The following is a 72,089-nucleotide window of genomic DNA, read 5'->3' as shown; positions in this document are numbered from 1 at the left end:
TTGTCATTGGATCTATAGTTCAAAGTGCAAATCCTCACATTATGGCTTTTGAACACTCTAACTTAGAGAGGAAAACACAGACATTTCAGTGTAAAGAGTATGCTTTTCAAATGAATGCAATAGGATGAAGAGTGACCTCTGATCTAAAATACTTGGCCTGGAGCCAGGACTAACTAGCTCATGGCCCAGTCAACTACATGTATTTTGGTATTGGCCTCAAGAACACTCCACTGATGGGCCAAGCCAGCGGTATCTGATTCCGGAGATACAGCGGAGTGCATTGAAAAGATGCCTTACCTTTCACACAGCTAGCCTATAATTTCTTGATTAACTGTGATGTTCCACTCTAAACCTCACGTAATAGAACTAATTTAATAATATCTTGCTTTCTTATGGAAAATAACTAAGAAGTTGCTGGTGTCACTCAAATTCCAGCATACTTCATTCTTGGTGAAGGTCTTACAAAAGTGCCATGAAAAAGTCCAAAATAAACAGACTTGCTCAGATACAAAGGACAAAAAGAACCGTAGGGCTCAGACCAATGATTCTCAATGTTTGTAACAATTTAGAATCACCCGAGGAGCACAGGGTAGTGGGGAAGGAGAGGGTGGGAGGAATTGAGAGAATAGTATTGAAACATATATATTAGCGTATGTAAACTAAACAGCCAGTGGGAACTGGCTGTATGAGGCAGGGAACTCTGTGACCACCTGGGGGGCAGGGGAGTGGGGTGGGAAGTGGGAGGAAGGTTCAAGAAGGAGAAGACATATGTATACCTATGAAATGGCAACCCACTCCAGTAGTCTTGCCTGGAAAATCCCATGGAGGAGCCTGGTGTGTTACAGTCCACAGGGTTGCAAAGAGTCAGACATGACTGAGCGACTTCACATATGGCTGATTCATGTTGATGTATGGCAGAAACCAACACAACATTGTAAAGAAATTATCCTCCAGTTAAAAATAAATTTCAAAAAAAGTCCTGACTTCTGGGTCTCCACCTATAGACTAACCATAGCAAATATCCTGGGGTTGGACTCAGACACCAGTATCCTTTGAAAGCACCTCATGGAATTGTAAAAGGCAGCGGGTTAGAGAACCACTCACCTATTTGCTTATGAGAAAGGCAGAAGGATAAGAGAAAGGAACTCTTATCCTTTCTCAAACTTCAATTATACAAGGTGCCACATGTGTGGTTTGGATTGAGTGACTCAGCCTCCTTATGCTTCATTTTCCTCATCCTTAATACAGACGATAAATATTTTCCCTCAGGCCCCCTCCGGGATTGTTTGAGGACCAAAAATCACAGAGTGGCTTGCAAGTGGTGAGTGTGAGTAAGCCAGGGCTCCCTCCCATCTTCGATGCTCTCTTTCTCCCTTTGATATTGATCTGATTGGAACCCTCACTGACTAAATTACTTCTTCCTTCCATGTTACCAAATATGAAAAGGACACAGTGGTTATTCATTTTTGGGCTTCCTTCATAGCTCAGTTGGTAAAGAATCCGCCTCCAATGCAGGAGACCCCAGTTTGATTCCTGGGTCAGGAAGACCCACTGGAGAAGGGACAGGCTACCCACTCCAGTATTCTTGGGTTTCCCTTGTGGCTCAGCTGGTAAAGAATCTGCCTGCAATGCAGGAGACCTGGGTTCAATTCCTGGGTTGGGAAGATCCCCTAGAGAAGGGAAAGGCTACCCACTCCAGTATTCTTGCCTGGAGAATTCCATAGACTGTATAGTCCATGGGGTCACAAAGAGTCGGACATTCATTCTTAGGATACTGCAAAACAAGTATTTGCAAATTCCTTTATTCCACAGCTGAGTTTCAGTATATCTACTAGCCACCACCTAAAAATATGTCTTGGATTATCTAGCATATATCAGTGGAAAATTTATCCTTAAAACAGGAATCCTCACATAAAAATAGACCTCTTGTAACCAAGTTTATTCTTTCATATAAAGGACTATTTTGGAAATCAGAAAAATGGTAATTCCTAATCTCTTATTCACACAAGTCAATTTATCAAAGGATCAACTAGAAAATCAAACATTTTAAAGAATATCTAAAACTGCCAGAAAAACAGCATGATAAAGAAACCTCTACAAACTAGTTAAAAGTGAGCATTGTGGACATGTGGGCATGAGCTAGGACTCTGATGAACATAAACCATAACTCCATCAGTGAAAAGCACAAAGCCAGAGTCCCTGGGTCACTTGCACACTTCTTACCAGAGCTCTACCATTGATGCAACCATCTGGTTCTAGCTCTTTCAAGTGTGTTTCAGGAGATGCCCTTTGAGCAACCAAGCCATGTAGTGGCACACATGTGCCGCATGGATCATAATTCACTACCAACTCCCATTCTTGACAGCAGAAGCTGTGTGCCCACAGGACTATTTTAGCGAAATTTCTTAATTTTTGGATGGAGGTATCCAGTAGCATACTCTGCCCAGTAAAGTCTTTCAGGTCACAACACCCTCTATTATCCAGTGGAGGTGAGGTAGAGGCGGAATGAGCAAGGGGTTGCTGCTGACTGCTAATATTTCACCACACTATCTCTCTCCTCTCCTTCAAAAGAGGTGAATTTTTAAAATTTACCAGTGCTGGGAGTCCAAGAGAAAGAGGTGCAACATTTATTCCACTCAACTATCAAATTGAATCTTATACTAATCTGAAGAACCAAAGCCAAAGGAGTCTGAGGGTTTCATAAAGTAAATGCATGCTAGTCATTCATTCATGTTCTCTATGTACTTACCCCTTCAAAAAGCAATTATTAATTACAATTATTGTGTACTAAACATTATGAGAGGTATTACAGGTGAGATAAATAAGACCTAATTCCTGCCTTAAAGACTTTACAATCTAGAATGAGGTTTCTCAACCCCAGAACTACTGATATTTAGACAATTCTGTATTGTAGGAAACCATCCTGCATATCATGGCATGGTTAACATCCCCTGGTCTCTACTTACCAGATGCCAGTGGTATGGGGCTTCCCTGGTGGCTCAGAGGTAAAGAATCTGCCTGCAACGCAGGAGATGTGGGTCTGATCCCTGGGTTGGGAAGATCCCCTGGAAAAGGAAATGGCAACCCACTCTAGTATTCTTGACTGTAAAATTCCATGAACAGAGGAGCCTGGTGGGCTACAGTCCATGGGGTCACAAAGAGTCAGACACTGTGTGTGTGCACACACACACACACCAATGGCACTCCCTACCCCCAGTTCAGGGTTATCGCCAGCTGTCTTTTGGGGCAAAGTCACCTCCAGCTAAGGACTACTGATTTAGGAAGAAGAGATAGATACTTAAAATGCAATCAGTGACATGGGTACAATAAAATAAAAACACATAGGATAAAATGGCGACCAAAGTGAAGTGTCAGGAAATGCTTTGAGCAGAAAAGGGATCAGGAGTGTGCTCACAGAGCTTCTTTCTGACTAAGTGCATTTGCTATTTCCACTGTAAAACTACCCAGGCTGGGATGAGAGGCATCACGTGAGGTGGTCTCTTCTTAGAACCCCAAATGGGACCCTCTTATTTGGCTTTTTATCCTTCCCACCACCCTCTCCCTCCTCTGAGTTGAAAGAAATAGTTCCCAAGTATTCCTGTTTATTTTCCCCTTGAAGGAAACAAGTGTAATGCCTTGTTTTCTTCTTGCCTGGAGCCTAGTAAATTTATTGCCCTTGTAGACCATTGCAAGCATGGCTAAGTGGAAGGCAGATTTGAACCTCCTTCTGCTTCTACGTAGCCGGAGGTTGGCTGAGAAGTCCCTATGTGCCACATGGAGGTTTCCAAAGGCAGGAAAATTGAGAACTGGTGAGGCTGCACTGGGCCACTAATGTAGCCTGCTAAAGCTCAGAAAGGAATGCTAACCCTGTAAGGGCCAAGGGGATGTGAAATCCCAAGAAAGGACCAATGTGAGTGTCCCTGCCGAGAGGAACAGAGAGCAGAGAAGAAATCTAGAAGACTGGACACAAAGCTGAAAGAAATCAATGACACCCAATAAATTGCACAGAAACATACTGAAACGACAAAAAAGCATGTTAGAATTCCTCACCAGAATAAGAGTCACTGAGAAAAATGCTATCAGTTATGGAAAATAAATATGCTCTGTTTCTTCACCCATCTATGTTTTGGTGAGAAGACTTTCTATTCTACTCACAAGAACTCTGAGGGTGGAAATAAAACGTTCTGCAGGAGCACACAACAGAGTAGTTTGGACGGGTCTGGGTACTCAAGGAAGACCTGGATGAAAATATATAATTTTGAACAGACATCGGAGAATGAATAAGAAGTACCCTGTTCAAGGGTTGACAAAGGAGTGTTCCAGCAAAAGGAATAGATGTGAGAAGCCCCAGATGTGAGAGAATATGTGGGTCTGAGAAGAATACAGACATGGTGTTTCTAAGGTGAAGGGAGACATTCTAATCAATATTTATTCAGAATGCATTAGAATCACAGGAACCAAGCTAAATTCTTTATGAATAGTTTCTTGGATAATTTTCACAACAGATCAACAAGGTGGGAGGTTATAGTCACACTATCATTTAGCTGCTGTTACCAACTTTATCATACTCAGATTTGTGTTTTAGAAAGCATATAGGTAATGTATAAATGATTAAATGGATTAAGCAAATGGAATGAGCAAACGGATCAAGAGGAACCCATTAACAAGCTTGCTGCAGGACACACACTAACATAAATTGAAGTTCCAGACGGTCTCATTAGTGCTTGGAATGGAAAAGGAGGGATGGATTCATGAGTCATTTCAACTGTAAAGAAAATTAAATGAAAGAGAATGATGCAAGTAACTGATTTTTAAAGTTGAAAAGACAGAGGAATTGAAAGGAGCCAGAACTTTGACCATGAATAACAAACAGCAAACTACTACCATCAAGAAATGGACCAACAGTGAAACAAGGAGTTAAGATTTGCGCTGCTGAGTCTGAGGCACCAGCATGTAGCTTGAAATGGGGGACTAGAGCTTTGCAATAAAAGCTGTCCAAAGACATCAGTTTAGAAGACTCTCACCTTGAGGTCAAAGCTGAAGTCCCAAGAGTGAGTAAGATAGTAGGGAGAGAAGAAACAAAACAGTCACTGAGAGTTATGACTTAAAAAAAGACTCATAGCACTTATCTGTAAGATGACCCTATTTTTGCTGTCTGTCAAATATTAACCATTTCAAGAGAAAAATCAATGTTTTTGCTGATGTTTGCACCTATGAAGGGCTTCCCGGGTGGCTCAACGGCTAAAAACAAACAAACAAACAAAAACCTGTCTGCCCATGCAGGAGATGCAGGTTTGATCTCTGGATCAGGAAGATCCCCTAAAGAGGAAGAAGAAAATGGCAACCTGCTCCAGTATTCTTGCTGGGATAATCCCATGGACAAAGGAGTCTGGCGGGCTGTAGTCCACGCGGTCACAAAGAGTCGGACACAAATTAGTGACTGAGTATGCATGGGTGCAAGCACCTAAGGGACCAGGAAAAGAAGGACTTAGGACTGTTTCTTTGCTATGGTTTCCCCTGATAAGACCATTTCTGTACTTTATTCTTTCTCCTTACTCCCATATATTCACATGATCCTACAGTCATGCCCATGAACCTGACTCTCTTCCCAGATCATGTGTCAAATCAGGTGGGAGCTTGGTGAGGGAGACACATAGGTTTTAGTGTTATCTAGGCAAATAAAACGGTGACCACTCACTAAAGGACACTGATCTTACAGCTTAATATCATTCAATGAATTCAACTTGATTTCTTGAAATGTCCCATCCTTGCTCTGTCCCAAAAAGAAAAGTCTACATATGTAAAAAGTGAGAGGAACACAGGAGATCTTTAAAAGAACTTTGCCTTTTCCTCCTTAACTGTCCTTGGTTCATTCAATTCTGTCCATTTACCTTCTCCCCAAACTGCAACTGTTGAAACCAGTCTTCCAACACATAGCCTGAGGAATCCCTTAGGGAAGTTGTCCTTGCTCTGGCCCTAAGGGAACAGGCTAAGAGTCACTCTGTACCCTGAGCACTTACTTCTGCTGTTGTCGTTCTGTTGCTCAGTCATGTCAGAGTCTTTGCAACCCCATGGACTGCAGCATTCCAGGCTTCCCTGTCCTTCACTATCTCCCAGAGTTTGCTCAAACACATGTCCATTGAGTCATTGATGCCATCCAACCATCTTATCTTCTGTCATCCCCTTCTCCTCCTACCCTCAATCTTTCCCTCATCAGAGTCTTTTCCAAAGGGTCAGCTCTTCACATCAGGTGGTCTAAGTATTGGAACTTTTCAGCTTTACCATAAGTCCTTCCAATGAATATTCAGGGTTGATTTCCTTTAGGATTGACTGGTTTGATCTCCAGGCTGTCCAAGAGACTCTCTCTTGAAGCATCCATTGTGTTTTTGTATTTTATGGCATATGAGTGTGACTATGTTTGGAGTTATTGAAACAAAACATTGTCAGATAAGCAATACCAATTAAAAGGGTTTCATGGAAACATAAGCTATGAATCCTTTACCCCAACTTCACCACCTCCCTACTGAAAATAACACTTTCCCTAACCTAACCTAACCCTACCCTAAACTCTTCCCCCCACATTTGCAAATAGCAACAATGTGATTAGTCTTCCTTTATATTTCCTTATTGGTGATGCAGTTCTTCTTTCCACACAATGGGAGACATTGTCATAATTGAAACTTTGTATAATGTATTGGCAAGGCATATAATCTAAACATCTGGATTCCGCTATACACGGTTCATTAGCTATTGCTGCAGAAGCCAATATAATCTCTATACTGATGCAATTAAATGTGACTGGAAAAATACATGTTTCCCATATTTTTAGTTATACATATGTATATATTTGGCATACAATTCAATGCAGTCACAGGAATTTTTAAAAGAAACGCTTTCTACAACGATGTCTGTTAACCATCACTGTGCTACTTCCTGGAAGCAGAGGGAAAATGAGTCGTGTTCGGCTGCCAGCCACTTCAGCACATTGCCTTAGTGAGAGAAAATCTAATGATAAATACATCCAGTCGAGTATCAGGATTCCTGGTCTGCTCTTCATGGTGGTAAAAATAGGCTTCAATTTGAAATTGCCCAGAATTGAGTACAAAAGAGAGTTTTTAATCCAGCATTGCTTAACTTGCAAGAACGTGAAAAGAGGTGATTGTTAATAGCACTCTCACCCACATCGCTGTTAGTACTAAAGTGACCCGAAAAGTGTGTGGCCTCACGCTGAGTCAGAAGGAGAACACAACTCATTAACTCCACAGTCCTCGGAGAGCCAGCCCAGGGCGAGATCCAATAGCAGGGGAATAGAGAGAGAGGCAGGCTATTACTCTCATTTTCACTCTTGCAGTCCCAATTTTGCCCTTTTTGAGGCCAAAAGCAAAGGAGTCCACACCCTAACTGGGGTGGTCTTTTAGTCTTTCCCTTTCAAGTTTCTGTAGGCATCAGAGGCTCAGAAAAAAAGAGGGCACCCTCCTGTATTTCTTCTTTTATAATTGTTGCAAATGGTGCACTTTTCTTTCTCTGAATTTGGTCATCTACCCTGGGAAAATATTGAGTTACGTATTTTCCCCTTTACCTGATGTATCTCACCCTCATTCCAAACTAAGTAAATACTAAACCTAAGGTGGTATGCTGTTATTAGTTTAAATCATTCAAACTGTCCTACCGGGAAATAAATGTGCAGGCTGTCTTCAGTCAGATTTCCCGAATGCAGACATTGAGATTTGCATACAGGGGATTTGTTGGCACATCCTCACAAGCAAAACACATATCAGGGAGTGATGGAAGCGTGGTTTTGCAGGGGAAAGTTGAACTCTGGTGCGGTTACACCAAGGCTTCAGTATGGAGAGCTCTGAGACCAGGATGGTCCTTGGAAATTATCCCAGGCTAAGTTAAGGGGGCCAGGCCTTTGGACTCCTGAATGACCAGATAGTGGATGCAGAGTGTTCCCAGCAAGGGAGCGTAACCTTGAGGGAGGGAATATCCTTCCCCCAAGGGCAGTTCTCAGACAGGGACACAGCTCAGAGCCTTCAGCAACCAATATACTCAGGGTTGGGGAAGGAGCACCTTGGCTCTGAAGAGGGTGATCTGGATGACACATAACAGTGTCCACTACATCCTCCCTAATTTAAGGTGCTTGGATCTACTTGTTTCTGGTAATAAATTCTCTGCAGCTAGGAGCATCTTCTTCGGAATTCTAACTGGTCTCCTTTTCCAGTGAAACTTACAAGAGGAAGGTTAGTAGGATGAGCTGCAGCCGTTTCCAGCACAGCTGTTCACAAAGCTCTACGTGATACTCAGCACTGCCCACCTCTATTACCCAAGTAGGTTCTCCACACTGTCAGCTTGAACCTCTGCTGGTCTGGACAGCTTACTTGATGGGATGATCTGAGGGATCTGAGTCTCTGGTTGCCCTGTAATTCCTGAGTGATGGATCCTGTACTGGTCCATCACCATGCCGTCACAACGGGCATGGGAGTACCGGGAAACACACTGGTGGATCAGTGGTGTCACACTGCCCTGCTGTGGATCAGCGAGATTTCTTCCTCTTGATAATTTTGGCTCACCTACCCTGACACGGGCTTCCCAAGTGGCTCAGTGGTAAAGAATCTGCCTGCTGATGCAGAGGACATGAGAGACGAGAGATATGGGTCCCATTCCTGGGTCAGGAAGATCCCCTGGACAGAGGAGGGGTGGGCTACAGTCCATGGGGTTGCAAAAGAGCCAGACATGACTTAGCAATTAAACAGCAACAAAAACCCTGACATATCTTCTTTCTTTGCCTGCTCATCTGTTGATATGAAGAAACCAAAACAACCAGGCAGCCATAACAGCTTAAAGTTCAATGAAGTGAAATTTCTTAGTCATGTGCGACTCTTTGCGATCCGATGGACTGTAGCCTACCAGGTTCCTCCGTCCATGGAATTTTCCAGGCAAGAGTACTGGAGTGGGTTGCCATTTCCTTCTCCAGGGGATCTTCCCAACCCAGGGATCGAACCCAGTTCTCCCACAGTGCAGGCAGACACTTTACCCTCTGAGCCACCAGGGAAGCCTGGATTCTTATTATGTCTCCTAACAAAAAGGATTCTCCTTCTAGGATCAAGGACTTTCAAACCCACCAAGCCTAAAATTAAAGGGAAAGGAAGCTAAAATTCCCCTCCAGAGAGGTCATGAGAGTAGTGACAAGCTGCACCACCCCATTCCTATTTCTAGACCCTTTTATTTCATCTGCTGGGAAAACAACGTCATGGTCACTGATTTAGGTTATTTAATGCACCCTGTAGCATGGCCTTGCATTCTGCCAGTTGTCAACACCAAGTTGACATAGTTCTACAAAAATTTATCCCTTTTCTCTTGCAGGCTAAGAACTTCTAGACTATAACCACTCCAATTATACATTTGGGGAAACCAAGGAAATGACTGCCATGTGAATCTGAGGAAGGAGCCCACTTACAATGAACTTGACCTTCTTCTAAATAACCTTTTCAATAATGAAATATGATTGTGCTTCAGTCCCTGGGTATCAGTGAAAGCTCAGATCCTATGTCCAACCATCCTTGAATTGTCTACATAGTCTTCTATATGACCTCTATATTACCCAAATAATATTCATATGCCCCTTCGGTGAATGCTTTGTGAAATCATTACTGTATAAGCATGTTGTGTTGCACTGTTTCTTTCTGATGACCATAACAACTTTAATAACTTCTCCAAAAAAATCTAATCCAGGAAAATACTACTTGAAATACAAGTGGCAATAATAAATTCATGTACATAATTTACACTAAGATCAAAAGAGTGTGTTAGTCACTCATTCATGTCTGACTCTTTGCAACCCCATGGACAGTAGCCTCTAGGCTCTTCTGTCCATGGAATTCTTCAGGCAAGAATACTGAAGTGGGTTGCCATTTCTTTCTCCAGGGGATCTTCCCCACCCAGGGATTGAAACTCAGGTCTCCCTCATTGCAGGCAGATTCTTTACCATCTGAGCCGTCAAGAAAGTCAAAAGATCAAAAGAGCTCAATTGTATATCTATATATCTATGTTTAGCTCTGTCTATCTATTGATACATCTATTTACTTATAAATATACATGTATATGTGTATATACATATAATATTTCTGAACAAAAGACAACAGTTAATAAACAACTGGCATTTTTGTAAATGAGATAAGAAAACATTCTTCTTACCTTGTGCAAAAGTAGCATCAGTGTGACTACTTGCAATTCATGACATCCAAGACTCTCCCCTCCCAGGCAACAGGCGTGGGTCTCGTGCAAGTGTAAGACCCCATATACTCTTCACACAAAGTTTTTGAAGCTCTCCTTGGAGGTAATATTCCATGGGCCAGATTTCTTCATGCCCTGCCCTTCAACCAGATTATATTTTCAAGGATGTTTGTGTACTGAGAAGCCTTGAAAAATAGAGATAGTATCTTCCTGTGGAGCCAAAGGAAGGTTTGATTACGCCTTAGAAAAATGGATACAATATCTCCCTCCAGAGAAAAGGGCATGTTTGCTGACTGGCCAGATTAGTAAAGATAATGTCTTCCCAGAGCAATGGGCAGGCATCTTGCTTCTCTTTATTGAAGACTTGAGTTTTCTGAATTCAGAGTTCATTTGTTGTAATGGAACCCACTACATGCATAGGCTTCACCTGTCCCTGTTTGCATCACCCAATGAGAACTGGGTCTGAAGAACCAGCACAAAAATGCTGATACTCAGACTACTGTGGTGGTTGTGAGTCTTAAACTGCCTTTTATCTCTGACTCAAGGATCTTATACCTTGTACCAGCATCCAAAAATCTGAGGAAGGCTAATTTGTTGCTTTGCAAGAAGGATAACAGTCTTACCACCTTCACATTTCTAAATGCTTTTTTACGTGGTTTTGCAAACTGTTTATTCCAAACAGCAGCAAGAGTGTTATAAACACTATCGAAAAAACACTTGACAGATACTAACAATCATCCAGCCAAAAAACAGAGGTACTGAGCCATGAAAGCATTACCTTTCCCCAGTCTTCTATTTTGTGACAGAACCCAGAGCTAAATGTTGGTTATCTGACTTTACTATGATGAGTTCTGCCTGATGAGGGTTTCTAATCTCTATGCTTCAGAGGAAACTTTATGGACTTTTGCATCCAGAGCCGTTTGGAGGCTTTTATACAGCTTTCAAACTGTGATGCTGGAGAAAACTCTTGAGAGTCCCTTGGACTGCAAGGAGATCAAACCAGTCAATCTGAAAGGAAATCAACCCTGAATATTCATTGGCAGGACTGATGCTAAAGTTGAAGCTCCAATGTTTTGGCCACCTGATGCAAAGGGCCAACTCACTGGAAAAGACTCTGATGCTAGGCAAGATTGAGGGCAGGAGGAGAAGGGGCCGACAGAGGGTGAGATGGTTGGATGGCATCAGTGACTCAATGGACATGAATTTGAGCCAACTCTGGAGATAGTGAAAGACAGAAGACTGGCGTGCTTCAGGCCATGCAGTCACAAAGAGTCAGACACAACTGAATGACTGAACAATATGCCTCTCATCTTCCAGTGTTTAAACTCAAAAAGGAAATCAGCATCGCTTTATTCCTACAGGAATAGAAATGTCATGTTCTACCATTTATATCAGAATCAATTACCAAACTACTCTGACATTGGGACCAATGTCCTAACTCATTGTCTCAGCATTTGTTCCTCCAGAGCAGAGTCTGAGACAGGGGCCTGCATGCCAGGAATTCTGATCCCAAGGAGCAGAAATGAAGTCAAAGAGAAGTGAACCAGGGAATGAGAGAAAGCCAGTACAAAACTGCATCATCCAGACGTGCAACTGCTGCAACTTACAGGGCTCAAACCAATAGGGCTTCTGATGAGCTTATGAAATGCTGCTTAGAAATAGAAGAAAACATCGATCTCTGGACTTTTGCTCCACCGGCTCCCTACCCTTCCCATTGGTTCAAGGTGATGCATGGGTGTTAATTTCCTGAACTTCCAGGTTGTATGTTGTGTGAGGGCCAACTGGGTTCCCACAGCAACACCTAAGAATCCCCATAACAGGAGGCAAGAGACGTTTTGGAGGTGCAAGGTGGGGGGAGCTCTTAGTCCTGTCTCATCTGCATAAAGGGTGAAAACTGAGTGCTCTGAGGTGCTGCCTGAAATAACAGGTGGGGTTGTAAGGACTAACAGTGGTGTCCATGAGTTGTCTAAAACATGCCTCTTCTGTACACATTTTCTGTTGGGAAAGGTGGTAGCCTCTCTATTTATGATCAGATACCAGCTTCTTTGAGTTCTAACCATCCTTCTCATCCACTAGAGAAATGCAATCACCCTTCTCTTTTTCACTGGCCATTTCTTAAATCAAAAGTCTGGAAAAATTCTTTTCCGAAAAAGAACTGCAAAGAGATAAACTGTGTTGGTTAAGTCACTTAAAAATAAATAGATTGACTTTAAAAATTCTGTAGAACATGAGTGAAGACAATGAATTCTGAAGTTAGACCTGTCCTACACTGAGTAACTCTAATGTACCTTGAGCAAATGACAGTCTCTCAATGCTTCTGTTTTCTCAGCTGCAACAGGCAAATAACAATCGTCTCTACATAAAGGATTATTTATAGGGATTAAATATATTAATATTTGCAAAGCATTCTGAAAGGTGTTCAGTATATGGTCAGAGTCCGTGAATGTTATTCATCATCTTTTAAATAAAAACTTCATCATTTTTTATATTTTTAGCTTGAGTTTAAGGTTATTTACAGAATGACAGTTTCAAGAAAACATATGGCTTGATTTGCTTATATTGGGATCCAGAATGATGGATGGGCTGGGGGAATTCCCTGGCTTCCCAGTGGTTAGGACTCTGCACTTTCACTGTGAAGAGAGACGGTTCAATTTCTGGTCAGGGAACTAAGATCCTGCAAGCCACACTGCACGGCCAAAAAAAAAAAAAAACAGAGAAATAAAATGATGGATGGAACGAACTGAGCTTGGGCAATATATGGTCCAAATTTGTCCACAAATATGTAAGACAGGAACAGGAAGACAGTACCCAAGTATAAACTTACTGAGAGCAATAGTCTGCTTATACATCTATACAATTCCCTAAACCCAGTGATGTTCCATTTTCTCCACAATTGCCCCTGCAGTCTCATCCCTTGCTATATATATGCCCAGGTTTCAAGGTGTTCCATGCATGTGCTGAGTTTGGGGTTCCATGATCACATTATCCTCACTCCTTCTCCATGACTCTCACAAGCTATCTCCTTTGTCTACAACACTATTTCTTCAACTCTATGACCAATAATGCTCATCTTTCAGGGCTCAGGTTCTCCTGCCACTGGGAAGCCTTCCCAGACCCCCCAACTCTGAGAAAGCTTTCCTTCCTCGGTGCCCTCATGGCTCCCCAGATTTCCCTGTTATGGCACGTATCATCTAGTATCGTAATGACCTGTTCTCACCTGTTTCCCTCACTGGACCAAATTTCACAGTTAATTTCATTTCCCTCACTGAATACAGTACATACAGACCCTCAAGAAATATTAGTAAAATCAACAAATGAGAGAATGAATAAATGTATAAATCAGTGCATGGAACAAGCAAAGGCATAGAAGACACCGGCTAATTGAATTGCACACACACACACACACACAAAATGACAGATCTGAGTCTTCACTTCGTTTTCTCATTTCGGTTCTCCAGTCCTCAGCGTTGAGGCAGGCTGAGCTCACACAAGGCAGAGTCCCCCTCCTGGGCTATGATAACAAGGTGGACATTTGCACCTACTCCTTCAGACTGATGCCTGGCCTTGCAGGTCTCCTACTGGGTTTCCAGCTCTGGCTAGGCCGAGCAGCAGAGACCAGCTTCATTCTCTTTCCCAGTGAGCAGGATAACACTGCTCCCCTTTGTCCTTTTTTAATATGACCCCAACTGTGGTCATCATACTCACATCTTCATCCTCTGTGAGGTGCTGCAGTTGTTCAGTCACTTGGTTGTGTCTGACTCTTTGTAACCTCATGGACTGCAGCATACCAGGCTTCCCTGTCCTTCACTATCTCCCAGAGTTTGCTCAAATTCATGTCCACTGAGTTGGTGATGCTATCTAAACATCTCATCCTCTGCTTCCCCCTTCTCCTTTTGCCTTCAGTCTTCCCCAGCATCAGGGTCTTTTCCAATGAGTTGGCTCTTCACATCAGATGGCCAAAGTATTGGATATTCAGTTTTAGCATCAGTCCTTCCAATAAATATTCAGGGTTGATTTTCTTTAGTGTTGACTGGCTTGATATTGCTGTTCAAGGGATGCTCAGGAGTCTTCTCCAACACCACAATCCAGAAGCATAAATTTTTTGGTGTCAACCTCCTTTATGGTCCAATTCTCACATCTATACATGACTACTGGAGGTGCATGGAGGATAAAAGAGAGAGACTCCAGTCCAGGAATACAAACTCCACTGGTACAGTGATTGGAATTAAGTGTCACGAAAGTCGAAAGTCACCCACGCATCATTACCGTAAGGTATTTCCCTTCATTATTTCAGAATACGATAATTCTAAATGATTCCTCATTATCAATCATGAATATGGATAAGAAATAATATTTTTAAAGTGAACCAGAGATGTTTAGGCCCTCTCTCTTCTTTCTTGGTACTCTGCTCCCCAGTCCTCATAGCATAAAGTTTCTCCCCGGAGAAGAATCTCCACCAGCTCCTGTGCTTCTACAACTGGCTCACAAACCTACCAAGAGGAAATATTATAAGGCTCAAGGCTGTGATTCCCAAGTGTGATCTTAAGACCACCTAGATCATCATCACCAGAATCTTATCCACAACTCAGTGCAATAAACCAGACTATCTGGGCAGGGGGTTGGGGGGGTGGAGGTGAGGTGGGGAGTGAACCCTTGAATATCATCTTAAACCCCTCCAATGATTACTATACACTCCAAATATGGAGCTCCCCAGGCTTGACTATTTCCAGCATTTTTAAACCTTATAAAGAAAATAACCTTCAGACTTCAAACTAATGAATGTCTCTATATATCTGAAGATCCCTTGCCGAACTACAGGAATCATCTTGGCTCACATAATCATCTATGTAACACATTTTCACTTCAAGGTCAAATGAATTAATGGCACTTCACGGAATTGAGATCACACCAATTTAAGGGGTTATTGACTCTGGCATCTGACATCAGCTTAAACTTGAAGTTAGAATTTATGAGCTGCTTAGAGATATGTTTTTAACTTTTAGAAACTGAATGTTCTTGTGGTAACAAACACAGCTGGAAGTCTATAGAACCTTCAGAGATTTGTCGGCCTGTGCAGTGGATATGCATGAATACCTGAAATACTGGAGAACTTGAGAGAAATATTAATAATGCTGAAGAAGCCCATCAAGGTTGAAGAATCTGGTGGATGATTGCATTTGGGTAGCATCCAGAATTAATAAATTGGTGAGCAATGCCCTAGGCACAGTGGTACCAGATAAATATACTAGTGAGTGAAGTCACTCAGTCATGTCTGACTCTTTGTGACCTTGTGGACTGTAGTCTGCCAGGCTCCTCCATCCATGGGATTTTTCACAGGCAAGAATACTGGAGTGGGTTGCCGTTTCCTTCCCCAGGGGAATCTTGCCAACCCAGGGATCGAACTTGGGTCTCCCGCATTGCAGACAGACTCCTTACAATCTGAACCACCATGGAAATATACTAGTAAACAGATAATAATTATTTAATGAGTAAAAACAGAAGAAAAGCAACTAATCTCTGAACATTTTTCTTCACAGACAAGCCATTATTTTCCCATAAAGGCAATCTCATTACTAGCAAAAATCATATTTCTCAATAGATCTGTGTAATTTTATTTCTCAATCTGAGTAATTTTTTTCCATTTATTTTTATTAGTTGGAGGTTAATTACTTTACAATATTGTAGTGGTTTTTGCCATACATTGACATGAATCAGCCATGGATTTACATGTGTTCCCCATCCCAATCCCCCCACCCCCGCCTCCCTCCCCATCCCATCCCTCTGGGTCTTCCCAGTGCACCAGCCCTGAGCACTTGTCTCATGCATCGATCTGAGCAATTTTTATCTCTGGTGAAATTCCTCTAAGTAAATGCTATACACAAGAATTGAACTGCACATTAGTTTTCTAACATCACAAACAGGCTGGTGATAATCTCAGTTGCAATCCTTTGACTGCAGGTTGGTGTTCACTTTGGGGGAAAGTTGTACATTCTTGCTTTATGCTGAGAAAAGGCAGTCAGTTCCTTCTTTTCCTGGAAAAGGAATGTACATATATAGTTGTGCACTCTATGTACTTAATCAGTTGTGCACTAAGACTCTAGAGGGAAAGAGAATCTCATCAAGGGGACACATGATGCCCATCCATCACTGGTGTCCCAAAGAGCTCACTCCTGAGCGAGCTGATGTGACCATCTGCTAAGGCTGAATCAGTAGATGCACCTCTGCCATCGCTCACTTCAGATATGCCAGAAACCTGTACAGGGATGAGAGACTAAATTATTCTGTGTCTGCACACCATTATTTTACCAAAGAAGCACTAGCTCTCTTTATGGCCCACAACAGATTTCCCAACCTGGGGATCCAGCAAAGGGACTTAGAACCCCCAGGGAATTTGACTTTGGAGGCCAGTGGGGCTTGATTACAGAACTTCCACAGGACTGGGGAAACAGACTCTTGGAGGGCACAAAGAAAGTCCTGTGTGCACCAGGACCCAGGAGAAAGGAGCAGTGGCCCCACAAGACATGCAGCCAGATGTGCCTGTGAGTGTCCAGAAGTCTCTGGCGGAAGTTTCAGTCAACAGTGGCCTGCTGCAGAATCAGAGGCACTGACTACAACAGTCCTGGGAGCCTCAGCCTGTTGGCATACGTCCTTTTGAAGGAGATCACCATTACCACCTTTACTACTAACACAGTTTGGCCTCAGGCCAAACTACAGAGAGGGAACACCGCCCCACCCATCACAGAAAATTGGATTAAAGATGTAATGAGCACAGTCCTGCCCACCAGAGCAAGACCCAGCTTTCCCCATAGCCAATCCCTTCCATCAAGAAGCTTCCACAAGCCTCTTATGCTCACCCATCAGACGAAGACAGAATGGAAACCACAGTCACAAAAATCAACCAAACTGATCACATGGATCACAGCCTTGTCTAACTCAATGAAACTATGAGCCATGCCCTGTAGGGCCACCCAATTTGGACAGGTCATGGTGGAGAGTTCTGACAAAACGTGGTCCACTGGAAATGGCAAATCACTTCAGCATTCTTGCCTTGAGAGCCCCATGAACAGTCTGAAAAGGCAAAAAGATACGACACTGAAAGATGAACTCCCTAGGTGGGTAGGTGCCCAATATTCTACTGGTGAAGAGTGGAGAAATCACTCCAGAAGGAATTAAGAGGCTGAGTCAAAGTGGAAACAACACACCCAGGTGTGAATGTGTCTAGTGGTGAAAGTAAAGTCTGATGCTGTAAAGAACAATATTGCATAGGAACCTGGAATTTTAGGTCCATGAATCAAGGTAAACTGTAAGTGGTCAAACAGGAGATGGCAAGAGTGAATATACACGTTTTAGGAATCAGTGAACTAAAATGGACTGGAATGGGTGAATTTAATTCAGATGACCATTATATCTACTCCTGTGGGCAAGAATCCCTTAGAAGAAATGGAGTAGCCCTCATAGTCAACAACAGTCCAAAATGCAGTACTTGTGTGCAATCTCAAAAATGACAGAATGAACTCTATTTGTTTCCAAGGCAAATCATTCAATATCACAGTAATTCAAGCCTATGCCCCAACCAGTAATGCTGAAGAAGCTGAAGTTGAACAGTTCTATGAAGACCTACAAGACCTTTTGGAACTAACACCCAAAAAAGATGTCCTTTTCATTATAGGGGACTGGAATGCAAAAGCAGGAAGTCAAGAAACACCTGGAGTAACAGGCAAATTTGGCCTTGGAGTACAAAATGAAGCAGGGCAAAGGCTAATAGAATGTGCTGGTCATAGCAAACACCCTCTTCCAACAACACAAGAGAAAACTCTACACATGGACATCACCAGATGGGAAACACCAAAATCAGACTGATTATATTCTTTGCAGGCAAAGATGGAGAAGCTCTATACGGTCAGCAAAAACAAGACCAGGAGCTGACTGTGGCTCAAATTACTTATTGTCAGATTAAATAAAAGAAAATAGGGAAAACCACTTGGCCATTCAGGTATGACCTAAATCAAATCCTTTACATTTAGAGAGTGGATGTGACAAATAGATTCAAGGGATTAGATCTGACAGACAGAGTACCTGAAGAACTGTGGATGGAGATTGGTAACACTGTACAGGAGGCAGTGATCAAGACCATCCCCAAGAAAAATACATGCAAAAAGGCAATATATTTGTCTCAGGAGGACATACAAATAGTTGAGGAGGGCAAGGGAGAAAAGGAAAGATATGCCCATCTGAATTCAGAGTTCCAAAGAATAGCAAGGAGAGATAAGAAAACTCTCTTAAGTGTTCAATGCAAAGAAATAGAGGACAACAATAGAATGGGAAAGACTAGAGATCTCTTCAAGAAAATAAGTGATACTAAGGGAACATTTCATGCAAAGATGAGTGCAATAAAGGACAGAAATGGTATGGACCTAAAAGAAGTAGAAGATATTAAGAAGAGGTGGCAGGAATACACAGATGAACTATACAAAAAAGTTCTTCATAACCCAGATAACCACAATGGTGTGGTCACTCACTTAGAGCCAGACATCCTGGAATGCAAAGTCAAGTGGGCCTTAGGAAGCATCCCTAGGAACAAAGCTAGTGGAGATGATGGAATTCCAGCTGAGCTATTTCAAATCCAACAGATGATGCTTTTAAAGTGCTGCACTCAATATGCTAGCAAATTTGGAACTCAGCAGTGGCCACAGGACTGAAAAATGTCAGTTTTCATTCCAAATCCAAAGAAAGACAATGTCAGAGAATGTTCATACTATCACACAGTTGCACCCATTTCACAAGCTAGCAGAGTAATACTCAAAATTCTCCAATCCAAGCTTCAACAGTACATGAACTGAGAACTTCCAGATGTTCAAGCTGGATTTAGAAAAGACAGAGAAAAAAGAGATCAAATTGCCAACATCTGTTGGAACACAGAAAAAGTAAGAGAATTTCAAAATAACAATATCTACTTCCACTTTATTGACTACGTTAAAGCCTTTGACTTGGATCACAACAAACATGGAAAATTCTTAAAGAGATGGGGATATCAGACCACTTTACCTGCCTCTTAAGAAGTCTGTATGTTTGTCAAGAAGCAAAAGCTAGAACCAAACATGGAACAACGGACTGGTTCCAAATTGGGAAAGGAGTATGCAAGGCTGTATATTGTCACCCTGTTTAACTTGTATGCGGAGTACATCATGCAAAATGCCAGGCTGGATGAAGCACAAGCTGGAAACAAAATTGCTGGGAGAAATATCAATAACCTCAGATATGCAGATGACACCACACTTATGGAAGAAAGCGAAGGAGAGCTAAAGAGGCTCTTGATCAAAGTGAAAGAGGAGAGTGAAAAAGTTGGCTTAAAACTCAAAATTCAGAAAACTAAGATCATGACATCTGGTCCCATCACTTCATGGCAAATAAATGGGGAAACTGGAAACAGTGAGAGACTTTATTTTGAGGGGCTCCAAAATCACTGCAGATGGTGACTGCAGCCATGAAATTAAAAGACACTTACTCCTTGGAAGGAAAGTTATGACCAACCTAGTCAACATATTAAAAAGCAGAGACATTACTTTGCCAGTGAAGATCCATCTAGTCAAAGCTATGATTTTTCCAGTAGGCATGTATTGTATAGATGTGAGGGTTGGACTGTAAAGAAAGCTAGGCACTGAAGAATTGATGCTTTTGAACTGCAATGTTGGAGAAGGCTCTTGAGAGTCCCTTTGACTGCAAGGAGATCCAACCAGGCCATCCTAAAGGAAATCAGTCCTGAATATTCATTGGAAGGACTGATGCTGAAGCTGAAACTCCAGTACTTTGGCTACCTGATGGGAAGAACTGACTCATTTGAAAATCCCCTGATGCTGGGAAAGATTGAAGGCAGAAGAGGGGACAACAGAGGATGAGATGGTTGGATGGCATCACCAACTCATTGGACATGGGTTTGAGTAAGCTCCAGGAGATGGTGATGGACAGGGAAGCCTGGTGTGCTGCAGTCCGTGGGGTCACAAAGAGTCAGAAATGACTGAGCAGCTGAACTGAACTGAATATGAAGTACATTCTGTCAGTTAGTTCAGTCCTTTGAACGAAATGCTGGTGTTTGAGATTTTAGCTTAGATTCATTCTTTTTTATTCAATTATGATGTATTCTTTCTTTCCTCATGCCTAGTACCATATGAAATATCAATAATTCAAAGAACAATGATACAATACTGACTTTGTGACAATAGAAATTCAACTTCAACAGGAGGAAATAAACCCATTAACAAATAATCACAACCCAGTGTGTTTTCAATGTCACAATATAGGATTGATTTTTTTACATAAAACCTTGGTGTTCTCAAAATGATACCATCAAAATTCAGTCCTGAAAAATGAGAGAAAGTGAGGGATTAACCTTCGCCTCAGGGAAGCTTCAAGTGCAAAGTCAGGACTGATGGGGCAAATACAGTTTATTCAGGTGTTGGCTGGAAGATCCACAGCTGCAGCACAGAACAGATGAAGAACAGTCTCAGGAAACAAGGCTAGAAACACATTTTATAGTCCTCCTGTGAATGACTAAGAGGCCCTGAAAAAGTCACCCGTGACCCTTCACAAAATGCAGCTATTTTTCAACAGACTAATTTTTAAACCAATTACTTAAACATTTCTCAATAAAAGTGGGCAATATGAAGCTTTCCACCAAAATCATAACTATTTGTTGAAAAAATTACAATCTTATGACCACATACCCAGGTGAAGCTTAACACTACACTTGACAGAATCATAAACATTGCTTTTTGAAGTCACACACAGCTCTGATAGTTCATAATTATAAGGAAACTAAGCAGAAAAAAAAAAAAACTAGGTCAGCAATGTAGGACACTAATCATCACATCCTATTCAGTCTTTTTTAGAGTTCTGGAGACTAATGCTTCCAGGATGTGAAACTAGAAGCTTGGCTTCTTTCTAATCTTAGTGGGAAAGTAAAGCAAAAATACATTCAAATCTTTGGAGCTAAAAATGGTGTGTAATTATTGGACCATTTCAGTAGATGTGGATGGTCTTCTATGTTCTGTCCCCATTGGTATAATAGCACACTTCAGTCCAGTATTCACAGACATTCTAGAAGAAAAGAAATGAATCTTATAAAAGCAAACAAACACGATGTGCTTCCTCCTACCCCTCTGCCCAATCTTCCTTCACCCATCCCAGTTTAAGGCAAAAGAGGATTCTATGGAAGTCTCTACCTGTTGACTGAAGAGCGATATTTATTTATTTATTTATTTTTACTTTTTATCTTTTTAAAGTATAATTGCTTTACAATGCTATGTTAGTTTCTGCTGTGCAACAATGTAAATCATCTACATGTTTATATATATATATATATGTTTATATATATATATATACCCCCTCTCTCTTGAACCTCCCTCTCACTGCCCCCATTCCACCTCTTTAGGTCATCACAGAGGAGCTGAGTTCTCTCTGATATACAACAGCTTCCCACTAGCTATCTGTTTTACCCATGGTGTTGTATATATAATGTCAATGCCACTCTCTCAATTCATCCCACCCTCCCCTTCCACTTTATGTCTACATGTGAACCTTCATTGAAGTAAAGAAGAGATGTTATTCAAGAAAAGTGAGATTTTGAATCTCCATCTTCCAACATATGTTATCATTTTAACCTCTTTGCTTTTGTGACTGTGTGTTCCCAAAATGCCTACCATTTTTAATTATCTTGACCACCAGAGCCATATGCTATGCAAGTCTTATGCAACAGGGTGTTGAAACTTTTAGAATATTGTATTCATATATGAAAAAAATAATCACAGCATAAAAAATCAAACTACATGTTCTTGGATCATTTTGAGAGAATTTGCATTAACTCTGTATAATTTTTTTTCTTCTCTCTAAACGAATAATTACAGCTTGAATGTTATGTGCTAAAGTTCAGCAACAGGAAATATATTATTTTGGTGACACAATAACCTGCAAAGAACTTTTAAATGTTTTTCTTGAAATTTCTGAATTATTTTAGCCATCTGCTTTGCTCTCATACTGGAAAGCCTAAGACATATGAAATTATCAAGGACACTTATTTTTCTAATCCCATTTAAGAGTTAGCCATTCCTAGGACTGAAATTACTTCTTCCAATAGTATCACTATATTGAAAGCTTTAGTTTATGATTCAGTATCCTTATATAGTCAACATTTAAAACAGAAATGGATCACTTGGCAGTCTCACTAGTAGCAGCGTTAGTTGCTCGGTCATGTCTGACTCTTTACGACCCCATGGACTGTAGCCTACCAGGCTTCTTCCATGGGATTTTCCAGGCAAGAGTACTGGAGTGGGTTGCCATTTCCTTCTCCAGAGGATCTTCCCCACCCAGGGATCGAACCCGGGTCTCCCACATTGTAGGCAGATGCTTTACCATCTAAGCCACCAGGGAAGATGTGATATATATTCATAAATATGTGTAAATATACATATCAGTATCAGTTCAGTCACTCAGCCATATCCAACTCTTTGTGACCCCATGAACCACAGCACGCCAGGCCTCCCTATTCATCACCAACTCCCAGAGTCCACCCAAACCCATGTCCATCGAGTCAGTGATGCCATCCAACTATCTCATCCTCTGTCGTCCCCTTCTCCTCCTGCCTTCAATCTTTCTCAGCATCAGGGTCTTTTCAAATGAGTCAGCTCTTCACATCAGGTGGCCAAAGTATTGGAGTTTCAGCTTCAACATCAGTCCTTCCAATGAACACCCAGGACTGATCTCCTTTAGGATGGACTGGTTGGATCTCCTTGCAGTCCAGGGGACTTTCAAGAGTCTTCTCAAACACCACAGTTCAAAAGCATCAATTCTTCGGTGCTCAACTTTCTTTATAGTCCAACTCTCACATCCATACATAACCACTAGAAAAACCATAGCCTTGACTAGATGGATCTTTGTTGACAAAGTGATGTTTCTGCTTTTTAATATGCTGTCTAGGTTGGTCATAACTTTCCTTCCAAGGAGTAAGCGTCTTTTAATTTCACGTCTGCAATCACCATCTGCAGTGACTTTGGAGCCCAGAAAAATAAAGTCAGCCACTGTCTCCACTGTTTCCCCATCTATTTGCTGTGAAGTGATGGGACTGGAGATCAGTCCTGGGTGTTCATTGGAAGGACTGATTTTGAAGCTGAAACTCCAATACTTTGGCCACCTCATGCAAAGAGTTGACGCATTGGAAAAGACCCTGATGCTGGGAAGGATTGGGGGCAGGAGGAGAAGGGGATGACAGAGGATGAGATGGTTGGATGGCATCACCGACTCGATGGACATGGGTTTGGGTAGACTCCGGGAGTTGGTGACGGACAGGGAGGCCTGGCATGCTGCAATACATGGAGTCACAAAAAGTCGGACATGACTGAGCGACTAAATTGAACTGAACTGAACTGATGGGACCGGATGCCATGAATGTTGAGCTTTAAGCCAACTTTTTCACTCTTCTCTTTCACTTTCATCAAGAGGCCTTTTAGTTCTTCTTCACTTTCTGCCATAAGGGTGGTGTCATCTGCATATCTGAGGTTATTGATATTTCTCCTGGCAATCTTAATTCCAGCTTGTGCTTCCTCCAGCCCAGGGTTTCTCATGATGTACTCTGCATATAAGTTAAATAAGCAGGGTGACAATATACAGCCTTGATGTACTCCTTTTCCCATTTGGAACCAGTCTGTTGTTCCAGGTCCAGTTCTAACTGTTGTTTCCTGATCTGCATACAAGTTTCTCAAGAGGCAGGTCAGGTGGTCTGTTATTCCCACCTCTTTCAGAATTTTCCATAGTTTATTGTGATCCACACTGTCGAAGGCTTTGGCATAGTCAATAAAGCAGAAATATACATATATAAATAAATATTTGGAGAGGTACTGATGCAATGAATCTTGAGTTATCAAGATTAAAGAATAGGGAAGCACAAGAGGTTAAGCCCAACAACCTTGTTATTCTATCCTCCAACAGACATGGGCTGTATCTTAAGCAAAACTAAAATACTAAGAAGCCATTTTTTTTAATATTCCATATATAAATGAGCTCATTTTTCTTTCTTTGACTTATTTCACTTAGAAAAATGCCTTCACCTTTTATCCATATTGTTGTAAATGGTAGACTTTCTTTTTTTATTGTTGAGTAATATTCATATATGTGCATTCATATATATATATATATATATATATATATATATATATATGCATGTATATCTCATCTTTATCCATTCTTCTATCAATGGACATAGAGTGATTTCATGTCTTGGCTGTTGTAAATAATTCTGCAGTGAACATGAAGGTGCACATATCTCTTCAAAATAGTAATTTCATTCCTTTTTAATATAAACCTATAGACAGGATTGCTGTACCATATGATAGTTCTATTTTTTAATTTCTTGAGAAAACTTCATACTGTTTTCCATAGTGATGGTACCAATTTACATTCCTCTAACAATGCACAAGTATTTCCTTTTCTCCACATCTTTGCCAGTACTTCAGTTCAGCTCAGTCACTCAGTCATGTCTAACTCTTTGCAAACCCATGGACTGCAGCACTCTAGGCTTCCCTGTCCATCACCAACTCCCAGAGTTTGCTCAGACTCATGGCCATCAAGTTGGTGATGCCATCCAATCATCTCATTCTTCTCCTTCTGCCTTCAATCTTTCCCAGCATCAGGGTCTGTTCCAATGAGTCAATTCAAGTACTGGAGTTTCAGCTTCAGCATCAGTCCTTCCAATGAATACTCAGGACTGTTTTCCTTTACAGTTGACTGGTTAGATCTCCTTGCAGTCCAAGGTACTCTCAAAAGTCTTCTCCAACACCACAGTTCAAAAAGCATCAATTCTTCGGCACTCAGCTTTCATTATAGTCCAACTCTCACATCCATACATGACTACTGGGAAAACTCTAACTTTGGCTAGATGGACCTTTGTCAGCAAAATAATGTCTCTGATTTTTAATATGCTCTCTAGGCTTTTCTTCCAAGGAGCAAGCATCTTTTAATTTCATGGCTGCAGTCACCATCTGCAGTGATTTTGGAGCCCCAAAAAATAAAGTCTGTCACTATTTCCATTGTTTCCTATTTGCCATGAAGTGATGGTACTAGATACCATGATCTGAGTTTTCTGAATGTTTAGTTTTAAGCCAACTTTTTCACTCTCCTCTTTCACTTTTATCAAGAGGATCTTTAGTTCCTCTTCACTTTCTGCCATAAGATAGTGTCATCTGCATATTGATATTCCTCAGGCAATCTTGATCCAGCTTATGCTTCATCCAACCCAGCATTTCACAGTACTCTGTATAGAAGTTAAACAAGAAGGATGACAATATATAGCCTTGACGTACTCCTTTTCCTATTTGGAACCAGTCTGTTGTTCCATGTCCAGTTCTAACTGTTGCTTCCTGACCTGCATACAGATTTCTCAGGAGGCAGGTAAGGTGGTCTGGTATTTCCATCTCTTTAAGAATTTTCCACAGTTCATTGTTGCCAGTACTTATCTCTTGTATCTTTATGACAAATTTAACAGGTGTGAGGTGATATTTCATTGTGATTTTGGTTTCTATTTCCCTGATAATTTTTGATATTGAACATTTTTTCATATACCTGTTGGTCGCTTGTATCCCTACTTCAGGAAAAAAGTCTATTTGGGTCCTCTGCATATTTTTACCAGATTTTTTTTTTTAATTTGTTGTTATTGAGTTATATGAGTTCCCTGTATATGTTAGATATTAACCACATATCTTATATATGGCTTTAAATACCTCTTCCCACTGAATAGATTGCCTGTTATTTTGTTATTTATTTTCTATGAAAAAAACCTTTTAGTTTGATGTTATACTACTTATTTATTTTTGCTTTTATTGATTCTGCTTTTGGTGTCATATCCAAAGAATCATTGCCAAGACCAATGTCAAGGAGGTTTTTCCCACTGTTTTCTTCCAGGAATTTAACAATTCAGGTCTTACATTTAAGTATTTAATTCATTTCAAGTTAACTTTTGTAGATGTTATAAGCTACAGATCCATTGTTTTGTTTGTGAATATCCAAGTTTCCTAACACCATTTATTGGAAAGATGACATTTTCTTCTTTGAGTATTCTTGGCTCCTTTGATGAATATTAATTGATCATATATGTGTCGGTTTATTTCTGTGCTCTGGATTCTGTTGCCCTGTAATGCAATGTAATCTGTTCTTTTGGTCTTTTTTTATGTCAGTATCATACTGTTTTGATTACTATAGCTTTTCAGTAGAGTTTGAAATCAGGAAGTATGATGCCTATAGCTTTGTTCTTTCCTAAGGTTGCTTTGACTATTTGGGGTCTTTTGTGGTTCCATATGAATTTAGTATTGTTTTTTCCTATTTCTGTGAAAAACTGCCATTGGAATTTTGATAGGGATTGCATTGAATCTATAGATAACTTTGTGTTGTGTGGACATTTTAATAATGTTAATTCTTCTGATCAACAAATACAGTATCTTCCTACTCAATTGTGTTTTCTTCAGTGTCTGTAGTTTTCAATGTACAGACTTTTTATCTCCTTGGTTAAACTTATTCCTAAGTATTTCATTGTTTCTGATGCTATTGTAAATGGAATTGTTTTCTTTATTTCTCTTTTAGCATTAGTGTATAAAAATGCAACTAATTGCACCTGATTGTTTTGCACATTGATTTTATATTCTACAACTTTACTTATTTATTAGGTCTAATAGTGTTTTGTTGGAGCTTTAGGATTTTCCCTATATCTAACTGTCATCTGCAAGCAGAGATAGTTTTACTTCTTTTCTTATCTTCATGTCTTTTCTTTCTTTTTCTTATCTAATTGCCCTAAGACATTCAGTACTATATTGAATAGGAGTGATTATAGTGGACATGTTTGTCTTATTTCTGATTTTAGAGGAAAAGCTTTTAGATTTTCATGGTTGAGTTCAAAGTTAGCAGCATATTCCTTTTCTACCCAATTTGTCAACAGCTTTCTCATGAAAGAGTACCGACTTTTGTCAAATGCTTTATATGCATCTATCAAAAGGATCATATATTTTATCCTTCATTCTATTAAAGTGGTATATCACATTTTTATTTCCATATATTGAACCATCTTTGCATCATAGAGATAAAACTCATGACGATGGTGCATGATAATTTAATGTGCTGTTAAATTTGGTTTGCTAGAATTTTATTGAGAATTTTTACATCTATCTTCATCATGGGTATTGACCTGTAGGTTTATTTTCTTGTTGTATCCATATCTGGTTTTCATATAACTACAATACTGGCCTTGTAAAATCAGTTTTGAAGTGCTTTCTTCTCTCTTAACTTTTCAGAAAATTTGAGAGTCATTGGCATTAATCCTTCTTTAATGTTAAGTCTGGCTTAAAAAAAAAAAAAAGCTTTCTTAATGAAAAAAAAAAAAATCAAAGAACAATCTCTTTGATCTTTATGTTAAAGCCTTTTTTAATATCTTTTTATTTTAAACTCATGTAAAGAATTCTTTCTTTTGTATCTATTTACTCATAGTTTTAGTGTGGCTGCCCTCTGATACCCTCTCGCAACACCTACCATCTTACTTGGGATTCTCTTACCTTGGACGTGGGGTATCTCTTCATGGCTGCTCCAGCAAAGCACAGCCGCTGCTCCTTATGTTGGAAGAGGGGTATCTTCTCATGGCCGCCCCTCCTGACTTTGAACGTGGAGAGTACACGTGGAGAGTATATGCAGAGTACATCATGAGAAAAGCTGGGCTGGAAGAAGCACAAGCTGGAATCAAGATTGCCGGGAGAAATATCAATAACCTCAGATATGCAGATGACACCACCCTTATGGCAGAAAGTGAAGAGGAACTAAAAAGCCTCTTGAGGAAAATGAAAGAGGAGAGTGAAAAAGTTAGCTTAAAGCTCAACATTCAGAAAACTAAGATCATGGCATCTGGTCCCATCACCTCATGGGAAATAGATGGGGAAACAGTGGCTGACTTTATTTTCCTGAGTTCCAAAATCACTGCAGATGGTGACTGCAGCCATGAAGATGCTTACTGCTTGGAAAGAAAGTTATGACCAACCTTGATAGCATATTAAAAAGCAGAGACATTACTTTGCCAACAAAGGTCCATCTAGTCAAGGCTATGGTTTTTCCAGTGGTCATGTATGGATGTGAGAGTTGGACTGTGAAGAAAGCTGAGTGCTGAAAAATTGATGCTTTTGAACTGCGGTGTTGGAGAAGACTCTTGAGAGTCCCTTGGACTGCAAGGAGATCCAACCAGTCCATCCTGAAAGAGATCAGTCCTGGGTGTTCATTGGAAGGACTGATGTTGAAGCTGAAACTCCAATACTTTGGCCACCTCTTGCGAAGAGCTGACTCATTGGAAAAGACCCTGATGCTGGGAGGGATTTGGGGGCAGGAGGAGAAGGGGAAGACAGAGGATGAGATGGCTGGATGGCATTACCGACTCGATGGGCATGAGTTTGAGTAAACTCTGGGAGTTGGTGATGGACAGGGAGGCCTGGCATGCTGTGATTCATGGGGTCGCAAAGAGTTGGACAAGACTGAGCGACTGAACTGAACTGACCATAGTTTAAAAATATCATATATGGGGAGGAGCCAAGATGGCAGAGGAGTAGGATGGGGAGACCACTTTCTCTCCTACAAATTCATCAAAAGAATATCTGAACGCAGAGCAAACTTCACAAAACAACTTCTGATCGCCTGCTGAGGTCATCAGGCACCCAGAAAAGCAGCCCATTGTCTTCGAAAGGAGGTAGGACAAAATATAAAAGACAAAAAGTGAGACAAAAGAGCTAAGGACGGAGATCCGTCCCTGGAAGCGGGTCTTTAGAGGACGTTTCCAGACACCAGGAAACCCTCGCACTGTCGGGCCTGGGGGAAGTGTTTGAATCTAGGAGGGCAACCTGACTGGGAGGGAAACAATAAGTAAAACACACAGATTACGTGCCTAAAAGCAACTCTCAGCAGAAAAGTGCCCCAGACACCCGCATCTGCCACCAGCAAGTGAGGGCAGCACGGAGAGGAGCGGGCGGCATTGTTTGGGGCAGGGTCCGGGCCTGAGTGCCCTGAGGACAATCGGAGGGAGCTTTTGTGAGTTGCCAACTTGAACTGTGGGAGAGCAGGGAAGAGAGAGAAAATTAACCGGCCCGAACTCGCTGCCGGCCGTTCGCAGAATAAAGGGACTGAGAAAGTCCAGAGAAGAGCTCGCAGACTGCGGACCAGCCCAGACCCGCCGGAGGCGGGAGCAGGTCGCAGCGAGACACAGGGCGCAGGCACCCGACCGGCGCGGGCGGGGACTGGGGCTGAGGACGCGGAGGGCAGAAGGCGCACGCACCCGACTGGCGCCGGCAGAAACTGAGATTGGGACCGCGGAAGGGAGTGGGCGCGCAGCACCCGGGGAAAGTGCGCCTGTCAAGCTCCTAGCTGCCTGGACCACTCTGACGGGGAAGGCACAAGAGCGGACGCAGCCTTTTGTTCCGCGCTTTTGTGGAACACCCGAGGGCTGGAGCTGCGCGCAGCATGCAGCGCGCTCCATATAGAGCAGCCGGGAGCCTGAGCAGCGCAGAGGGAGAAAGCAGCGCCAGCCCCTCCCCGCAGCGCCAGCCCCTCCCCGCAGCGCGACAGAACTAGCTACCTGAATAAGAGTCCACCTCCGCCCGCCTGTGTCAGGGCGGAAATGAGGCTCTGAAGAAACCGGCAAACAGAAGCCAAATAAACAAAGGGAACCGCTTCAGAAGGGACCGGTGCAACAGATTAAAATCCCTAAGTGTAAGCTGGAACGAAGAGATATCTGAAACTGAGCCGAACCGGCACTGACCTCAACAGCTCCAGAGAAATTCCTAGATATATGTTTACTTTTTTTTTTTTTATAAGAAAAAAAAAATTTTTTTTTAATTTTTTCTCTTTTATTTTCCTTTAAAATTCCCTATTACTCCCCCATCACTCCTTAACTTTCATTTTCATAGATTTTTACGATTTTTTTTAAATTAGGGAAAAATCTTTTTTTTTCTCCTTTTTCTCTTCTATTTTCTATTTTTCTTTTTCTCTTATTTCTTTTAAAGTCCTCTAGTACTCCTCTACTACTCCTTAATTTTCATTTTCAATACACTATAACCTTACCAAAAAAAAGAGAGAAGCCCTATTTTTTAAACTGAACTTCATATATATTTAAAAAAAAATTTTTGTGTGTGTTTTGGTTTTTGTTTTTAATATAGTATTTTTAAGAGTCTAATCTCTACTCTAGATTTTTAATTTTTGTTTTTCAATATATGATATAAATTGTGAACATTTAAGAATCCAATATTCAGCTCCCATTTTTATTCAGGAGTGTGTTGATTATTCTCTCCCAATCTTGACTCTGTTTTCTACCTCAGAACACCTCTATTTCCTCCTTTCCCCTTTTCTTCCCAATCCAATTCTGTGAATCTTGGTGGGTGTCTGGGGTACGGAGAACATTCTGGGAACAGACAACTGCGTAGATCTGTCTCTCTCCTCTTGAGTCCCCCTTTTTCTCCTCCTGCTCAACACTATCTCCCTCCTCCCTCCCCTCTTCTTCATGTAACTCTGTGAACCTCTCTGGGTGTCCCTAACGGGGGAGAATCTTTTCGCCATTAACCTAGAAGTTTTATTATCAGTGCTGTGTAGTTGGAGAAGTCCTGAGACTACAGGAAGAATGAAACTGAAATCCAGAGGCAGGAGACTTAAGCCCAAAACCTGAGAACATCAGAAAACTCCTGACTACATGGAACTTTAAGTAATAAGTGACAGTCCAAAAGCCTCCATACCTACACTGAAACCAACCACCACCCAAGAGCCAATAAGTTTTAGAGCAAGACATACCAAGCAAATTCTCCAGCAACGCAGGAACATAGCCCTAAACGTCAACATACAGGCTGCCCAAGGTGACACCTAACACATAGACCCATCTCAAAACTCATTACTGAGCACTCCATTGCTCTCCAGAGAGAAGAAATCAAGTTCCACACACCAGAACACCGACTTAAACTTTCCTAACCAGGAAACATTGACAAGCCAATTGTCTAACCCCACCCACTGGGAAAAACCTCCACAATAAAAAGGAACCACAGACCTCCAGAATACAAAAAGCCCAGTCCAGACACAGCAATCTAAACAAGATGAAAAGGCAGAGAAATACCCAACAGATAAAGGAACATGAAAAATGCCCACCAAGTCAAGCAAAAGAGGAGGAGATAGGGAATCTACCTGAAAAAGAATTTAGAATAATGATAATAAAAATGATCCAAAATCTTGAAAACAAAATGGAGTTACAGATAAATAGCCTGGAGACAAAGATTGAAAAGATGCAAGAAATGTTTAATAAAGACCTAGAAGAAATAAAAAAGAGTCAATTAAAAATGAATAATGCAATGAATGAGATCAAAAACACTCTGGAGGGAACCAAGAGTAGAATAACGGAGACAGAAGATAGGATAAGTGAGGTAGAAGATAAAATGGTGGAAATAAATGAAACAGAGAGGAAAAAAGAAAAAAGGATCAAAAGAAATGAGTACAACCTCAGGGACCTCTGGGACAATGTGAAACGCCCCAACATTCGAATCATAGGAATCCCAGAAGAAGAAGACAAAAAGAAGAAACAACAAATAACACACAAAGGGATTCCCATAAGGATAACAGCTGATCTATCAATAGAAACCCTCCAGGCCAAAAGGGAATGGCAAGACATACTGAAAGTAATGAAAGAGAATAACCTACAACCTAGATTACTGTACCCAGCAAGGATCTCATTCAGATATGAAGGAGAATTCAAAAGCTTTACAGACAAGCAAAAGCTGAGAGAATTCAGCACCACCAAACCAGCTCTTCAACAAATGCTAAAGGATCTTCTCTAGATAGGAAATGCAGAAAGGTTGTATAAACGTGAACCCAAAACAACAAAGTAAATGGCAAAGGGGCCACTCCTATCAATAATTACCTTAAATGTAAATGGGTTGAATGCCCCAACCAAAAGACAAAGATTGGCTGAATGGATACAAAAACAAGACCCCTATATATGCTGTCTACAAGAGACCCACCTCAAAGCAAGAGACACATACAGACTAAAAGTGAAGGGCTGGAAAAAAATATTTCACGCAAACGGAGACCAAAAGAAAGCAGGAGTCGCAATACTCATATCAGATAAAATAGACTTTCAAATAAAGGATGTGAAAAGAGACAAAGAAGGACACTACATAATGATCAAAGGATCAAAGAAGAAGATATAACAATTATAAATATATATGCACCCAACATAGGAGCACCACAATATGTATGGCAAACGCTAACGAGTATGAAAGAGGAAATTAATACTAACACAATAATAGTGGGAGACTTTAATACCCCACTCACAACTATGGATAGATCAACTAAACAGAAAATTAACAAGGAAACACAAACCTTGAATGACACAATGGACCAGCTAGACCTAATTGATATCTATAGGACATTTCACCCCAAAACAATCAACTTCACCTTTTTCTTAAGTGCACACGGAACCTTCTCCAGAATAGATCACATCCTGGGCCATAAATCTGGTCTTGGAAAATTCAAAAAAATTGAAATCATTCTAGTCATCTTTTCTGACCACAGTGCAGTAAGATTAGATCTCAATTACAGGAAAAAAAATTGTTAAAAATTCAAACATATGGAGGCTAAATAACACGCTTCTGAATAACCAACAAATCATAGAAGAAATCAAAAAAGAAATCAAAATATGCATAGAAATGAATGAAAATGAAAACACAACAACCCAAAACCTATGGGATACTGTAAAAGCAAAGGGGAAGGTTCATAGCATTACAGGCTCACATCAAGAAACAAGAAAAAAGCCAAATAAATAACATAACTCTACACCTAAAGCAATTAGAGAAGGAAGAAATGAAGAACCCCAGGGGTAGCAGAAGGAAAGAAATCTTAAAAATCAGGGCAGAAATAAATGCAAAAGAAACTAAAGAGACCATAGCAAAAATCAACAAAGCTAAAAGCTGGTTTTTTGAAAAAATAAACAAAATTGACAAACCATTAGCAAGACTCATTAAGAAGCAAAGAGAGAAGAACCAAATTAACAAAATTAGAAATGAAAATGGAGAGATCACAACAGACAACACTGAAATACAAAGGATCATAAGAGACTACTACCAGCAGCTCTATGCCAATAAAATGGACAACTTGGATGAAATGGACAAATTCTTAGAAAAGTATAACTTTCCAAAACTGAACCAGGAAGAAATAGAAGATCTTAACAGACCCATCACAGGCAAGGAAATCGAAACTGTAATCAAAAATCTTCCAGCAAACAAAAGCCCAGGACCAGATGGCTTCACAGCTGAATTCTACCAAAAATTTAGAGAAGAGCTAACACCTATCTTACTCAAACTCTTCCAGAAAATTGCAGAAGAAGGTAAACTTCCAAACTCATTCTATGAGGCCACCATCACCCTAATTCCAAAACCTGACAAAGATGCCACAAAAAAAGAAAACTACAGGCCAATATCACTGATGAACATAGATGCAAAAATCCTTAACAAAATTCTAGCAAACAGAATCCAACAACATATTAAAAAAATCATACACCACGACCAAGTGGGCTTTATCCCAGGAATGCAAGGATTCTTCAATATCCGCAAATCAATCAATGTAATACACCACATTAACAAATTGAAAGATAAAAACCATATGATTATCTCAATAGATGCAGAGAAAGCCTTTGACAAAATTCAACACTCATTTATGATTAAAACTCTCCAAAAAGCAGGAATAGAAGGAACATACCTCAACATAATAAAAGCTATATATGACAAACCCACAGCAAGCATCACCCTCAATGGTGAAAAATTGAAAGCATTTCCCCTGAAATCAGGAACAAGACAAGGGTGCCCACTCTCACCACTACTGTTCAACATAGTGTTGGAAGTTTTGGCCACAGCAATCAGAGCAGAAAAAGAAGTAAAAGGAATCCAGATAGGAAAAGAAGAAGTGAAACTCTCGCTGTTTGCAGATGACATGATCCTCTGCATAGAAAACCCTAAAGACTCTTCCAGAAAATTACTAGAGCTAATCAATGAATATAGTAAAGTTGCAGGATATAAAATTAACACACAGAAATCCCTTGCATTCCTATATACTAACAATGAAAAAACAGAAAGAGAAATTAAGGAAACAATACCATTCACCATTGCAACAAAAAGAATAAAATACTTAGGAATATATCTACCTAAAGAAACAAGAGACCTATACATAGAAAACTATAAAACACTGATGAAAGAAATCAAAGAGGACACAAACAGATGGAGAAACATACCATGCTCATGGATTGGAAGAATCAATATTGTCAAAATGGCTATTCTACCCAAAGCAATCTATAGATTCAATGCAATCCCTATCAAGCTACCAACGGTATTTTTCACAGAACTAGAACAAATAATTTCACAATTTGTATGGAAATACAAAAAACCTCGAATAGCCAAAGTAATCTTGAGAAAGAAGAATGGAAATGGAGGAATCAACCTGCCTGACTTCAGACTCTACTACAAAGCCACAGTCATCAAGACAGTATGGTACTGGCACAAAGACAGAAATATAGATCAATGGAACAGAATAGAAAGCCCAGAGATAAATTCACATACCTATGGACACCTTATCTTTGACAAAGGAGGCAAGGATATACAATGGAAAAAAGACAACCTCTTTAACAAGTGGTGCTGGGAAAGCTGGTCAACCACTTGTAAAAGAATGAAACTAGAACACTTTCTAACACCATACACAAAAATAAACTCAAAATGGATTAAAGATCTAAATGTAAAACCAGAAACTATAAAACTCCTAGAGGAGAACATAGGCAAAACACTCTCCGACATAAACCACAGCAAGATCCTCTATGACCCACCTCCCAGAATATTGGAAATAAAAGCAAAACTAAACAAATGGGACCTAATGAAACTTAAAAGCTTTTGCACAACGAAGGAAACTATAAGCAAGGTGAAAAGACAGCCCTCAGATTGGGAGAAAATAATAGCAAATGAAGAAACAGACAAAGGATTAATCTCAAAAATATACAAGCAACTCTTCAAGCTCAATTCCAGAAAAATAAATGACCCAATCAAAAAATGGGCCAAAGAACTAAACAGACATTTCTCCAAAGAAGACATACAGATGGCTAACAAACACATGAAAAGATGCTCAACATCACTCATTATCAGAGAAATGCAAATCAAAACCACAATGAGGTACCATTACACGCCAGTCAGGATGGCTGCTATCCAAAAGTCTACAAGCAATAAATGCTGGAGAGGCTGTGGAGAAAAGGGAACCCTCTTACACTGTTGGTGGGAATGCAAACTAGTACAGCTGCTATGGAGAACAGCGTGGAGATTTCTTAAAAAACTGGAAATAGAACTGCCATATGACCCAGCAATCCCACTTCTGGGCATACACACTGAGGAAACCAGATCTGAAAGAGACACGTGCACCCCAATGTTCATCGCAGCACTGTTTATAATAGCCAGGACATGGAAGCAACCTAGATGCCCATCAGCAGATGAATGGATAAGGAAGCTGTGGTACATATACACCATGGAATATTACTCAGCCATTAAAAAGAATTCATTTGAATCAGTTCTAATGAGATGGATGAAACTGGAGCCCATTATACAGAGTGAAGTAAGCCAGAAAGATAAAGAACATTACAGCATACTAACACATATATATGGAATTTAGAAAGATGGTAACGACAACCCTATATGCAAAACAGAAAAAGAGACACAGAAGTACAGAACAGACTTTTGAACTCTGTGGGAGAAGATGAGGGTGGGATGTTGCGAAAGAACAGCATGTATATTATCTATGGTGAAACAGATCACCAGCCCAGGTGGGATGCATGAGACAAGTGCTCGAGCCTGGTGCACTGGGAAGACCCAGAGGAATCGGGTGGAGAGGGAGGTGGGAGGGGGGATTGGGATGGGGAATACGTGTAAATCTATTGCTGGTTCGTGTCAATGTATGACAAAACCCACTGAAAAAATAAATAAATAAATAAATTTTTAAAAATATATATATCATATATCATTTCTGTGCATTCATAAACAGAAAAATAAAAGTAAAATAAGTTAAGGTGTTCCTAAATTTTCTTTTATTTTTGGACAGACAAAAATCAACTTTATTTTAAACAGAAAAAAAATAATACAATTAATCAAAACTTTTTTGTATCATTACATTAGTCAAGATAATGTAGGCTAGTTGTTTTAACAGATGACTGAAATTTTAGTTGCTTGATACCATTAAAAGTCTGTTTTTTACTTTCACCACAGTTCATTGTGGGTTGGGAGGCTCTTTCTGGTGTCTTTCCTCCAATCAGTGACTTGAGGATCCTTCCATTAGGTGTTTCAGCCATCTCAGCATCTTGGACTTTTAGCCATGTGAGTGGAACATGGAGAGGCTCAAGTATTACATGGGACACACTATGAATAGGTCTAGAAGGGAACAGATCAATACTATTTACATTCCATTGGCCAGAACCCCAGCATCTGATGCTAAACTAACTGCAAGTGAGGCTGGGAAACCTTATCTTTTCCAGGGTGGCCTTAGTGTGCTTCTGGTCAGTCTCTGCCACAATTACATTTACTTCTATTTCTACATTCAGCTGAAGTTTAAAAAGTTGTGGGGAGCTTGAGCTTGGGAATAAAACAAATTAAAAACTCTCCTTGTTAACAATTTCAAAATTATTCCTTATGTTTTGTTTTTCTTTTTTTTAATTAATTAATATATTTTAATTGGAGGCTAATTACTTTACAATATTGTAGTGGCTTTTGCCATACATTGACATGAATCAGCCAGGGGTGTACATGTGTCCCCCATCCTGAACCCCACCCACCCACCTCCCTCCCCATCCCATCCCTCAGGGTCATCCCAGTGCACCGACCCTGAGGACCCTGTCTCAGGCATTGAACCTGGACTGGCGATCTGTTTCATATATGATAATATACATGTATCAATGCTATTCTCTCAAATCATTGCACCCTTGCCTTCTCCCACAGAGTCCAAAAGTCTGTTCTTTATCTCTGTGTCTCTTGCTGTCTCGCATATACGGTCTTCATTACCACCTTTCTTTAATCTTTTCATAAATTCCATATATATGCGTTAGTATACTGTGTTGGTGTTTTTCTTTCTGACTTACTTCACTCTGTATAATAAGCTCCAGTTTCATCCACCTCATTAGAACTGACTCAAATGTGTTATTTTTAATAGCTGACTAGTACTCCATTGTGTATATGTACTACAGCTTTCTTATCCATTCGTCTGCCGATGAACATCTAGGTTGCTTCCATGTCCTAGCTATTGTAAACAGTGCTGTGATGAACATTGGGGTACATGTGTCTCTTTCAATTCTGGTTTCCTCAGTGTGTATGCCCAGCAGTGGGTTTTCTGGGTCATATGGCATTTCTGTTTCCAGTTTTTTAAGGAATCTCCACACTGCTCTTCATAGTGGCTCTACTAGTTTGCATTCCCACCAACAGTGTAAGAGGGTTCCATTTTCTCCACACCCTTTCTGGCATTTATTGTTTGTAGACTTTTTGATAGCAGCCATTCTGACCACTGTGAGATGGTACCTTACTGTGGTTTTTATTTGCATTTCTCTGATAATGAGTGATGTTGAGCATCTTTTCATGTGTTTGTTAGCCATCTGTATGTCTTCTTTGGAGAAATGTCTGTTTAGTTCTTTGGCCCATTTCTTGATTGGGTTGTTTATTTTTCTGTTATTGAGCTGCATGAGCTGCTTGTATATTTTTGAGATTAATTTTTTGTCAGTTGCTTCTTTTGCTATTATTTTCTCCCATTCTGAAGGCTGTCTTTTCACTTTGCTTATAGTTTCCTTCATTGTGCAAAAGTTTTTAAGTTTAATTAGGTCTTATTTGTTTATTTTTGTATAGTAAATTTGCAGGATATAAAATTAATACACAGAAATTCCTTGCATTCCTATACACTAACAATGAGAAAACAGAAAGAGAAATTAAGGAAACAATTCCATTTACCATTGCAACGAAAAGAATAAAATATTTAGGAATAAATTTACCTAAATAAACAAAAGACCTATATAGAGAGAACTATAAAACACTGATGAAAGAAATCAAAGAGGACACAAATAGATGGAGAAATATACCATGTTCATGGATTGGAAGAATCAATACAGTGAAAATGAGTATACTAACCAAAGCAATCCATAGATCCAATGCAATCCATATCAAGCTACCAATGGTATTTTTCACAGAACTAGAACAAATAATTTCAAAATTTGTATGAAAATACCAGAAACCTCAAATAGCCAAATCAATCTTGAGAAAGAAGAATGGAAATGGAGGAATCAACCTGCCTGACTTCAGACTATACTACAAAGCTACAGTCATCAAGAGAGTATGGTACTGGCACAAAGACAGAAATATAGATCAATGGAACAAAATAGAAAGCCTAGAGACAAATCCATGCACCTTTGGACATCTTTGACAAAGGAGGCAAGAATATACAATGGAGAAAAGACAATCTCTTCAACAAGTGATGCTGGGGAAACTGGTCAACCACTTGTAAAAGAATGAAACTAGAACACTTTCTAACACGATACACAAAAATAAACTCAAAATATATTAAAGATCTAAATGTAAGACCAGAAACTATAAAACTCCTAGAGGCAAATATAGGCAAAACACTCTCTGACTTAAATCACAGCAGGATTCTCTATGACCACCTCCCAAAATAATGGAAACAAAGTCTTTTTTAAACAAATGTAAAGAGGAAACTACTCACTACCTAACACTCTAAAAGAAGTTTGAAAGATTGAAGATAAGAACAGAAAGGAGTCTACAAAGTTCCTGAGAACTTGAAAGAATTGTAAACAATAAACTTTCTACCATCAGGACTTCAAAGTAAAACTGTGTATTATTGCTGCTTTAAGATGCATGGTTCAAAGTCATCAGTACAGTAGTGATCATTAAACTCCTGTTGCATTCAAATCCCTTGCTACCTCCTATTCCTTCTTTTGTTAAATTGTCTTTTTAGTGATCTGAAAAAATATTATTTAGTAAATTTAAAATTTGAACATGCAAAATATACTATAGTTTATTTTTTAATGTGTATACATCTATTGCCTCATTTCTATTCTAAAACTTAAATCTACTATATATTTCTAGTTGTTCAGACTGATAAAAATTGATGTTGATGTTGGAGAGAGAGAGAATTTTTAAATAGAGTCATGCTAAACTGATAAAATGAAAAGGAAAGGTGAGGGTAGAGAGAGGAGAAATAAAAGAGAGAAAAGAGGAGGTATGTTTCTAGAAATTCAAAGATTGTATGTGTTAACTGTATTTAGGGCTCAAAGTAGGCACTCTGGCTCATACCACATCAGAGCACTGAGTATGGAGGATGACGAGAGACAGTGAGGTGAAGTTCCATGACCTATAAGCCTCTGCTGCTTCCAAGAAGTCAGAGGACGTCAGGACATAAGCTAGGTTTCCAAAAGAAAAGACCAAAATTTTCCACCCAGAGAGGATGAGCAACACTAAGTTGCCCCATTTTGCCAAGGTCATCAATGCAAACCCAGATGTTAATTTCTTAACACAGTATTCCTTAATGTTCAGATTAAAGACATCATTTGCCCTTCACTCTTCCTCCAGTGCTGTCTTTTCTGACTAGTTAAATATATATAGTAACTATGAATCTCCATGCACAGACCCAATTTTTAACTTTAAATCTACTATTTTTTAAAACTTTAGATTAAATTTTATCTAATCCACAGGGATGACCAGTTCATCTCAAACAGCCCAGGAGACCTTACCAAGTCAGGGTGGCTCCAGAATCCAGGATCTTAATGGGATTCCTAAAATGAAAAAGAAGGTTCTCACCATCTAACCATCATGGGCATGATTGACATTTGTGGTTTCCACTCAGTGGTAGTTTGGTGGATCTCTTATCCCAAGCTGTGGTTGAGATCTAACCTCTAGGGTATGCTACCTAAGAGCAAAACCAACCAGAAGGGCTTGGATTCATGCTCTTTCCCCAGCTGTGGTTGAGATCTAGCCTCTAGGGTATGTTACCTTAGGGTAAAACCAACCAGAAGGGCTTGGATTCATGCTTTTCCTGAAAACCACTACTTCTCATTTTCTTTTAATTTTTGAACTTTCTCCATTTCTCTCACCTCAGCTTGATTCTCAAAGGTCTCTTCACTTCTCTGTCCCTCCTTTCTCTCCTTCCCTTAGGATACATATCACAGTATCTTTGGTGAACCCTAACTTTTCCAAAATATTCTTTTGCCCTTGGCATAAAGAGACTTATCTATCTATCTGAAAGAGGAAAGAGGAAAAACAAACCAATTAGGTACTTCAGTTTTTAGTCTTATCTATTATCTCACAAAACGATTATTTTCATCCCACAGGGAAAACTTACTTTTGATCAGGATCTCATCCAGAACAAGATGGAGCCAAGCCTCTAACCTGGATTAAGAACAGTAACCTTAGCACTTGTTCAAAAGCTAATTTGGTCTATTTTCCCTAATCCCCCAAATACCGGTTAGGTAAACTTGGGTACCAGGCAAAGTTTTTGCCCCTCAAAACATGCAATCTCCCCTTGGAGGAATTCTTTCCAACCCACACTCAACATATTCCATCCAGGTGAGTTACTAAGTTATTAATTCAGCATATATTAAGTATCTATTATGCGCTAGTACTATTCTAAGCACTGAGAAATCTCACCAATGTTTTCCTTCTATGTTACAGTCTCTGGTAACTATCTTTTCTTTCGTGGGTGCCATATTCCAGAAAAGGTAAGTTCAAAACTCTTAATTTTCTTTTCAAACTCAGCAAAACTCTCTCTAGGTAGTCATGGGGGTCTAGTCTTTGCTGAGACCACATTTCACCCTCTTTACTCCAGACCATCACTGGCATTATGATGGTTAATTATGTGTCACTTTGGCCAGGCTATAATGCCCAGACCTTTACTCAAATGTGATTCTGCATATTTCTGTGAAGTTTTTTTTTTTTTTTTTTTGAAGGAAATTTAACATTTAAATTGGTGGGCTTTGATTAAAGCAAATTATTCTCCATAATGTGGAGAATATCCAATCAGTTGAAGGCATGAATAGAATAAAGACTGCTCTCCCTTGAGCAAGAAGGAATTCTGCCAGGAGTTTGCTTTTGGATTTAGATCTCAACTCTTCCCTGGGTCTCCAGTCCACTCCTCCCTCCCCTACTCTGCAGATTTTGGACTTTGCCAAGCCTCCACAATCATGTGAACCAATTTTGTTAAATCCCTTTGTGTGTCTGTCTGTCTGTCTGTCTGTCTGTCTGTCTGTCTGTCTCTTTCTCTTTTTTTCCTCTCTCCTATATATCTCTGTTGCTTCTGATTCTCTGAGAACCCTAATACACTTTTACCACCTGATGCAAAGAGCCAATTCACTGGAAAAGACCCTGATGCTGGGGCAGATTGAAGGCAGAAGGAAAAGAGGGCAGCACAGGATGAGATGGTGAGATAGCATCCCTGACACAATCGACATGAGTTTGAGAGAACTCCAGGAGAGAGTGAAGGACAGGGAAGCCTGGTGTGCTGCAGTCCGTGGGGTCACAAAGAGCTGGATATGACTTAGGACTGAACAACAGCAGCAATGCCTATTAGGGGTGCCTGATCCAGGAAACTTTGTGATTGATTATGATAGAGTTCTCCTTCAAACCCAGCAAAGTAGCAAGTTTGGGCTTTTCATAGCTATGATAATCCTCTTTGCCCCAACACAGAAGTCCCAAGAGGGGTCAGACATGGCAAAGAACCTGTGTTTCTCACTCTGTCTTAAGGAGTTGAAAAACCAATTATACTTCCTCTCTCTCTTTTAATAGCTCCCTTAATACTCAACAAATCATTCTACCACATAAAAGCATGTGTTTTTGTCTACTAGGGTGTAAACTCTTCAAGGGCATGAATCTTATGCTCCACAGGCCATCACTGTAGCATCAACACACTTAGGGTGAAATCTCATACATAGTAGAAACTCCATAAATAGATGGTAGAGGAAAGAAAATTGAGGAAACTGTTTGCTGAGACATTGAATGAGAGAGGTTGACCTAATTTAACCCCAAGAATTAACCCAAGCATGCAGGTGTATCTGGTTTTGCATACCTTCTCTGAAAAATGACTTACCAAGCAGAACTTCACACGTTGCGGTTACGAGGATGAATTTTTTCACTGGCTCCAGTTCACATGGGTTTAAATAGCATTTCGTTTTGCTGTGAACTTTATTTTCATTTGAAACTCCACGAATATGAAACCATTTGAATCAAACCAGATGCAAGCATTCAGAATGCCCTGTGCATTGCTTTAAGCCTGTTTTACTTGTGAAACAATCAAATTTTACTTCACTTCGAGTAAACTCTCATTTGGAGTACCAGTTTGCTCAAAGGTTTTTCAAACCCCTCCACCCTTACTAGATGTTTTTTTTTGGGGGGGGGGGGTTGGGGGGGGAGAATCAATCTTCAAAAAAACTTCTTCCTTGATTCCTTAAAAACAAGAATCCCCGCCCCCCCTTTGGCAATTATAAAATAATACAGAAATATATGTGTAAGCACATCACATGTATGTGTAATGTTTGCTTATTCAACTCACCCATGCACACTCAATATTCCCTTAGTTCACTGTAGTTTATATGGACCTATAATAATAGGCCAGTTCAGGAATGTCTGCCTTAAAATTAACAGAAACGTGAAGACAAAGTTTTCCATTGTCACATACCCTACTGTTTGGATATGTAAGCTCTAATGTGGTTGGCACATGAGAAACAAATGATACTTGTTCCAAATTCAACTTGGAACCCCAATCTAGCCTAAGCATGGACTTTTTCTTTTGCAGTGTAAAATTCATAGACAACTAGAAAACAAATGAATTTGCAACTATAGGATATCCTCCTCAACTATTCCCATTTTTTAAATTCAAATTCTACTTTGAAAATCTTATCTTTAACACAGATTACTAAAAATGCTGGACTACTGACAGATAATGTCACTTTCCATCCAAACGTTGAAGTGAATGGCCTCTAGTCTAGTGAGTTCTGCTACATTCATTTTAGCAGCAGCCACATTACATATGTCCATCTTTACACACAAACAATAATCAAAGGATGGAAATAAATCTCTATGGCATACACTTAGGGAACATTATTTATAAAAAATGTGAGTGCAACAAGGAAAATTATGGTATATGTTAAACTAGAAGAAGCACAGGAGAAAACTTTATTTTTCCCATCTTTCAGTGATGGCAAGTAACACAGAAACACAATGAAAAGTAGTTCCTTTGTCATTTTTGCTCTTCTGAATCACTGCTGTGGTTTAGGGAGGAAAGAGAAGAGCAATGACTTGCTGCAAGCTGATCTGGCAGCCATGGGGGGGTGGGGATGTCCACTGGGTGACCTGGCTTGGGGCCATTTACAGTTCTGCTGGGATATTCAGAATACAGACTGTACAGAACTAACGATCACATATTCTCGATATCTACTACTTGCCAGGTGCTTTGGAAGCCTTACGATTCTTTCAACCATGCTTCATTTACCAAGTGTCATTACACTGATTCTTCTTATAAGGAAACAAGTTTGGCAGAAGCATGCAGGTTGTCCCCCAAATCACAGAACTAATAAGTCATGGGTCAGGGTTCAAATTTTACAACTAATCTATTCAAAAGTTCATACTTTTCCAACTATTAAACCCTAGAAAAAAAATTAAAAAATAAAATAAAATAAACCCTGGAAGAACAGCACAACAGGGCTCCTTTTTTTTTCTTTTTATTTTTTAATGTCATGCCATGTGGCATGTGGGAACTTAGTTTCCTCACCAGGACTTGAACCCATGTCCCCTGTATTGGGAGCATGGAGTCTTAACTACTGAACCACCAGGAAAGCCCTTTCTTTCTTTTTAAATATTCCTATCTTATAGTGCCTTTCTTGGTGACACCAAATCTGTACATTCCCTGGCCCATTCTATGTCAAGTGAAAGTGAAAGTCAGTCAGTCCTGTCCAACTCTTTGTGACCCCATGGACTATACAGTCCATGGAATTCTCCAGGCCAGAATACTGGAGTGGGTAGCCTTTCCCTTCTCCCGGGGATCTTCTCAACCTTTGGGTTGAACCCAGGTCTCCCACACTGCAGATGGATTCTTTTACCAGCTGAGCCACAAGGGAAGCCCATTCTAAGTCAAAGACCCATAGTTTCTCATGTTTCAGTTGTTGATTGAAGTACTAAATTCTATTTAAGAAAAAATATAATAAAGTTGCCTGAGACGAAGGGAAGTACACATCTCATGGACTGAATGGTGGCTCCCTAAAAAAGATATGTTGAATTTCTAACCCTTAATACCTCAGAATGTGACCTTATTTACTAAAAAGGGTCTTCATAAAGTCTATCAAGTTAAAATGAGGTCCTTCCAGTGGGCTCTAAACCAATATGACTGGTGTCCTTATAAAAAGGGGAAATGTGAACACAGAGCCAGATACAACAAAGGTCTGTACAGTCAAAGCTATGGTTTTTCCAGTGGTCATGTACAGATGTGAGAGTTGGACCACAAAGAAAGCTGAGCACTGAAGAAGTGATGCTTTTGAACTGTGGTGTTGGAGAAGACTCTTGAGAGTCCCTTGGACTGCAAGGAGATCCAATCAGTCCATCCTAAAGGAAATCAACCCTGAATATTCATTGGAAGGACTGATACTGAAGCTGAAGCTCCAGTACTTTGTCCACCTAATGCAAAGAGCCGACTCATTGGAAAAGACCCTGATGCTGGAAAAGATTGAGGGCAGGAGGAGCAGGGAGCAACAGAAGATGAGACGATTAGATAGCATCACTGACTCAGTGGACATGAGTTTGAGCAAACTGGGAGATAGTGAAGGACAGGAAAGCCTGGTGTGCTGCAGTCTATTGGGTCACAAAGAGTTGGGCATGACTTAGTGACTGAACAACAATAACAACAAATGTTGAAGACACAGCAGGAGAAGATAGCCATGTGGCTGGAATGATGCATCTACAAGCCCAGGATCACCAAAAATTGCCAGAAAATCACCAGAGGCTTGGACAAGGCAGGAAAAGATTCTTCTACAGTTTTCAGAGGGCGGATAGCCCTGTAGACACTTTGATTTTGGATGTCTAGCCTCTAGATCTGTGGAAGAATAAGTTATATTGTTTTGAGTCACCAAGGTGGTGGTACTCTGTTATGGTGGAAACCTAATGCAGCCTCCAATGAATGAAAACCAAGAACCGCAAAGCCTTGCTACTCTCAGTGTAATCCCAGGGCCAGAAGAACCTGCACCTCCTGGAACACCGGCTGGGGGTGGGTGGGGGCAGGCCAGGCCAACAGACAGAACCTGCCCCTCACCAACCTCCTGAGGTGAGACACATGCACATTCATGGAAAAGCACTATGATAGAGATGAGTGCTTGTAAATGGGATGGACAGTAAATTCTGATGATTTGTGGCTCAGAAAAAAAAAAAAAAAAGGAGAAAAATATGGCCAGATGGCACTTTTAAATTGTTGTTTCAGGACTTGAGGCTCCAGAAGGCATGTGGAAGAGAGATACGTGTATAGCTGGGTGGGAGGTGAAGGTCTTCACCAGCAAAAGCCAAGAATATCCCTGTGAAATATGCAAGGACTTGGAATGGCCAAGAAAGAGAGACAACAGAAGAAGACCCAGGATGGCCACAGAGAGGAAAAGCTGAAAGTGCATTCAAAATCAGAGGGTAAATGGGGAAACTAGAAAAATGGTACAGTAAACCCATCTGCGAGGCAAGAATAGAGATACAGATAGAGAACAGGTGTGTGGACATGGTGGGGAATGGGTTGGTGGGATGATTTGGGAGGTTGGGATTGACATATATACATTTCTCATCTTTGGGAAGCTTGTCAGCACTCAGGCTGCGAGTATCCAGGCAACTGTGAGATGAGGAACAAGGTTGGTCATAGAGTCGGAGGTAAAAGATGATAAGAATGTATGAATCGGGTATAAAGCTCAGGAAGCTCAGCTCAGTGCTCTGTGATGGCCTGGAGGGGTGGGATTGGGGGGAAATGGGAGGGAGGTCCCAAGGAGAGGGGATATATGTATACATGTAGCTGATTCACTTTGTTGCACGGCAGAAACTAACAGGATATTGCAAAACAACTATACCCTGATAAACACACAACAGGAAATCCAAGAGATGAGTGTGTGACAAAGGACAGAAGCTGAAGTGCCATCAGCAGGCTCAGAGTGAATCAGGTACATCTTCTAATATCTGAATAGCTAGAGCACCCAGGAACCCCAGGACACAGCAGAACTCTTGGTTATCATGACCCTCTATAAAGCCTTTTCATTAATTCCTATTAAGTAAATTTCATCCTATTAGCTAACTATCCAGAAATATTGAGAGAGGAATGCTTCCTAAGGAGAAGCCCTAAACTATCCAGCCATTTTGCACAGGGACTCTGGGTCACGGCTGGTGCTGGTCTGGTTCCCTCCAAAGCACATGGACCTGACTCAAGTTGGAGTCATTTGCTGAGTTGTGGGAACTTGTTCAACACACCCAGGAAGATAAGGGACATAAAAAAGGGAAACGTGACTGATCCCAGCCGAGATTTGGAACAAGGGGCAAATATGCACAGAGTCTGTTCCAGATGGCAAACGTTCCAGAGAAGCTTCTCCATCTGAGTCTCAGCTTAGAGAGAACTCTGAAATAGAGAAAATTGGAATTAATTGCCCAGAGACTGAAATCAGGCTGATAAAGGGCTGAAACTGGTAAACTTTATGAGCTACTATCTTCTAAGCAGATCCACATCCTTGTGATAAAATTCTCATCAGTATAGTCATCAGGGGTCCATACAGTTTCAAATGGAGGGCTAGAAATTTTTATTCTTTCCTTTTCCCAATTATGGACATCACATGCCAAAAATCAATGGAAAAAAATGAACCTTTGGTTGGAAATAATCCAAATAGTCTAGTTTTACTCCAAATGTTTTATTTTAAAATCTCTCAAAGAATAGAATGAACCAGAGTCATATACATGCATGCCTTTGCTTAACTCTGACAAAATCAAACCATCCATCCATTTTTAATTTTTCAACTTTGTAGCAATTAAAATATTCACTAGAGAGGAAAAGATTTAAATACACACCAGTAGAAAATTTGTGACAGAATAAAATATCTGTTTTATAGATTAGAGAGATTGCTGAAAACGTATTTCTGCAATTATTACATATGAGTTTACTAGGGATTCTTATTTTGGGTAATAACTAAGTGCAGTGGCAAAAAAAAATCTGTTAAACTATTAAGATGAACATTCTAAACAGTCCACTTCAAGAGCAAATGAGGTTGGCATATCAACACTTAATAACTATAACACAGATTGCAAAACACTGAAATTCGGAAAGGAAAGCCCTCTGCAAATGCTATCCTCCACCACCCTCCCCCACACACATCCAGCCAAGATGCCTCCCATTTTTTTTAAACACAGGAAACATTTGTGGGACAAACGTACACTAGGAAGAACTTGATCATGCTCCCAAGTCAGTTCAATTTGAAATAAATCAGAAGCTACGGACACTGATACCCTTGTCCTATTTCTTCCTCTCTGCTTGCCATTTTCAAGGCCCAATAATTAGAAACTATAGCCTTCCATGACCTCTCTCTCTGAATTTCAATTTTTGTTTCCATTTATTGATATATGTTTTAAGGTATACGCATAGATGTTGTGGAGAAAAGAAAATGAATATCTTCAGACACTGGGCCTGGAATTTTTTAACTTTTTATTTTGTATTGATACATAGCTGACAACAAAAGAACTCAGCCATACATACACAAGTATCCATTCTTCCCTAAATGCCTCTTCCATCCAGGCTGCCACATAACATTGAGTAGAGTTCCCTGTGCTATACAGCAGGTCCTTATTTGTTATTCATTTTCAATACAGCAATGTATATATGTCCATTCCAAACTTCCTATCCCTTCTCCCCAGCCTTCTTCCTTAGGTTCATCCTCTAAGTCTGTGAGTCTGCTTCTGTTTTGCAAATAAGTTCGTTTGTATCATTTCCTTTTAGATCCTACCTATAAGTGATGTCATAAGCTATTTCTCCTTCTCTGACTTAACTTCACTCAGTCTGACAATCTCTATGTCCATCCATGTTGCTGCAAATGGAATTACTTCATTCTTTTTAATTGGGCCTGGAATCTCAACAATAGGATGAGACTATCTGGAGAATGGAATGGCAACCCACTCCAGTATTCTTGCCTGGATAATCCCATGGACAGAGGAGCCTGGTGGACTACAGCTCATGGGGCCGCAGAGACAGACAGGACTGAGCAACTGAGCACACATTACTAGTTCACCTATGTTATTATTTGAAACAGTCTAATTCAGAGTAGAAAGACTGCAGCCAAAATTGTCTACCAGCATCACTCATGTCCCATCTTTATGCAGCAGCCCCAAAAGGGAGCTGTGTGTATGAGGAAATACTATTCCTAACAACTCTTGGACTAAAAGCAGTCCTCAGGATGGCCATTGGGTTTCTTCAAAGAATTGTTTTTACCAAGAGTTTGACCACTGCTCATGTGTATACCACATGCTCATGCTCATGTGCTGAGCTTTCACTCCCTAGGGAAGCCCAGAATCATTCACTAGGTTGAAGGAACCTAGTATGTGTCGTAAAACAATTTGCCCAGCTGCCAACCTTGCCTTGACTAAACGTTCCTACATAACTCTGGGCTTATGACAACATCTCGTTCCACGGTCTCCAGACAATTGGAACAAAGCAGGGAAAACAATGTCGGGCAAAGCTATGTGATGCTTTTGTTTCATATCGACACAGTCATGTTAGAAGTTGACTTCTCACTTCAAGTGGACTCTTCAGAGCAGCCTGGGACATCACCTTCCTTGTCATTATAATCTGCAGTGTAACATCATTGATAAGCTGGCCCTCTCTCTCCCTCCCTCCCTCCTTCATCCTGAAGCAAAATTGTACATGCAATACTTTCACAAATCTTCAAAACAGAGCTATGCTTTTTGTGATTTTTTTTTTTTTTGGCATTGCTTCATACCACCAGTCATTCCTTCCTCTCTTCAAACTTGAGGAAATCATAATGATTCATAACCTTTGGTTAGAATAGCTGTGTGATATACTTATGTAGGGGCAATAAACCTATTATATTACCCCAAAATATGAGCTTAAAAATAATAGAATAACAACACTGTAAATCAATTATGTGTGCTCGGTTGCTTCAGTCATGTCTGCCCCTTTGCAACTGGTGGACTGTAGCCCACCAGGCTCCTCTGTCCATGGGATTCTTCAGGCAAGAATACTGGAGTGGGTCACCATGCCCTCCTCCAGGGGATCTTCCGGACCCAGGGTTCAAACCCACATCTCTTATATCTCCTGCATTGGCAGGCGGGTTCTTTACCACTAGCAACACCGGAGAAGCCCATAAATCAACTATATTTCAATTTCTAAAAAATCATAATAGAATGGTGGCATACTTAATGAGATCTGGTGTGTCAGAGACTCATACAAGAACTCAGTCATATTTGGCATCGTTAAAGTTAAGCTAATTTATTGATAAATGCATCAACCCTTGGAAATCACAGGCTTTCTGTTCCTGGAGAGGAATAAGAGGAACTGGGATGATGTCTGTCACCGTTGTTTCAAATAAGAGGTGAGACTCTAACCCATGCATTTGCAAACTCTATGAAACCAAGATGCTAACCCAGAGGGCAAAATGATTGGAAACAAAAAGAATGAAAGATGATGAATCCAAAGTCAAAGAAATTAATTTTAGTGAGTCATGTCAAGAGAAAATGAAATGGTAGAGGATCAAAAGGAAAGAAGAGGAATGCTGACCAGAGTCTATGGTCCAAATGAAGCAGAGCATTACATCCTAAAAGGCAAGAGGAGACATGTTGTTGTTTAGTCGCTGAGTCATGTTTGACTTTTGTGACCCCATAGACTGTAGCTAGGACCCCATGGACTGTAGACTGGAGTGGGTTGCCACGTCCTTCTCCAGGGGATCCTTCCAGCCCAGGGATCGAACCTGTGTCTCCTGCACTGGCAGGTGGATTCGTTACCACTGAGCCACCAACGCTTCCCTGGTGAATACAGAAGCTGTCTAATTCAATCTCTTCCTTGTGCAGATAAGAAAATCAAGCAAGAAAACACAATGATTTACCTAAAGATTGATTAAGAGCAGTAATAGAAAAAGAACCCAATTCTGTTCTCTCTCTACCCTATAAAGGAACATCTGTACCATTAATAAAATTCTCAAGAAAAAGGGATGGATGGCACCATTATACAAATTTAAAGGAAATGAGTTTCATCTATGAAAGCTCCATCTTTCTCTATATTTATTAGTACTATCCTAAAGTAGCTGAATTAATCCACTCACTGAGTTAATTTCATATTTTCAGGGCATGTATTTCAACTCTATAATTTATAGATGTTCTGTAAAAAAAAATAGAAACATCCATAACACATGCATATCAGGTTTGAACATCATTTCTGTCATCCACCAGAAAATGAGGCAGAAAAACCCATTAGCATTTTGTTAGGATGGTGCCTCCAACGTAAAAAATCACAATTCTAGCTTCTTTCTAACAACACTCAAGTCTAAAACTGTTTTCCATTCCAGTTTCCCCCTTGATTATTCATTACTTGGCACACAAGAAGCATCTCTTCTCTTTCAAGAACATCTTTGAACACAGAACACAGTGTATCATACAAATATCACATTGACTACAATCTAACTAAAAACCATGTGGTCCTGACATTTGCTGCTGTCCCTTCTTCTCTCCACTAGCACCATACCCTAAATTTACAATCTGCTAGAGAATATTCAGCTTTGCTCCAGGGACATTCTGGTGGTGAGAAACCTCCTTGGGGTTATAATTCTCGAGTTCTCACAAAAGCAAATTTCTCATCCTTGGGAAGCTTGTCAGCACTCTGGCTGCGAGTATCCAGGCAACTGTGAGATGAGGAACAAGGTTGGTCATAGGGTTGGAGGGAAAAGATGATAAGAATGTATGAATCACTTAAAATAAATCAGATCCATGATCCATTTGTCTAAGCTTAAGTGCCATGCACTTAAGTGTACTCAGTCGTGTCCGACTCTTTGTAACCCCATGGACTGTAGCCCACCAGGCTCCTCTGTCCATGGGATTTTCCAGGCAAGAATACTGGAGTGGGTTGCCATTTCCTCCCCCAGGGGATCTTCCCAACCCAGCATCAAACCCATGTCTCCTGCACTGGCAGGCGGATTCTTTTAAAATGCACCACCTAGGAAGCCCATAAGCTTAAGCGCCACTCTCACTGTAACACTGAGAGAACAAGAATTGTGAATAAAGAGAAAACTTAGCAGTTTCAGGAGGCTTATCCTTTTTATTTCTCCTTTGCCCAACACCTAGTGCCAGATTTATTCCTTCGCATCCTTGGCCACACTCAGACATCAGTCCTTCTGCAACACTCTGCACATTCTCTTCCAATCTGCCTTCACCACAGGGCATCATACCTCCTTTTTAAAATGATTTTATATATATTGGGGGCTTCCCTTGTAGCTCAGCTGCAATGCAAGAATCCACTTGCAATGAAGGAGACCCTGGTTCGATTCCTGGGTCAGGAAGATCTCCTGGAGAAGGGTTACCGACTCCAGTATTCTGGGGTTCCCTAGTGGCTCAGATGGTAAGGAATCCACCTGCAATGCAGGAGACCTGGGTTTGATCCCTGGCTTATATATTCATTTATTTTTTTACTTATCTGGCTGCACCGGGTCTTAGTTGTGGCACACAGGATGTGTGATCTTCCTTGAGGCATGTAGCATATTTAGTTGCCACACACAAACTCTTAGCTATGACATCGAACCTGAGCCCCCTCCATTGGGAGCACACAGTCCTAGCCACTGGGACACCAGGAAAGTCCCTCATATCTCCTTGTTAGGAGAAGAACATTCATCTGAAAAATGCAAGTGACTTGTAGCCAGACTTAATGTGCTCACCCTCCCAGAAGCATTTTACATTTCTGAAAAGGAACATGTTGCTCTAAAGAAAAGAATTTCTAGTGCTGCTGGAATTTGGGCTGAGGTGTCTGGGGGACTCAAAGGCCTTCTCAGCACTTTGGAAACGATACTAGATGGGGTTTCTCCATAAATAGATATACTCAGCTCTAGGGTAGAATTGGAATAATAGAAATCATATGAATTTAGGACATTTGGGACAGTGGTTCTCATCCCCCAAAATAAGAGTCAAGTAAATCCTTTTACCTCACCTCCTCTACTTACTTGTCCATGAAACAGGTTTCAGAATACCTACTTCACAACCCTTTCATGGAGATCATGAGGTTAACATGTATGCAAAAACATTTTTACAAACTTGAGTCACCTTCATTATCAAAAGTGATTTCCCTCATGATACCGATCATTATGGAAATACCTCCCACTGATTCTAGCTTTTTAAAGGATTCTTCTAAAGTAAAGGCTGGCAAACTTTGTCTGTAAAAAGATAGTAAATAATTTTGACTTTGCTGACCATACAGTCTGTTCCACTGTGAAACTCTGCCGTTGTAGGTAAAAGCAGCCAAGGGTGATATATAAACATATGAATACGGATAGATTTAGCTCGCAAATTGTATTTTACTGATCCCCAAAGACAAAATACCAAAACAGGGATATATGTTCATTACAGATATAAAAGAGTCAAGGCATCTACTTTGAAAGTAAGCATTCACCTTCCAGCTCTTAGATCAAACAACATACTTGACAGAATATGGACCTGTTTCTTTGACTTTCATCCTAGCTACCCCATAAACTAGTTCTCTAACTCATTCTCTAACAAGCAGATCAAAAGCAAAGTGTAAAGATGATGTGCCTTCTTATGTAAGTGCAATCTATTCTCTACTTTGGCAGGCAAGTTCTTTACCACCCAGGAAGCCCGATTCTCTTGTATATCAAGTGTTAGAAGCACTGACTTAGAGAAGAAGAATCCATCTCCAGAGATGACCTGGCCCTCTTATTAACCTGCCCACAGAGTCAAACTTGTCCACTTGCCCTTTCTTCTACCCTCATGGGTCCAGTGGAAGTGCGATAGAGCTGGTTGTCATGGTAGTTAAGTGTTTCTCAGGGTTTTTTCTTTTTTTTTTTCTGGAAGCATAAGCTTGGACTCTCAGAAGGGCTGTTTGTTTCTTTGCCTTTTGGAGGAGAGCTTTTCCCTCCCCCAAGCCCAGGCCCTAGGCTGCACTCCCCACCCCGTGTTTTCACAGAGCTTCCAACGTGGGGGTGAAAGGTGGCTCATTGAGAGACATGGAACTTGAGTCATGATCTGTGTCCTTCCAGCTGTTCTCTTTGTTGGCATTCAGTGGGAAAGCTGGTGGTGGGAGGGCTGACTTCATCAAAACATTGCATGCAGTATCTTGAAAGCTCCTCTGACTGGCCAGAGCTGGGTCTGCATACCCGGGGAACCAGGCTTGTGCCTAACTCGATATCCATTTGCTGAATTAATAAATAATAGAAAAAAGACATCAATCAAGAAAGGAACAAATGCATAAAAAGCCCAGACTCACGGAGAGAGTGGGCTGAATACCTTGAAAGGCATTTTTGTTATGCACAGGTATGATTTTTGACACAGTAATTCAACACATCTGCTTGCTGGTTTGCTCTTTGGGAATGAGATTCTGGAAAAGATTGGGTATAAGAAAGAGTATGAATTATACTCTCTGTGATCGTTCTCTCTGTGATTTCACTATTCACCAAAGCCAATAAATAGTAAACTTCTAATTTATTCATTATTCCTACTGTTGGGATACTGTTGGGATTCTGACGGGGATCCAACAGAACAGCTGCCCTCTGTCCTCATTTTGGACAAACAGAACATTCTTTAGAAGCATATGGACGTGTGGGTGTGGGCCTGTGGTGCATGGTGTGGGGGGAGGACCGTGAAGGCCTGGAAAAAGTAATACTTTGAAACTCAGAAAGCAAATTGCACCTATTTCAGCAAATTGGAAATTGATGGTGTGTAACTCTAAAGGGCCTAGCAGTAGCTATTATTTCCATTCAGGCTATTATTAACTGGTAATATTTTCTCTAGTAAACATTCGGTTACCATAGCAACAGGAGTCGTGTCATATGGACACAAGGACTCCCTGGCTTTGCCGGAGAAATGGACGACGTTTTAAATGAACTTTAGAAAAGGCAAAGAGACTTGCCAGAAGATATTTTGGAAACACTAAATTCATTTTTTTTTTTTTTTTTGCTGGAGACGGGAGCTCTGATAAAGTGGAAAACTGCACAAACCCTCCGCTGGTACCTCCTCAGCAAGCACAGAAGTGTCTTTCTTCCTGCCTGAACCAAACCCTCACTGTGCCTTAGGTGTTACCACATGCCCCCTGCTCATGAGCTTACTGACAGGGTCAAATGGGGTTTCTAAATCCTCTAGCTTCCATCTCTCCCCTCACTACGTTTCCCCAGGGATATCTTTTAAATTACCATCTGTACTGACATGCACATGCCGGCAAAAAAATAGCAAATCATCAGAATACAGCTCAATAAACTATTTCAAAGAGAACAAAAAAATACACCTCTGTGCCCGCTGCACATCAAGAAACAGAATACAGCAGTGCCGGGAGAGCCTGTCTGTGCTGCATTCTATATACTAATTGCCACACCTGAGTGGTAATCACTAGAAGTTAATTTCCCTTATGTTTAAAATTTATATAACTAGACATTCGTATTACACATGGTACCATCTAGCTTCATTCACTCAAAACTACGTCACTAGAATCGTCCATATTATCGCATGGAAGAAAAGTATGTCCATTTCATTGTGTGTTAGTTTCCTAAGGCTGTTCTAACCACAAACTAGGTGACTTAACAGAAGTTTATTGTCTCACAGTTTTGCAAGCCTGACGTCCAAGATCGAGACATCAGCAGCGCTGATTCCTTGTAAAGAAGATTCTGTTCCATGCTCATCTCTCAGCTTCCGACGGCTTGCTGGCTCTCTTTGGCACTTCCGGTCTTGTAGATGTATCATTTTGTTCCCTGCCTTCATGTTCACGTGGTGCTATCCCTGTGAGTATCTCTCTCTTCACAAGGCATTTTTATAAGGACGCCAGTCATATAGGATTAGCGGCTCAGTTTACCTCAGTATGACTTCATCTTGAATAATTACATGGGCAAAGACGTTATTTCCAAATAAGAGTTAGAACTCCAATATGGATGTGCATTTGGAGGAGAGAACAGGTGGCCCTAGTGGTAAGGAACCCACCTGCCAGTTCAGGAGACGTAAGAGATGTGGGTTCGATCACTGAGTCGGGAAGATGCCCTGGAGTAAGGCATAGTAACCTGCTCCAGATTCTTGCCTGGAGAAGCCTATGGAGAGAGGAGCCTGGCAGGCTACAGGCCACAGTCACAAAGAGTCTGACATATCTGAAGCAACTTATCATGCACACACAATTAAAGCCATAACAAGTGCTATCAGGTATTCCTTTGCATACATATACCACGATGTATTTATTCACCCTACTGTTGATGGATATTGGGTAATGCCTCATCTGGGCTATCGTTTTCCTTGTTAATTCATTTCTTTATTTTTGACTGGGCCAGGTCTTCACTGCTGCACAGGCTTTTCTCCAGTTGTGTGCAGGATTCTCATTGCGGTGGCTTCTCTTGTTGCAGAGTACAGGCTCTAGGGCATGTGGGCTTCAGTGATTTTGGTATGTGGGCTCAATAGTTGCGGCTCCTGGGCTCCAGAGCTCAGCAATTGTGGTGTGGTATCTGAGCTCTTCTTGGATCAGGGATCCAACGTATATCTCCTACATTGGCAGGTGGGTCCTTTCCCACTGAGCCACCAGGGAAGCCCTCTTCTGTAATGGATCAGGTTTAATCCTTGACAAAATGAAAGAGCATGAAACTTACCTTTGATATTCTTTATTTCTTTGTTCTGGGTGTCCCACTGTATATTTTCCTCCCTTCTCAGTGTCTTTTTTCTCTATAGGTTCTACTCTGTCCTAGCTGCTTAATAGCAACTGAAAGTTTTGCAAATCTGGTCTTCAGAAGTTATGCTTCTGTCCAAATTTCCCTTTATAAGGAGATTCCACAAGACCAGAAATCAGCTAAACTTAATGGAATGCCTCTCCGCACTTGAAGTCCAGGATGTGGGGAAATCCCTGGAGGAGTGTTGGCAAGAGTTTTTCCCCAAATCAAACAGGGAAACCCATGGAGACTTTTGTTACACAATATGATCCACACATAGTGTGCTAGTAGGCACCCTATGATAGAATGATAGCAAGAGTGAGAAATGGTACAGATGAATCTATGTGCAAAGCAGAAGTAGAGACACAGATATCAGTTAGTCAGTTCAGTTGCTCAGTCACATCCAATTCTCTGTGACCCCATGGACTGCAGCATGACAGGCTTCCCTGTCCATCACCAACTCCCAGAGCTTACTCAAACTCATGCCCATCAAGTCGGTGATGCCATCCAACCATCTCATCATCTGTCATCCCCTTCTCCCACCTTCAATCTTTCCCAGCATCAGGGTCTTTTCCAATGAGTCAGTCCTTCACATCAGGTGGCAAAAGTACTGGAGTTTCAGCTTCAGCATCAGTCCTTCCAATGAATATTCAGGACTGTTTTCCTTTAGGATGGACTGGTTGGATCTCCTTGCAGTCCAAGGGACTCTCAAGAGTCTTCTCCAACACCACAGTTCAAAAGCATCAATTCTTTGGCACTCAGCTTTCTTTATAGTCCAACTCTCACATCCATACATGATTACTGGAAAAACCATAGCTTTGACATCATGGACCTTTGTTGGCAAGGTAATGTCTCTGCTTTTTAATATGCTGTCTGTGTGGGTCATAACTTTCCTTCCAAGGAGTAAGCATCTTATAATTTCATGGTTTCAGTCACCATCTGCAGTGATTTTAGAGCCCAGGAAAATAAAGTCTCTCGCTGCTTCCTCTGTTTCCCCATCTATTTGCCATGAAATGATGTGACCAGATGCCGTGATCTTAGTTTTCTGAATGTTGAGTTTTAAGCCAGCTTTTTCACTCTCCTCTTTCACTTTCATCAAAAGGCTCTTTAGTTCTTCTTCACTTTCTGCCATAAGGGTGGTGTCATCTGCATATCTGAGGTTATTGATATTTCTTCTGGCAATCTTGATTCCAGTTTGTGCTTCATTCAGCCCAGCATTTCTCATGATGTACTCTGCATATAAGTTAAATAAACAGGATGACAATATACAGCCTTGATGTACTCCTTTCCCAATTTGGAACTAGTCTGTTGTTCCATGTCCAGTTCTAACTGTTGCTTCTTGACTAGCATACAGATTTCCCAGGAGGCAGATCAGGTGGTCTGGTATTCCCAGCTCTTGAAGCATTTTCCACAGTTTGTTGTGATCCATGCAGTCAAAAGCTTTGGCATAGTCAATGAAGCAGAAGTAGATGTTTTTCTGGAACTCTCCTACTTTTTCAATAATCTAACAGATATAGAGAACAAATATATGGACACCAAGAGGGAAGGAGAGAGGAAGGAAATAGGAGATGGGGATTGATACATACACACTATTGTTACTATGTATAAAAGAGATAACTAATGAGAACCTACTATATAGCACAGGGAGCTGTACCTAATGTAGTGTTGTGACCTGAATATGAAGGAAATCCAAAAGGGAAGGGATATATGTAGACACACAACTAATATTTTTTTGCTGTATCATAGAAACTAACACAACATTGTAAAGCAAGTATGTCGTTGGTATTGCTGTGTAGTCGCTCAGTCATGTCTGACTCTTTGAGACCCCATGGACTGTAGCCCACCAGGTTCCTCTGCTCATGAAGATTTCCCAGGCAAGAATACCGGAATGAGTTGTCACTTTCCCCACTTCTCCAGGGGAATCTTCCCAACCCAGAGTTCAAACCTGCGTCTCCTACACTGGCGGGCAGATTCTTTACCACTGAGCCACCAGGGAAGCCCAGAGCAAGTGTACTCCAATTAAAATTAATTTAAAAGTGATAACAGGTGCATTGGTTACTGCCTCAATAATGCCACACAGAAAATATCCACTTCCATTATCCGTAGCTTAGTTCGGTTCAGTCGCTCAGTCATGTCTGACTCTTTGCGACCCCATGAACAGCAGCACACCAGGCCTCCCTGTCCATCACCAACTCCAGAGTTAACTCAAACTCATGTCCATTGAGTCGGTGATGCCATCCAGCCATCTTATCCTCTGTCGTCCCCTTCTCCTCCTGCCCTCAATCTTTCCCAGCATCAGGGTCTTTTCTTCACATGAGGTGGCCAAAGTATTGGAGTTTCAGCTTCAGCATCAGTCCTTCCAATGAACACCCAGGACTGATCTCCTTTAGGATTGACTGGTTGGATCTCCTTGCAGTCCAAGGGACTCTCAAGAGTTTTCTCCAACACCACAGTTCAAAAGCATCAATTCTTCGGCACTCAGCTTTCTTTATAGTTCAACTCTCACATCCATACATGACTACTGATCTGAGTGTCAGCCGAAGGTCAGCTGAGCCAGGCTGGACTCCTGACCTAAGTTGCAGGATAGGTTCAAGTCTGCTCAACATGTGTTTTTTTCTCAGGTCCAAATTTCAAAGGCAAGACAGGCAAAGTTTGTGTCTAGACACATCTCACACCTCTGTTCACCTCACCTCAATTCAACACCAAGTTACCATTGACAATGGTAACTCACATGACCAAGAATCCAGAAGTGGGGCGGGGAGGTATAGTCTTCCATGGAGAAGAGGGCTATGACTCTTTGCTGAATAGTAAGATAATCTGTCACAGAAAAGATGAGATGTTTCTATGTTTAGATGACATAAGGTACAGATAGAAACAAGCTGAAATGATTTATCTTTGACTTGATGATTTCCTAAGATTAACTAAGGATTTCCAAGCTGAATATCTTCCCTCTCTGATGAGCTAACATGATACAATGGTGATTGCCTTGGTTTGCTAAGGCTGCCATAGCAAATACCACAGATTGGGTGGCTTAAACAATAGAAATTTATTGTCTCGCAGTTCTGGAGTCTAGAAGTCCAACCCTGAGGTGCTGACAGAGCTGGTTTTTGCTGAGGCCTCTCTCTTGGCTGGCAGACGACTGTCTTCTCCTTGTGACCTCACATGGTCTTCCTTCACTGTGTGTCTGTCCAAATTTCCTTACTTAAAAGGACACCGGTCATATTGGATTAGGGCCCACTCTAATGACCTCATTCAAAGTTAATCACTTCTTTAAAGACCTTATTTCCAAATGCCATTACATTCAGAGGTACCAGAGGTCAGGATTTCAACATACAAATGGGGGGAGGAGGGGACACAAGTCAGCCTTGTGTGGGTGCATGCTCAGTCGCTCAGTCATGTTGACTCTTTGGGAATCCATGGACGCCAGGCTCCTCTGCCCATGGGATTCTCCAGGCAGGAATAATGCGGTGGGTTGCCATTTTCTCCTCCAGGGGATCTTCCTGAACCAGGGATCGAACCCAGGTCTCCTGCATTGGCAGGCAGATTCTTTACCACTGCATAACCTGGGAAGCCCTCCAACTCAACCATAATAGTGGTCAAAAGCATAGGTTCTAGAATCAAACAGCAGTGGCTTTGAATAATGCATCGACCACTTTCTAACTGGGTGGCCAGCTTTTCCAATCTCTTTTCCCATTTGTCCCGTCTCTAAAACTGGAGATCATAATGTCTCCTCAGCAGATGGCTTTGCCATCACCTTTAGGAGTAAATACACAAAACACTGTTACAAAATACTGTGTATTTACAGGAGTAAATACACAAAATAGTGTTTGATACTGTGTTATAAAACTCACAAATCATTGCTGTTGCCATTATTATTTTATTATTAAAATATTTTATCAAAGTACATACCAAGTCAGATACTTCATATAACTATTGATTTATAAAGTCATGAAATAAAAAGAAATTCCTCTGCAGTATCAGTGAAACCAATATGCCTTCAGTGATAGGCCAATAGCAAGCCCTAAATAATTTTATGCCTCTTTATAGAAACATGTTCTTTTTTTTTTTAATTAATTTATTTTTTTTTAATTGGAGGATAATTACTTTACCATAGTGTGATGGTTTTTGCTATACGTCAACATGAATCAGCCATAGATATACATGTGTCCCCCCAATTCTGAACCCCCCTCCCACCTCCCTCTCTACCCTATCCCTCTAGGTTGTCCCAGAGCACCAGCCTTGGGTGCCCTGCTTCATGCATGGAACTCGCACTGTCATCCATTTTACAGATAGTAATGTATATGTTTCAATTCTATTCTCTCAAATCATTCCACCCTCACCTTTTTCCATTGAGTCCAAAAATCTGGTCTTTACATCTATGTCTTCTTTTAATTTAAAAAAAAATTTTTTTCAAAAAAAAGCACCTTCTTACTCTTTCCCTGCAAAGGTCTTCAGAGTTAGGTATGCACTTTATTTTGCAGCTGAAGAAAGTGGGGCACATGGAGGTTTAAGTGATTTGACTGTGGGGTTAGTGGAAGATAAGCTGCTACAGGAATCCAGTCTTTTTCAACAAGCTTGGCTCACGGATCTCAACTGAACTGACTTTACTCCTTCCTTTGCTTCAATGATCATACACAGTTTGATTGGAGAGTTACACTATAATTTCACAGTGATTACATGCCCCTGAAGATCATTTTGTAAGTAAATGTTTTGAAACCAAAGATAATTATTGTTGTATGGCCATAAGCCTTTTTCTTATGCCATATTCTCCACCAAAGAATGTAGCCAAGCTAAAGTTACATTTCTGAGTTTCGGTAGCTGGCTCTGGGCTCCGCTCTGCATTTCTGGAACTCTGAGGCCATCAGGGTATCTGGAGACACATTACTGTTTCCTGGCCTCTGGGATAACCTCTATCCTTTCCACTTCAGCACAAACACAAAGAAAGCTGCCATGGTGCTCTTGACATGAGGACTCTCAAACACAACAAAGCTAAGATGAATCAGAACCCAGTCCTTGTATAATAAGCTATTCAAAAGAGGAACATCCTGTCCAGAAGCTCTGAAATGTATTCTGATATCTGGGCATACCAAAGGTCCTCCTCTCTGTTTAGAAACTTCCTAATTGCTTGGCCACATTGTCTCCAGGGACATGTGCAGGATCAAGAATTCTCTAAGTTGGTAGCTCAGAGCTGCATCTACCTAATACCTCCAGAGGATAGCTCAGAACTGTGGCTTCCTTAGTTCTCTATTGACAAAGCAATAAACTATAGTACTGTATTTGGAGACGGAAATGGCAACCCACTCCAGTATTCTTGCTGGAAAATTCCATGAACAGAGGAGCCTAGCAGGGTCGAAAAAGAGTTGGACACAACTGAGCAACTAAATAACAACAATACTGTGTAACAAGGACCCTTTTTCTAGGTGGTCTACCTTTCCTGCATTTTCAAACCAGTCTGAAATTTTTATAAAGAGTGATAAAAATTTAGATTATACATATTTATAGACTTACAGAGTGAACAAGTGATTCTTTGTGCTAAGTCACTTCAGTCATGTCCAATTCTTTGCAACCCTATGGACTATAGCCCCCAGGCCCCTCTGTCCATGGGATTCTCCAGGCAAGAATACTGGAGTGGGTTGCCGTGCCCTACTCCAGGGGATCTTCCTGACCCAGGGATCAAACCTGAGTCTTTTATGTCTCTGTTTTGGCAGGCAGGTTCTTTACCACTAGCGCCACCTGGGAAACCCAAGTGATTCTTTACCCATGAGATTAGCCTTCTGGCTCATGAGTCTCAGAGTAAAAAGCAAAAGAGAAGCATCTTGATAGTCACATCTGCCTTTGGCACTTGACAATAAATTATACTCATCAGGTACCATTTTTCCAGAGTCACAAGAGAAAATGTGACACCTTTTTTTTTTTAGATGATATGAAAAGGGCTTACGGTTTACATTTTTCCAGTCCCTGTCACTTATTTCTCAGAACCTTGTCTCATTCCTTTGTGGTCATGTGGTAAAGCTCATCTGGAACACATGATGTTTATATTGACTTGCCTTTTTATTCCATTTTCACTTTTTGGTGCAAAAGCAAAGGCTTTCTGGGCTTAATAATGTTTTTCACTCTTTTCATGGAAATGGATTTTAGAAACAGAAATGATAGCAGTTTCCATATTCATATTTCCCAATAAACTTGTCATCAAAAGTCCTCAAAGAGCTCTCATTAATCACTTTTAGTCATTTCTTCCATGCAAATGAAGAGAGCTTGAAATGATTTGAGCTGTGCTTGCAGTGGATTCAAAGGCAAAACCTAAAATAATATTGCTTTTTCTTTTTCCAAAGAATTGAAGATGTCCGTCCATAATTCTTGGATATTGATAACACTAGGGGATCAGATTTTCCTAAAGACAGGAGGAGAACGCACCCCCTGCTGGAAGCAAGAAAAACAAGAAAACGAGAAGCATCTTCTTTAGAACAGACCCAGAAAAAGATGTCATTTAAGTTGAACAGTTTCTCTTGTTGCTCATTTGAATTTGGTGGATATTGTCTTGAACACTGAACTGTTGAAATCAAGAGATCATAAACCATGGAGGGAATCAAAATTAAAAGTTAAATCCTTGCCTGAGTGTGGACGTGAGACGCTATGTGTGTTTTCTGCAGATGGACAAGCCAGCTTGTCCTTTTTTTCACTTGCAGCCTGTTTTGCAACAAACTGCCCTTCCAGAACTCCGGATAAACTATTTAGGTGGGATTTCTGGATCAGCTGCTGGAAATGTGATCCAATCTACCCCCCTGATTTCCTGTGCAACCTTGAGGCCTTAATCTCTGACCCTGTTTCCTCATCAGTAACTGCATTCAAATGTGGTGGGGTGGGGGAGGTGAGGAGATGAGGGAGCCACATGGAGGTCAAGAGGGCAAAGGGAGAAATACAAAGAGTAACTTTTTGTTGAGAGTAGTTATGTAGATTGCCTGAATATCTCATCAAGTCTTCATGGGTCACACACTTTTGCTGGGAGAATTCATGAATTCATTATAAAAACAAGAAAGAGAAGAGATTTTGTCGGTTTATCTATTTATATAGCCCAAGACTATTATAGTTCTGCAAATTTAGGCTCTGGATAAGATATAGAATGAAGGGGGTGTGGTATACATTTCTACAGACCCCTGACTCTCTCCCTAACTAAAGTCTCTAAACTATCAGATTGTAAGCAGAGAAGCAAGAGTAAGAAGATTTAAGTTAGTTTAGTTTTCTTAATGTGACCGTGAAACAGTGGTTTTTAACCCAGACTGGGCATCAGAATCTCATCTAAATCTTTCCAAAAATATAGATGTTTGGCTCTACACTTAAGCTACTGGAATCAGAATTTCTGAAATACTCATAAATCTCCACAGGTAATTCTGAGAAGCAAAATTGGGAAATATGTAGGCCTGAAGGATTCTGATTCTTTTGGAACTCAACAGGAACATTCTCATCACTGACTGCTATTTTTCCTTGCTCATTTTAAAAACAAGTAGACATCATCTGAATTAAACACTTGAGTTTGTGTTGGATATTCACAATAGGTACTTTCCTGTATAACACTGTCCAAAAAAAAAATATTCGCATTTCAAATTCCTACCACCCCACCATGTGGATCAGTAGAATCTTGTTTTTGATCAGTCGCTCAGTCATGTCTAACCCTCTGCGATCCCATAGACTGCAGCATGCCAGGCTTCATTGTCCTCCACCATCTCCCAGAGTTTGCTCAAACTCACATCCATTGAGTTGGTGATGCAAATATCTTTCTGTGGGTCAAAGTTTCTTACCCTTAGTACCATTATCATTTTAAGTGAGATGACTGTTTGTTGTGAGGGACTGCCCTGTGCATGATAGAATGTTTACCAGCATCCCTGGCCTCTGTCTAAGAGAACCCAATTCAATCCCTGGGTCAGGAAGATCCCCTGGAGAAGAATGGACTACCCACTCAAGTATTCTTGGGCTTCCCTGGTGGCTTAGATCGTAAAGAATCTGCCTGCAATATGGGAGACCTGAATTCGATCTCTGGGTTGGGAAGATCCCCTAGAGGAGGACATGGCAACCCACTCCAGTATTCTTGCCTGGAGAATCCCCATGGACAGAGGAGCCTGGTGGGCAACAGTCCATGGGGTCACACAGAGTCAGACATGACTGAGTGACTAAGCACACTGGCCTCTGTCTACCAGAGGCAATATGGCACCTCTCCAGTTTTGACAACCAAAAACATATCTCCAATCCTGGCCAAGTGTCCCCTAGAGTGCAGAATCAGCTCCAGTTGAGAACCACTGCTTTGTTTGAGAGGAAGAAACACACAGCAATAGCATTGCATTAACTATTTCTCATCCATCAAGCTTTCCTTGGACTTCCCTGGTGGCTCAGATGGTAAAAAATCTGCCTGCAATGCAGGAGATCGAGGTTGGATCCCTGGGTCAGGAAGATCCCCTGGAGAAGGGAATGGCAATCCACTGTAGTATTCTTGCCTGGAGAATTCCATGGTCAGAGGAGCCTGGCAGGCTACAGTCCTTGGTGTCTGACCTGGGTCTCCTGGAACACTCAGGGGGTCTTCCTGATGCGCTGGCACCAGTGGTACATGTTCTCTTTACTGCCACCACCAACTTGTTGCATCCTTTAATTGCTGTTGCTGCTGTTCAGTCACTGAGTCATGTCCAATTCTTTGTGACCTCATGGTCTGCAGCACATCAGCCTCCCCTGTCCTTCACCATCTCCAGGAAATTGCTCAAATTCATGTCCATTGAATCAGTGATGCTATCTAACCATCTCATCCTCTGCTGTCCCCTTATCCTTCTGCCCTCAATCTTTCCCAGATTAAAGACCCTTTTTCCAGCAAGGGTCTTTAATCCTTCAATTACCACCTCTTACTATCCCTGTGGTCTCCACCAGGGAGAGGTAATTACTAGTGAATAACCACTGCTCCATCCCGCCATCTCTACTGCAATCGTAGAGCTGTTCAAGGCCATTCTTCTTCCGAAGACTTCTCCTAAGAAGCCATTCCCTCCAAGGTAACTCTATCCCAAAGAATATTAAGTGCTAGAGGCTCTGGATGTCAGGCATCACTGTGACCTTGATGGACCTGGAAAAAGAGGAAATTGTCTTCCCTCTGAGGCATGATAATTTTATGTTTAATTATTTACCATTGTAGTTTCTCATCTCTTTTATTATGCTCTTCCCCCAATCACTGAAGTAACATGAGGGTTTTCTTTATATAATCTTGGCAGATACAGTCTGAAGTAAAGTTACTTGAAACACTAGATAGGTTTTGTAAATCTATAGCAGAAGCAAATGTCATGAAAGCCAAGAAGATATACATGTTCATTCTGGGACTCAAATTACATTCAAAAGATAAGGAGGTAAATGGAATCTAGAGAAGCTTGAGTTGACAAAATTTAAATTAGAAATTGACACATGCCAAGGCAGAGTGATCATTGCAACTTAAACTGGAAAACTGAGTTTTCCTTGACAGTGACAAGGAAGCTGTTATAATTAGGCTTGGGTATAGAGAAGTTATTTTAAAAATTATATTTCTGCAAGTGAGAATGTATAACTGTTTAATGACAACCCCTGCACATTTTTACCCTGGACAAAAGCCTCTGAACTCCCCAAATGACCTTTCCACTTCCACTTAAGCCAATGGTTTTTCCATTTCCCCCTCACTGGATAAGCAAACTCGATTCTATGACAATTGTTTTTTGATCTTTTCTGTCCCCAAGATTGGTGATATCATGCAAAACTATTGCATTTTTTATATGTTAGAAAAGGTACAAATTTTTGCTGTGCTCTCTTGTACATTATCTCAGTAATTATCTGCATTTTACAAGTAAGAATCAGGCAAAGAAAGATGAAGTGACTTGATCAAAATTAACAAATGACAATTCTCATACTACCACGTCAATCTGCTGATTTGAACATCATGTCCTGCACAATGTATCCTGGTAGCTAAATATTCTAAATTGCTTTCAATTGACAGGAAATAGTTTTATGAATATCTTGGATTATAAAATAATTGAAGCAGAGCAGCTCCTTTCTCTGTTTGTTAATCTGCACTGTTTGGCAAGTAACAGAACAATGTTGCAAATGGCACAAACAGAAATGGGATCCTTGACATGTCATAACATGTCATCGTGGCTGGCTTCTCAACAATCTGTTATATTTTATATAGGCACCATTTTCTTTTTTGGAGGAGGAAATAGCAACCCACTCCAGTATTCTTGCCTGGAGAATTCCATGGACAGAGGAGCCTGAAAGGGTCGCAAAGCATCCAAAAGAACTGAGCACACACGCACTTTCTCTTGTCAGATCTCTTGACCTTCTTGCGTATGTGTTGTTTTTGCTACTGTGGATCTCTGGGATAAGCCTCATCACATCCAGAAATCTTGTGTTCTGGAATGGTTTGTCTTACAGCCCAAATACTGACTATTCAAACCACCCTGATGCCTTCCTCTAAAGGTCAGTACATAATGGAATCGTGGTCGCTCAGGCTCAGATGCAAACAGCATGTTCAATTTTATATTCCATTCTAATGAATGTGGCGAATACATATCATTCCTCTTCCTGTCGCCACCCTTCCCAAGGACCTACAAAAGGGAGGGGACAGGTGGGGTTTTCCCTTTCAATAATCAGGTTTCCTGGAGCTTTCTATTGTTTCAACTGGGAATAGGCTACAAACAAGCAAGTAATATTCTGAATTTATCACCTTTTCACAGAAATTTCCAAATCCTTTCTGATAAATAGAAATCATTTTCCAAACGTGCTCAGGGAAAGCAGGAACATCCCCTAGTCCAGGAACATTTGGTCACCCTAGCTCATAATCCTGCTACAAAAATTTTCAGCCAGTATAAAAGGCCACTGCTTAATATTAGTTATGACTAGGAAAGTTCTGGAACAAAATACTATTAGCGATGCACTTTATTAACTGGATATTATTCTCATTCTTTCACTGCTGCCTACTTATGGAAACTTATGAGTAGGTGAATTATGCTACATACAATTGTTAGACAAACAAATTCTCTAAATAAAATTCTCAGTAAATTGAGTAGAAGGGGGAGAGAAAGAAGGGGAAGAATGTTAGAGAAAGCCCAAAATTATCATCAGTACAGAGTGAAATTACTATAGCTGTACATCTGGCTTCTCTTAAACTCTAGGAGTTTGACAATAAGACCTAAATCTGCCAGGTTTATTTTTCCTCCAGTCAGTTCAGTTCAGTCGCTCAGCCATGTCTGATTCTTTGAGACCCCATGAACTGCAGCACACCAGGCCTCCCTGTCCATCACCAACTCCCAGAGTCCACCCAAACCCATGTCCATTGAGTCGGTGATGCCATCCAACCATCTCATCCTCTGTCGTCCCCTTCTCCTCCTGCCCTCAATCTTTCCCAGCATCAGGGTCTTTTCAAATGAGTCAGCTCTTCCCATCAGGTGGCCAAAGTATTGGAGTTTCAGCTTCAACACCAGTTCTTCCAATGAACACCCAGGACTGACCCAATGAATGTGTAAATATAGTATAAATTGTCATCTCTGTAAAGCCCTTTGAGATTGCATATATTTTTGCTGTTTAAGGCAATCCCATCCTGTTCAATGACTACCACCAACTGAGGTGTCTTCCTTTGACTCCCCCATAATCAAAGGTCTACCTGACATCTCTGCTCAAATGGCTCACAGGTAACAGAACCTCATATATCCCAAGTGAAGCAATTCCACTAAGTAAAATAGAACAAGCCTCTGAAGTTCCTAAACTGGACTTACCTTATGCCTAGTAAAAATGTGTTTAACGGATGAATGTGTTAGTTGCTCAGTCGTGTCCAACTCTTTGCGACCCCATGGACTGTATCCCTCCAGGTTCCTCTGTCCACAGAATTCTCCAGAAAAGAATATTGGAGTGGGTAGCCATTCCCTTCTCCAGGGGGTCTGCTCCGCCCAGGGATGGAATCCAGGTCTCCTGCATTTCAGGGAGACTCTTTATCGTGTGAGCCACCAAGGAAGCTACAGGTAAATACAAAACAAAAAATGCTACTTTATTTTTTAATTTATTTTTAATTGGAGTATGATTGCTTTACAATGTTGTGTTGGTTTCTGCCATACAACAACATAAATCAGCCACAAGTATACTTATCAATATATGCCCTCCCTCTTGTTTTTTCCCTGCCACCTCCCCACCCACCCCTCTAGGCCATCACAGGGCACCAGAGTGAGCTCCGCTTCCTCACTGCAGCTCCCCATGAGCTCTCTATTTCAGTCATGGCAGCGTGACTATGTCAGTGCTGCTCAGCTCAGCCCACTCTCTCCCCTCCCTGCTGTGTCCACAAGTCTGTTCCCTGCATCTGCAGAACTGAACTAAGTGGGAATGGGGTCATCCATACCTGATTTAATGTTATTCCAGTGTTCACTTGCTTTATTTGATTCTCCTAAAAGCATGGGTAATTATTAAGTAAAAAAAAAAATTGATGACATTAAGTGCCTTTATTATAATCATTTTTTTATTATTATTTTGTTTTTTCTTACCTTTATTATAATTAAAATGTGTTCCTACTGTATCGTTTCCCTCTAAAACTTCAATGTGTGTTCCCTCCTTCTTCCTGTTCTTATGTGCTCCCATTTTATCCTTCATTTTATTTACTTTATTAATTAGGACCTTCAAGGCTCAATTAATTTCAAAGATATGATCAACTATTTAAATAGACTTCTTTATTTTTAAAAACAAATATGGATGACCAGCCATTTAGACATCAAAATAATAACTATATCAGAATATAGGCATTATTACAAGTGGGTTTATTTTGGCACTTGGTTTATGGTTACTGTTTTGAATCTAACAGTTCTTAGTGACAGTCTTTAAACAACCCCATAATGCTACCAATGGTTTTTTTACACTTTGCCCATCCATAAAAGTACCTACCTGACATTACAATTTGGCATTATTCACAATTAAATTCCAAGCTAAAGCACTCAACTAGAATGAGACCTCTGATTCTTTAATCAACACTTTTCATATGTTCTATTTTTAGAACATATAAGTTATGTAGTCTGTGGTGTGTCCAATAGAGTAACCATGATGAAATGTGTAAAAACTTACAAGTAAGAATGTGGCCAGTTAGTCAAATTGTGCTTTTAATCTGTAAAGGCATTACATCATGAGTCATTTAGAGGAAAGGGTAGAGTTTCCTCTTGAATTCATTACTGCATGAAAAGTAACATTTAGAAGGTAAAGTGTACAAAATGAAATTGTACCTCTCAGGTATAAGTATTTTTCCCATGAGAAAGTACACCTTCTATTTAAAAAGAGACCAACAGTATTCTTTTTCTATTTCTTAATGTATAAATAGCTGGAAACTTATGAGCTCATTAGTAAAATCTTTAGGACTTCTGATGCCAAAAAGAGGTAGTGCAAATCAAGGCCATGTAAAAATATAGCAAAAGGAGATTGCTTCATTTAAGGAAATGGTTCATGTAGATTTGTTAACTAGAGTCTAGAAATTTTTCCAGAAGCAAAAAAAAAAAAAAAATCCAGTCAAAATGTATTTCTTGAAGAGCACTGTGTAAATAAAATGGATGGCTTCTCTCACATTCTTATGATTTAAAAACTGAATATTCAGAAACTTCCTATATTCATGTGCTTGATTAAATATTAAGACACCTTAAAATTAAAATTTTAATGTAATCTTCTGTGACCTAAATTTATGTCTAAACTGTTTCTTTTTTGCAATAGTTAACTTTTTAAAAGATGGAAACAGAAAGGCCATAATATATAAGGCTAGTGAGTATCAGTTTTCTTCTCTTCCAACCAATATCCTTGCTGCTCAGATTTTTCACTGTAAATGCAGTTTTACAAGTCCTTATCAATTTTGCAAGGTTACTATGAGAATAAGTTCAAGTGACATATGTGATAGTATTGGAAATCTGAGCTATAAAATGGTGATGTAATGAATAGTTGAGAGAATTTGAGCATATTTAGCATATCAAGCCTGGAGAAAAGATGATGTGGGTTGCATAGAATAGATGTCATCAAATATTTCAAAAACTGACCCATGGAAGCAAGATTAGAACTATTCAATCACACACACACACAAATAAACTAGTAAGTATAAATAACAGGAAAATAGGTCAGGCTAAATGGAAAGGAAGACATTTCTAACAGAACTTTGGGAAGTATGAAATTTCCTACACTGAAAATATTCAAATATAAGTTAAAAACCATTGAATATCATTACAGGTGCTCAGGAGATAGTTAATTTACCAAAGGGCACCTGGAGTGTGTTGTCTTTATGTCCTTTCAGAACTAAGAACTTAGTAATTCGGAATGTATACAAGGCATAAAAACAGAGTTCTTATTGCTCTTTTATTGTTATTTTCAATGTTCTTTTCATCACTGCCAAAGCTACATGAAGCACAGGCTTCATAAAGCTATAATGTTCTTCCACAGAGGCACTGTTTTATACCTTGATCTTCTCCAGGTCAAGGATAAACTAAGCAAGCAGAAGTGCGAGAAATGCCATAGGAGCAAACCACAAAGTACGTGGATACGTATGTACCAACAGGCTGGAAGGCCGGACAGGCAGGAGAGTCACAAGAGAAGGATAAGGACTTACCTGGTGACATTTCTTCACTCTGGCATTAGCACTGTGTCTGCAAAAAATAAAGAGATAAATTGGTTACTTATATGGCTTGGGTTTAACCAAATTGATAGGATCCATGATATTGAAGTCTTTGTATCTGCCTGTAAGAAGATAAAACTTGCATCCAAAAAAAAAATTGTTTTAATCAAGTGATTATCAAAATAATTTATTGCAATCATTAAGAATGATTGCTTCCAGGGGCTTCCCTGGTGGCTCAGTGGTAAAGAATCTACCGGCCAATGCAGAACACACAAGTTCAATCCCTGATTGAGGAAGATTTCCCATGCCGCAGGGCAACCAAGCCCATGTGCCACAACTAAGCTTGTGCTCTAGAGCCCAGAGCTAGAACTACTGACGCCTATGCACCCTACAGCCTGTGCTCCACAACAAGAGAATCCACTGCAGTGAGGAGCCCACACACCGCAGCTCGAGAGTAGCCCACGCTCACCACAGCGAGAGGAAGGGCCACACAGCAATGACGACCCAGCACAGCCAAAAATAAGGAATCTTTTTAAAAAAAGAATAAATTTGATAATCATCTGATTTTAAAAGTTACATATGGTCTAGTTAATTCAGCTCCTAACCCTTTCTTTTCCTCAATGTCATGGTTCCCTGTTGTTGTTTTTCCATGAGTTACCCAGATAATTCTCTCAAAACCCTGCATCTTTGTTTGTCTTTCTGGAAACATCCTTGGTGAGCTGTGAGCACAATGCTAACACTCCAGCAGTGTTCTAAAGAACTTTGGCAACATCTAACATTTTGCTGGGAGGCCTGGAACTGCTTCTTAACCCAATTTTAGCATCAAATTCAAAACACACTCAATATTAAATCAAAAGGACATAAAAGTTTATTTAATAAACATGTTGGGGTGTCTTATGCGAGGAGTTGGAGCCATAAAGATAAAGATTGCCAACAATGAGTTTCTGTAGTCCAACAAATCCATTTTCAATTGCTCTGGATCCCACCTCAAAATATATATGTACACAAACTCAGGAGTCTAACAAGAACTCTTCATAAGGTACTTGTGTTGCTTATAATAAAAAAAAATCATAAATAAATTAAACACAAAAGCCCTTTAAATAGAGCACCATACTGACTGATAAATTTGACTCCAGATCAAATGATAATTCCATAGTTTTTTATATGTAATGTCATAAATATATAACCAACTTAATGAAACTGATTGCCAGTATTATTTCTTAAATTAGCTTATGAAGAATTGAAAAAATCAAT

The 72,089-nt window shown here is 40.5% G+C and overlaps 1 long non-coding RNA gene across 1 annotated transcript; it reads right to left on the bottom strand.

The window, feature by feature from the left end:
• Positions 1-27,821: 27,821 nt before the first annotated feature.
• Positions 27,822-68,113, bottom strand: LOC122687410. The gene is made up of 4 exons (XR_006339139.1): positions 67,990-68,113; positions 40,681-40,727; positions 40,073-40,114; positions 27,822-27,974 (listed from the first exon to the last, which is right to left on the bottom strand). It is a non-coding gene; the product is annotated as an uncharacterized LOC122687410 (long non-coding RNA).
• Between the last annotated feature and the right edge of the window lie 3,976 nt (positions 68,114-72,089).

The sequence above is a fragment of the Cervus elaphus genome, chromosome 31 (assembly GCF_910594005.1).
Source record: "Cervus elaphus chromosome 31, mCerEla1.1, whole genome shotgun sequence".
Lineage (NCBI taxonomy): Eukaryota > Metazoa > Chordata > Mammalia > Artiodactyla > Cervidae > Cervus > Cervus elaphus.
This window is presented reverse-complemented; position numbering and strand designations above follow the sequence as displayed.